The 50691-nt window shown below is 36.0% G+C and overlaps 2 protein-coding genes and 1 non-coding gene across 4 annotated transcripts; 1 reads left to right on the top strand and 2 right to left on the bottom strand.

Annotated features, from left to right (window-relative positions):
- Positions 1-15384: 15384 nt before the first annotated feature.
- LOC107465072 (germin-like protein subfamily 2 member 4) lies at positions 15385-20015 on the bottom strand. Its single transcript, XM_016084054.3, has 2 exons — positions 19706-20015; positions 15385-16080 (listed from the first exon to the last, which is right to left on the bottom strand). The coding sequence occupies exons 1-2, from the start codon at positions 19818-19820 to the stop codon at positions 15533-15535; spliced, it is 663 nt and encodes a 220-aa protein (XP_015939540.1). The 5' UTR covers positions 19821-20015; the 3' UTR covers positions 15385-15532.
- A 5599-nt stretch (positions 20016-25614) lies between these two features.
- Positions 25615-30425, bottom strand: LOC107465053 (uncharacterized). Of its 2 annotated transcripts, none has more exons than XM_021131717.2 (2): positions 30008-30425; positions 25615-27839 (listed from the first exon to the last, which is right to left on the bottom strand). In XM_021131717.2, the coding sequence occupies exon 2, from the start codon at positions 27797-27799 to the stop codon at positions 25835-25837; it is 1965 nt and encodes a 654-aa protein (XP_020987376.1). In that variant the 5' UTR covers positions 27800-27839; positions 30008-30425; the 3' UTR covers positions 25615-25834. The 2 variants fall into 2 exon arrangements, with proteins under 2 accessions (XP_020987376.1, XP_052110073.1); XM_052254113.1 differs by lacking the exon at positions 30008-30425 and adding an exon at positions 29110-29737.
- Positions 30426-44552: 14127 nt separating this feature from the next.
- On the top strand, positions 44553-44660 carry LOC127742017 (small nucleolar RNA R71). The gene has a single exon (XR_008003204.1). It is a non-coding gene; the product is annotated as a small nucleolar RNA R71 (small nucleolar RNA).
- The last annotated feature ends 6031 nt before the right edge of the window (positions 44661-50691 follow it).

The following is a 50691-nucleotide window of genomic DNA, read 5'->3' as shown; positions in this document are numbered from 1 at the left end:
TATATCTATTATATATACCAAGGCGGGTAGGGGCGGGTTTAACCTAAACCCGACCCCGACCCGCCCCGTTAAAACCCGTCCCGGTGCGAGGGCGGGTAATTGCCCGCCCCGAACGGGTATGGGTGGGGTGGGTACCCGCAGGTTCGGGTAGTGTTGCCATCCCTAGTATTAAAGAGAGTACAAATATTTTGTACAGATAACCTGTGTTGACATTGGGTGGTTTTATTCAATTTCAAATAATGCATGTGGTTGATGAAACAAGTATGCAAAAAATATTTTCGATCTATTATCAAACTAGAGCACAAGTCTCAATTATCGAGTTTTATGTTGAGTTCGAAGAAATCATTAAGATTGATTTACTGGAGCCTAACATAGACTAGACAGGGTATATGGTGCACGAATTTGTAATCCGTACAACTAACCAGCAAGTGCACTGGGTCGTCCAAGTAATACCTTACGTGAGTAAGGGTCGATCCCACGGAGATTATTGGTTTGAAGCAATCTATGTTTATTTTATTATTCTTAGTTAGGATATTAATTAAAGTTATCAGTTGGAATTATTAGATTGGAAAAATAAAAGAGAATAATAGCGTTACTTGTTGTGCAGTAATGAGAAATATGTTGGAGTTTTGGAGATGCTTTGTCCTCTGACTTCAACTCTTCCTTGAAATCCTTCTCCACACACAAAGTCCCTTCCATGGCAAGCTCTATGTAGGGTGTCACCGTTGTCAATGGCTACTTCCCATCTGATGAGCGGATAATTTGTATACTTTTTGGCATTGTTTTTAGTATGTTTTTAGTAGGATTTAGTTAGTTTTTAGTATATTTTTATTAGTTTTTAGTTAAAATTCACTTTTCTGGACTTTACTACGAGTTTGTGTGTTTTTCTGTGATTTCAGGTATTTTCTGGCTGAAATTGAGGGACCTGAGCAAAAATCTGATTCAGAGACTAAAAACAAAGGAATTGTATTAAATCATCGAAACGTTGCAGAGCTCCTCACCCCCAACAATGGAGTTTAGAGACTCATGCCATCAAAAAGTATGTAATTCAGATCTGAAAATGTCATGAGGTACAAGATAAGTCTCTAAAAGTTGTTTAAATAGTAAACTAGTAACCTAGGTTTACAGAAAATGAGTAGACTAAGACAATTGGTGCAGAAATCCACTTCTGGGGCCCACTTGGTGTGTGCTGGGGTTGGGACTAGAGCTATCCACGAGTTGAGGCCTTTCTTGGAGTTGAACTACAAGTTATAACGTGTTTTGGGCGTTCAACTCCGGATCATGACGTTTTTCTGGCGTTTAACTCCAGACAGCAGCATGTACTTGGCGTTCAACGCCAAGTTATGTCGTCTATCTTCGCGCAAAGTATGGACTATTATATATTGATGGAAAGCCCTGGATGTCTACTTTCCAACGCCGTTGAGAGCGCGCCAATTGGACTCCTGTAGCTCCAAAAAATCCATTTCGAGTGCAGGGAGGTCAGAATCCAACAGCATCAGCAGTCCTTTTTCAGCCTAACTCAGATTTTTGCTCAGCTCCCTCAATTTCAGCCAGAAAATACCTGAAATCACAGAAAAACACACAAACTCATAGTAAAGTCCAGAAATATGATTTTTGCCTAAAAACTAATAATATTCTACTAAAAATTAATTAAAACATACTAAAATCTACATGAAATTACCCCCAAAAAGCGTATAAAATATCCGCTCATCAGTATAACAGTGAAAGTGAAGTAGAGTTTGAAGGTAATTACCAAAGTCTTGGTCCAACTAAAGATGGAGATGAAAAAGATATAATGGTTGACAAAGATGTGATAGATATTACAAATGTACTAGCGGGTTGGCATCCATCCGAAAAGTTTTATGCATATTTTGAATGTTGATGTTATGCATACACCAAAATTTTATGAGTATGTCAATGCAAATAATTACTAGTGGTAGCATATTTTTAATTATGATCTTAGTAATCGTGTTAATTAGAAATTTAGATATAGTTGATTATTTTAGTCAATTATTAGTTTTGTTATTATTATTTTAATTATTATTATAGAGATAATTAATTATTTTAGTCAATATAAGTTTAATATTCTATGATTTATTTCATATTCTTATTGGTGTAGCCCCACCCATTGTCGCAGACAATGAATTCATCATTGGAATGGAGTTTAACTCGAGAGAGGCTGTGGTTGCATTAATTAAAGCGTATACTATTTGTAGAGGCATCGATTACAAGGTGTTTGAATTAGAACCTACGACATTCTGTGCAAAATGTGTACAATACGGAATAACCTGTAATTGGCTTATCAGAGTTAGTCTTGTCAAAAGACAATATTGTTAGGTTATAAGAAGATACAACGATAACCACACATACATCAGAGCAGCCATTTTCTAAGATCATGCTAAATTGGACTTAGAGACAATTACAGAGGTGATAAAGTCATTGGTTGAAGTTGACTTATCTTTAAAGGTAAAATCTGTAATTGCTGAAGTACAGTCAAAGTTCAATTATACGATAAGTTATTGCAATGCATGAGTGGCTAAACAAAAGGCAAATGAAAAAATATTTGGTGGATGAAAAACTTCTTATGAAACTTTGCCCACATGATTTGAAGCAATGGTAGCAAAAGAATCATCAACAGCCGTTGAATACGAAACTACATATGCCTACTAAAGGAATGAGTTGGTTAAGGATATTTGAATTCTGACGCGAGCCTTTTGGGTTTTCTATCATTGCATTAAAGTGTTTAAAAGCTGCAAACCACTAGTACAAGTATACGACACACACGTTATTGTTGTGGCTATTGATGTGGTGGTAATGGTGGTTGTTGTTATTTTTGTTGTTGTTATTGTTGCTGTTAGTGTGGGGGTAGCTGCCCCACATGATCGGAGAGCCATAGGTGATCACCAAATATGGAAATGTACTAGTCTATGTACTGATTGGATGGTTCATAGCTCTCAACACGTTGACCAGTTAGAATGCGCGCAAAATTATTTGTCCAGGCCGAGATCCAGTCTTTATGTTCAATTACCCAATCATTTCTCGCTAGCCACGATCGAAGCCTCTACTTCCCACCACTACATGATCGGATTTCTCTATCGGTAAAGAAATATAAAAATATATAATCGTGTTGTAAGTACAGCTTCTAAACCAACAGAAAATCCTTTCATACAAACGTTTGGTTGTCACAAGTAACAAACTCCTAAATAAATTGATAACCGAAATATTTAAACCTCGAGTCGTCTTCTCAAGGAATTACAGGGAGGTGTTCTTATTATTGGTTATGAGTTTGTGTAAATTGGGGTTTTGGATTAAGAAATAAGAAGAGTGAATTGCATAGAAAATAAAATAATAACGATAAAAAGCCTTGACTAGGAGAAGATTAATCGGAAGTTCTATCCTTGTTGGAATTTTCTCAAGATCAATTAATAATTAGTAGTTGTTTCTACTTAGTTAACCCTCAACGAATGAAGGAAAGTCAAGTTAAAAGTCAACTTCTATTCACAAGTCCTAATCCTTCCCTTGGGAAGAATTAGAGTTAGTTACTAACAAGCCAACCAACAACGAACCAATTACAATGGAACTCTTGAGTATCCCAACTCAAGGGTCTCCTAATATTAATCAATTCCAAAGCCAAGTTGGAAACATACTCTATTAACATGAATGCCATTACACCATATCATAACATAAATTGAAGAAAGCAATCATAAATATGAAATATCTCAAATTGCATTTAAATAGAGAATCAAATCTAACATGAAGAGTATAAGAGAATTGAGTAAAGAAACATTGAACCTGAAACTTAAAAGAAATTGAAAGTTGAAATAATAAGAAATCGTAATCCTAATCCTAGATCCTAAGAGAGAGGAGAGAGCCTCTCTCTCTCTAAAAACTACATCTAATCTTAAAATTATGAATTTTAATGTTGTGTATGAATTGTTTCCTTCTGAATAGATGCATTTCCCCACTTTATAGCCTATAATATGTGTTTTTTGGGCTGAGAACTGGGTCAAAAATAGCCCAAAATTCGCTGGTTATGAAATCAAACACGTTGATTTTCGTCATTGCGACGCGTCCGCGTGGAGCACATGTTCGAGTTGTCTAGCTGTATGGCCACTATAGTAAATTATATATCAAATCGAAGCCCCGGACGTTAGCTTTCCAATGCAACTAAAACCGCATTATTTGGACCTCTGTAGCTCAAGTTATGACTATTTGAGTGAGAAGAGATCAGACTGATAGCTTTGGCAATTCCTTCAGTTTCTTGTATTTCTTCCACTTTTGCATGCTTCCTTTCCATCCTCTGAGCCATTCCTGCCCTATAATCTCTGAAATCACTTAACACACATATCACGGCATCGAATGGTAATAAGAGAGGATTAATATTAGCAAATATAAGGCCAAAGAAGCATGATTTCAATCATAGCACAAAATCAGGAAGGAAAAATGTAAACTCATGCAAATTATATGAATAAGTGTGTAAAGAATTGATAAAAACTACTTAATTGAGCACAAGATAAACCATAAAATAGTGGTTTATCAACCTCCCCACACTTAAACATTAGCATGTCTTCATGCTAAGCTCAAGAGAAGCTATAAAGGAGTGAAGAGGAATGATAGAGAGTATGCAATGCAACCTATCTATGTGAATGCAACTACATGCAAAATGTTTCTACCTATTTAGTTAAAAGTAAATAAGTTCTCCAAGACAAATATGAATCAAATTCCACTAATTCAAATTACTCAATAAGTAAACTTGTAAGAAGATAGCTCATGAAAGTAGGAAACATAGAATCAAGCATTGAACCCTCACTGATAGTGTATATCACTCTACTCTCTCAAATGTCTAGGGTAATCCACTCTACTCTTCTCTAGTCATACTTTCTAAACTTTGTTCTTCATCTAACCAATCAACAAATATTTAATGTACCAATGCACACATCATGAGGTCTTTTCAAGGTTGTAATGGGACCAAGGCAAGGGTGAGGATATATGTATGGCTAAGTGAGCTATAAATTGAATCTTTGAGTAACCTGAGCTATCACCTAACATACATACATTCTATATAACTTCTAAAATCATGCCTAACTACCCATAATTCCCACTTTTGTATCACATACTCATGTACCAAATTTTTTATATTTCTTTATCACATGTGCATTGATATTTCTATTAAAGCTTAACATTGAGGTATTTTTGTCCCCTTATTTATTTACTTATTTATTGAATATTTTTGGATTTTTCTCCTTTTTTTTCTTTTAATAGAAAAATAATCATAACTTATCAATGCACATGGATTTTTCATTATTTTTCTATTTTGGTTTTTTCATGAGTAGGTTCCCAAATTCTCAATATTCAAATAAATTAGAAACATGATACATTCCCTTATTGACCCATATTCCCACAGTTTCTCCACACTTAGTTGATGCACAATCTCTATCTTAAGCTAACCAAAGATTCAATATGCGATAATTAATTTGTTTTTCTGCTTAAGGCTAGTGATGAGGTTATAGAACATAAGGGGATTAAAAAGCTCAAACATAAAAGGGTAGGCTTATTTGGGATAAATGAGCAAAAACAAGTAATTGCCTCAATCATATGCAAGCATGTAAATACACTAAATAATGGACATATAGAATGGAACAAAGCAAAGATTGCAATTATAGAGAAGAAAACACACAAGAATAAGCTCAAAATAAGCTCAAAATATCACAGGTTGTGTGTTCTTTGGCTCAAAAAACCATGTTCCAAATACAACTTCAAACAAATTTAACACATGAAAAATTTTAGTTTTTAATTTAAATTAGTGAAATTATTCAAAAATATGGTCTTAAAAAGAAATTTATTATTTTTCAACCAAGTAGTATTTAAATGCAAACAATCAACTACACATGCAATCTATATGCAATGCAACAATGAACTAATAAAGAAAATAAGGCATTGGTGTTTGAGAAGAGAATAACTAACCCATGGAGATCGGTATCGACCTCCCCACACTTAAAGATTGCACCGTCCTCGGTGCATGCTAAGATGTACAAGTGGACGGACTTCTCCAACTAATGCCTTTTTCTATAGATTGTTCAAATTGACTTGTTTGTCTCCCCAGTTAGAAGCTTTCCCTTTTCCTTCCTCGGTGGCCATCCTGAAAGAAGAGGAAAAGAAGGAAAGTAACCCAAAAATAAAGATAAGAACATAAATAAAATATGGGTGTTAATGCCAAATAATAAAGGTCTCAATTATATGGTAGCTACAACATGCAAGTGAGAAAATAGTGGAAGCAAATGGCATGTCAATAGTGCAAAATTTGCAACAATGGGGAAGAGAGTGTGGGTAATGCAAGATAGTGTAAGTGTGTATCAATACAAAAGGGATATCAGTATTATAAAAATTAGCATTGACTTATGAATAATAATACCCAATCAGAATAAAACAAGTCATGAAGCACCAGAATAATTCAAGAAAAGATGCAATAGTTGAAGAAGAGAATATTAACACCAATGAAAAAAGAAAAAGAAAGTAAGAAAGGAGGAAGAAAGAAATAAGAAGGGGAAGAAAAGATAAGATATTTGGCTGATCTTGGATAAGCTGTGCGCCGCTTGTGATGCGGACACGTGGAGCACGCATTCGCGTGGTTAGCACGTTTTTGAAGTGACGCGGACGCGTAGGGCACGCGTTCGCGTGACGTGATTTATGCTGGTGGCGCGAGGGCAGCCTTGCGTTCGCGCAACTTTCTATTTCAAACTCATTTTGCCAAAATTTAGGGTGACGCGGTCACGTGGGTGACGCAATCGCGTGGATGGCCTATTTTGAAAAATGACGCGAATGCGTAGGGCACGCGTTCGCGTGGTAGGGCTTGTGCTCCTAGCATGGTTCCAGCCCCACTCCATCACAACTTGCTGCCATACACCTTTTTTTACGTCGATTTTCAGGTCACGCGTTTGCGTGGGTGACGCGGACGCGTGGGAGGCTTTTTTTCCACATGACGCGGATGCATCAACGACGCGGTCGCGTGGATCAAATTGTGCCAAAGGCATGCCTCCAGCCACGCTTTCGCGTGACTCTCTGTTCAATTTTGTTTTCTTCCCAACGCACATATGACGCGGACGCGTCAGCGATGCGGTCGCGTCGCGTGCGATTTTTTTTAATAATAATGCAGTATGCAGAATGCAATGCTAATATGAATGTTATGCATGATTCCAGGTCCAATCAAAACTCAAAAACAAACAAAACAGACTAGAATTAAAACTGAAAAAGGGACGATCATACCATGGTGGGTTATCTCCCACCTAGCACTTTTAGTTATAGTCCTTAAGTTGGACATTTGGCGAGCTCCTTGTCATGGTGGCTTGTGCTTGAACTCATCTTGAAACTTCCACCAATGCTTGGACTTCCAATAAGCTCTATCAATACCAAGTAAATTCTTCAAGCTTTGATGGAGTTTTTCACAAGCTTTGATCTCCCAAAATTGATCCTCATATATTCCTGGATCCCAAATCTTGTTTCTACACCCGTCTTCAAGTTGATCATCATTGTTCCAGCCGGGTGGCAATCAATTTGAATTCTCACTGAAGTGGCCAAACAACATCCTAGACCCATTCAATTGAGCTCTACACCAACACTTGTACTCCAGTGCGAAATGCGGAACCTGAATGAACCTTGCCTGACAACTCCAACCACTAACCATCTTCCTCTCACTCTTAATGCCACAAAGAGCTCTAAGTTGACCATCCGTCTGCAGTAGCCCATATTCAAATGGGAAAGTAAAGGATAAGGATAGGAATTTTACCCACTTGAACGTTGTGTTAGATGGTAATGGCCTTAGGAGAGGTATTTCTAATGAATTTGCAAGCTCCACTCCCTTGTGCTCTTCTCTGACAACTTTTACCTCTTTGCAAGCTTCTTCAATATCAACCTCTTCCTCTTGGCAGCTTTCTTCCAATTTAATCTCTTCTTCATTGCTTACCAAGGGCATGGGAGGTTGTGCTTCTGCTTCTTTAGTCTCCGTCTCTTGATCAACCTCTTCCAAGTCTTCAACCATGATATGCCTTGGAGGTTGTACACCTTCCTCAACATCAACATCAAACACCTTGGAAGGAGGCTCTATGACTTGACCTTTCCATGGAGGTTCAGCATCTCCTAAGTCTGCAACCACTTTTTTCTTTTCAATAATTTCTGCTTTGTCCATTTATTTAAGTATAAAATCGTACTCCTCCTTGATGATTTCTTTTTTATGACAACTCCCTTCAACTACTCCTTCATCTGCAAAGGTCTCTTCTACCTTCACCCTTAGTGCCTCCTCTAGCTCCTTATGAAGTATGGATTCGCGAAGATGATCCCTTCTCTCTTGTTCCATGTCAATAGCATCATTGGGATCATGTTGCTCTTGAATTGATGGATGTGGGTGCTCTTCCATGGAGGGTGGTGATGGGAAGGGTGGATCATTATGTGGTTGAAAAGGAAGTGCACTAGAGCTTGGGGGTTGAATATTGTAGGTAAAGTGTTGGTCCATGCGGGATATAAGATTTTGGAGTTTAGAGGTGAGACCAATGAGAGAGGTAAGTGTGTTCTCCATGGAGGTTTGGGGTGGATAGGAGGGTTCATTATTTTGGAGAAAGGGTTCATGGTAGGAAGGTGGTTCATCTTGATAATGATAAGGAGATGGTGTATACTGAGGTATTGGTTCATGAGAGTAATTGTGTTGGAATGGGGGTGGTTCTATGTATGGCTCATTTGGCTCATAAGGTGGTTGGTATGGTGGATACGGATGAGGGTCATATGGAGGTGAATGGTGGAAAGGGGCTTGTGAGTATGGTGGTCCAAAGTCATGTTGAGGAGGGGGTTCATAGGCATATGGTGGTGGTTGTTGATAATCAAAAGAGTGCTCACCATAGCCATTGCCTTGATATGCATCACAGAATGGTTGTTGATAGTCCATTGGAGGTGGTTGTTGCCATGAGGGTTGATCAAATCCTTATGGATCCTCCCATCTTTGATTGTTCCATCCTTGATGCATGTTCTCATTGTAATCTCTTCTTCCTGCAACATAATTGTAACCAGACTCATGGCCAAAGGGGTGAGAGTTCATAGTAGTAGGAGAAAATAAAAACAAAAACTAATAAAAAGAAAATATTTACAATAAGATAAGATAAGATAAGATTTTGAAATAAGATAAGATAAGATTTTGAAAAAGATATGATTTTTTTTAAAAGTTTGAAATTTGAAATTTGATTTTTGAAATAAGATAAGATAAGATAAAAAATTTTAAAATAAAAATCTGAAATTATTATTTTTTTGTAATTTTTGAAAAAAATCAATTAAAAAGCAAATATTTACAATAACCAATAATAAGACACACGTTTGCAATTCCCCGGCAACGGCGCCATTTTGACGATCAGATTTCTCTATCGGTAAAGAAATATAAAAATATATAATTGCATTGTAAGTACAGCTTCTAAACCAACAAAAAATCCTTTCGTACAAACGTTTGGTTGTCACAAGTAACAAACTCCTAAATAAATTGATAACCGAAGTATTTAAACCTCGGGTCGTCTTCTCAAGGAATTTCAGGGAGGTGTTCTTATTATTGGTTATGAGTTTGTGTAAATTGGAGTTTTGGATTAAGAAATAAGAAGAGTGAATTGTAGAGAAAATAAAATAATAACGATAAAAAGCCTTGACTAGGAGAAGATTAATCGGAAGTTCTATGCTTGTTGAAATTTTCTCAAGATCAATTAATAATTAGTAGTTGTTTCTACTTAGTTAACCCTCAACGAATGAAGGAAAGTCAAGTTAAAAGTCAACTTCTATTCACAAGTCCTAATCCTTCCCTTGGGAAGTATTAGAGTTAGTTACTAACAAGCCAACCAACAACGAACCAATTACACCATATCATAACATAAATTGAAGAAAGCAATCATAAATATGAAATATCTCAAATTGCATTTAAATAGAGAATCAAATCTAACATGAAGAGTATAAGAGAATTGAGTAAAGGAACATTGAACCTGGAACTCATAAGAAATTGGAAGTTGAAATAATAAGAAATCCTAATCCTAATCCTAGATCCTAAGAGAGAGGAGAGAGCATCTCTCTCTAAAAACTACATCTAATCCTAAAATTATGAATTTTAATGTTGTGTATGAATTGTTTCCTTCTGAATGGACACATTCTCCCACTTTATAGCCTCTAATATGTGTTTTCTGGGCTGAGAACTGGGTCAAAAACAGCCCATAATTCGCTGGTTATGAAATCAAACACGCTTATTTTCGTCACTGTGACGCATCCGCGTGGAGTACGCGTTCGCGTCGCCTAGCTGTACGGACACTATAGGAAATTATATATCAAATCGAAGCCCCGAACGTTAGCTTTCCAATGCAACTGAAACTGCATCATTTGGACCTCTGTAGCTGAAGTTATGACCGTTTGAGTGTGAAGAGGTCAGGCTGACAGCTTTGGCAATTCCTTCAGTTTCTTGTATTTCTTCCACTTTTGCATGCTTCCTTTCCATCCTCTGAGTCATTCCTGCCCTGTAATCCCTGAAATCACTTAACACACATATCACGACATCGAATGGTAATAAGAGAGGATTAATATTAGCAAATATAAGGCCAAAGAAGCATGGTTTCAATCATAGCACAAAATCAGGAAGGAAAAATGTAAACTCATGCAAATTATATGAATAAGTGTGTAAAGAATTGATAAAAACTACTCAATTGAGCACAAGATAAACCACAAAATAGTGGTTTATCAGTACTCCATCCAAACGGCGTCGTTTTATACTTTATTTAAAAAAAAAACCCTAAATGGCTATCCAAGACCTCAGGACCCCCAACCCACTCCCACTCTCACCCCTCTCGGCGTCTCTTCTCTCAAACTGAAGAAAGCTTGAGATTGAAAGAAGAGGAAGAACCCTAGCCACCCACAGTCACCCAGCCCGTAGCCACCGCAGCCCCCAAAGCCCCGCATCGTTTGTCATCGCTGAACCCTTTTCTCCCTTCTCTCTGTCGCGCTCATTGTCTCTTTGTCACTGCTTCGCTACTCCTCGCCGTGGGTCGTGGTCGCCGCTTCTCTGCTCCTCGTCGTGGGTCGTCGCTGCTTCTCCCTTCCTCCCCTACGTCGTTTTTGCTTCTCCCCTCCTCATCGTTTCTGCTTCTCCCTTCCTCGTCGACGTCGTTTCTGCTTCTCTGCTTCTCTTTTAGGTGTGACGTCTCGCAGTTTATCTCCGTGTCTCTTTTACGTTTCTGCTTCTCTGCTTCTCTGAGTTTTGAGATGTTATTGATGATTATGAAATTTGATGAATTCTGTCGTTGATGAGTTATAAATTCAATTGTTTAATTTATTAATTTTGCTGAGATTGATTTTTAAATCCAATCTGTTGTACTTGTTATTTTGATGAATTGATGTTTTGCTGTTATTGATTCAAAATAGAAACATTGCCACAATTCTACATTGAGTTATTTATGCGGATTTGTTCTGATTTTGGATTGGTGACTGTGGTTGCGATTGTCTGATTCTAAATTGTTGATGGTCCTATGGTGCCTGCTTCATTGCATTGTGTTGAATTGCTGAAATTTTTCTGTTTGAGATGCTTATGGTTTGACTCTGCTGCATTGTGTTTATTTGTTGATTATTTTTGAATTTTTAATCATAAATTATGAAAAACTGTAAAATTTTAAAATTTATCAGTTAAAAAATTATTAAATTCAAATATTTAAAATTATGTATTAAATTTTTATATTTTTATTATATATTTAATTAAATCGGTTGAATTCCAATTAAACTTCTGAACCATTGAACCAGTTATCCTACTGATTCATTGACCAATTTGATTCTCGCAACCTTTCGTATTAACCTATCGAATTTGATCCATACGATTCTACTAATGTTGCCTTGCCAAAACTGTTATAAATCCTATCTTGCTTGAGAAAAAAAGATTATATCATGATTGTAATATAAACTCAAAATTTCCTGTCAAAAAAAAAAACCTCAAAAGTAAAACACCACTTTGTCCTACTTCTGGCATGTTAGTGGGTTGATAGGCTAGTAATGTTTTGTTTGTGCAGTTAAATATTTTTTTATAAACTACATACCATTTTAGTTCAACCAATGATGTCTAGGCATCTTTAGTATTTTTTAGTTTTTTTCATTTGTGTTATTAAATTTTAATCAAATTTTTTATATTTTCTAGTGAAATTTTAAAACTAATCAAATATTTGAAGTTGTAATAGCATAATTGTATTTTCAAATATTTTTATCTCAAAATAATTAAAAACTAAAGCCTTTTTAACAAAAAAAACATAAAAACGGTACAAGAAATGCCCAACCAAGGCCCACAGCATCAAAATCCGGACACCCAGCCTTCAACATGGATGCCTGGCACTCACACACACAATCCCGGCAACCAGCATGGATGCCCGCGGCCTTCCTCATCTTGGCACTCACGTCCGACAGTCACTTTCCAAGCCTGTTGGCCACATCATCTGGAAGGCCAAATTGGGCCAATGCCCAAATTTAGAGAAGTACGCCCAGTGTTCCTAAACCTCAACTCTCTGGATGCAACATTTGTTAAAGCATCATAAGAAGTCTTATTAATCTTATCCAAAGATTCAAGTTTCAGGAGATTAGTTATCATTATTTTTTTTTACAAAGTTGAAGATTTTATTATTAAGATTTGTTTCTAGATTAGATTTAAATTATTGTTTTAATTTAAATTTAAAGTAGGTAGTAGCTATCTTTTTTTTTCAAAAGATAATATTAGATTAAATTTTTGAATTTTAATTCTAGATAAAATTTTGGATATAAATAAGTGAACAAAAGTTAGAACTCTGTTTGACGAAGTTATAATGCGAATGCTTTTTTTATTTAAGAAAAGAGGTTTTTGGCATAAACAAAACATGTAACAATGATATTGGCTCGCTAGGACAACCCGTCCAAGTCCACGGATTAAATGGGATAGGTTCCAAACCCAAATAATAAAGTGGGTTAGGTTTAGTAATCTCGTTTTTGCCACGGGCTTTGTCTTCCAACTCTGTCCATCTCTCAATTATGTATTTTGTTTTATATGATAATATATATTTCACTCATTTGTTTGAAAAAAATTATTTATTTTTTTATTTTTTTATTAAAATTATCTACTTATTATTGTGCCCGAATATTCTTTTCTATCTAAAGCCATTAACTAAATGCTCTTTTGACATTGATATGGACTTTAATAATCAAACACATTTTCCACCAAATGATTGATGGCCTCCAATTATAGCTCTCTTTTGCTTACCAGACACCAGTTACCATAATGATGGACCCTCCAAGTTTAAGATATCTTCATCTCACCATACTGATTTAACAACTTACCAACATGAATGAGAAAGTGCAATGGGAGTTTTGAGGAGATACTAGAATATAATTAGCATTAATTAATATTATTTAGTATATGTGAACATTTATTATAAAATATTATATTTTTATTATTACTATTCTCTTAGCACTCATAAATACCTTTTTATGTTATATCATTCAAGACAACTTGAATTAATTCAATAATATACAAATCATTTCTTCAGTTTAATCTCTTGTTTTTAACGTATACTACTAATGAACCACATGACCAAGAATAGAACAACACACAAAAGGTGACAGTGAAAGCTTCGTACTCTGTATAGATTGCAAGAGGGTATGAGGTGTGGTAGAAGAAGGTGGTTGAATATTTGGTTTGCAATTATTTGGGCAACTTGGAAAATTAGAAACCAAAAAACTTTTGAACATAAAAAGACTCATGTGGAGGAAGCTTGGGAAACCATTTGTTCAATATGTCTAGTGTGTGGGGCTGCCAATAATTATATCCCAACTACATCGATCCATAAGAAAATATCTTGGTGGATTTGTGTTGAGTATGTACAGTAAAAACAATATGTTAGTGATGCTTTTGTGTGAGCTGATGAATGTGGGTTCAAGAACGGGAGCTCTAGTGAAAGGCGTTGAAGTTGCTGTCCACTTCCATTAGAACAGGTGGTGTTTTTTACCAATGACTAGTGCTTTTTAGACTGGACAAAGGGAGACGGAGGCTCAACGTAGAGACCAAATTTTGAAAGGAATAGAATGAAAAACTTCTTGCAACAGGGACAATTGTAATAGAGTTCTTTGGGTTTAATTTGCTGGATATGTCCATTGGTGCTCTTATATTTCTTTTTGGCAAAATTTAATGGCTCCTTGATAGAAATTTCTAAGGGGAGTGGCTGGTTTTGCGCCAATGTTCAGTGATTAGGGGATGTTTTATTTAAGGTTAAAACTCAGGGTGCAGTTAACTTTATGTGAAGTTGATAGTTGAGAATCAGTTAAATATTTTAACTGACTAAATTGTCATCTAATGACTATTAGTTATCAACTTCACGTTAAATTAACAGTACCTGAATTTTTATCTTAATTTAATGACTTTTAGGTGTTTATTGGTTGTCACGGTTTGTAGTAAGATTTTGAACTTGTTTTTCTCCCACTATTTGGTGGTCGAAAGTTGCTAGAACTAATCGGAAAAAAAAAAGCGTTAATTGTAATTTACTTCTTCTATGCCATGTTTATTATAGCTTTCGACCTTCAAAAATGTATAAATTGATCCCTTAATCTTTCAAATGTGCATATTGATCCATTAAACTTTTTTTTAATCAATTATTAGCAAAAATAACCTAAAATTTATCAAAATTTAGATTGTCAAAACACATTTTTTTTTGTTAATAATATCGACCGACATACATGTTATATTTAATTTTTCAAACTCATTATTTACAACTCATTTCGCTCCCCATAATAATTATTAGTCTGATGTTGATGTTCAGAGGAGTTTATATAGTTTTCGTTCTCCATATAGATTTTCAAAGTTCTCAAATGTTGATATAGTTTAGATCTCATACAAGACAACGGCATGCAAACCTATTTTTATAAGGTAAAAATTAAGGTGCAGTCAACTTTACGTGAAGTTGATAATTGAGAACTGTTAAATAATTTAACTAATTTAACTAAATTTTTATCTAACAGCTCTCAACTATCAACTTTACATGAAATTGACTACACCTGAATTTTTACTTTTTTATAATACATACAATTATGCAGACTACGTGAATACCAAAAATCAATTATCAAATCAATATTTCGTATAAGATATATATTAAAATATAAAATATATATTAAAAATAAATTAAATATTATATATATTTATATACAAATATATAATTTTTAATTTGGTGAAACAATTATTTTGTACAAATAACATTTTTTATTGCATATTTATGAAAGTTTAAAAATTAAAGTTCACATGACCTAAAGTTTAGGAGTGTAAAATACAATTAACTTTGTGCTTTATTTCCAAACAAGTACACAATTATTTGAAAACAAGAATCAAAATTCAACTTCATCATAAGCAATAACATTGATCTCATAAGTTCACAACCGTGAGAAGAAGTTATAAAATCCAAAATAATCTTCTTTCTCCTCTTATAGTATTAATATGTAATATATCATTTGGCTATACTCAAATTATTTTGAATTTTTAACCCGTCTTAGGAGCAAACTTAGTCTTAATTGTTTCAACCTCCTTGGCATCAATCTGAAAAGTCTTTGCAAGAACTTCATCAGGCACAGCTGGTTTTGACGAGAAGAGGGCGGAAGCAACAGGCAGTGCGCCAGGAAGTTGGCTGTTAAATGCAGCGATCACTGATGCAAGCGTGTCCCCATTGTTCTTCTGGTAATGAACCAGCCCAATTGGGAACACAAACACTTCACCTTTCTTTATTTTCTTTGAGATGAGCTTGTTTGATGTGGTGATGAAAGCCACATCTAACTCACCTTCCAAAACAAACACAACCTCGGTGGCGCGTGGGTGCGTGTGCGGCGGGTTAATACCGCCGGGCTTGTAGTCTATTCTTGCAAGAGACACACCCAATGTGTTGAGGCCTGGAATCTTGTCTACATTTGCTGTGGTAACTAGAGACCCCACTGTGTTGTTGATCACACCAGGCTTCCCTATGCCACTAAAGAAGAAATCAGATTCTGTTACATTTGACTCTGCCTTGCATGCAAATCCATTCACCCTCACACCTGCACATTAAATTAAACAGAAACTCTATGAATTTTTTATAATTTATGTTAGGAAAAATATTGGGTAGCAAGAGTCAATTTGCCAACTTTTGACAACTCAATTAGTAATTAATAATTTTAAATTATTTTAATAAATTTAAATTTCAAAAGAATGACATTAATGAAAAATTTGAATAATAAGGATTGTGTTTATTTCCGCTAAAAGTGGAGTTGTTTGCTTGGTTTATCTTGATAGGTAAGGTGAATACTAAGGATAGGCTAAGACGGTTTGGGATAATCAATCAGAATGATAAGTGGTGTGTTTTATGTAACAGGGATATTGAACAGGTCAATCACTTGTTTCTTGGTTGTGATTTTGCTTGACAAGTGTGGATTGCTTGAATATCTGTGTTTGGCAGACTATATATGGTCTTTTTCAGGATTGTTGAAGGACCACTTCCTAAATTGGACAGAAGAGCCGCATAGGAAGGAGGATCGAAAACCGCGGCTGATGTGCTTCTGTGCGGTCATATGGAACATTTGGATAGAAAGGAATAGGAGGATATTTCAAAATACAAGCAAAGGTATATACGAAATCATCAATATGACCCTGATTACTTACAAGGAGTGGGAAGGCGTATTCTCTTTGGTAGCGTTTGTTTTCAGGTACTGAGACAGAGACTGAGAGACTGAGATTCAGTATCGTGTTTGTTAGTTCAGAGACTGGTACTAAAATTTCTGTCTCTGTCTCTAAAATTTCAGTATTTCAGTACCTCCAAAAAGTAGGGACACAGGGGACTGAAATTTTTAGAGATGGAGACTGAAACTTTAATAATATTTTATACCTAAAATACTTTCATTTCAATTAATTAATTCCAATTTTACCCTTTATGCAAATTAATTTAGAGTTTCATTCTTAGTTCAATTCCTGTCTCCCATTTTGCACCAAACAGAATACTGAGATTTGTTTCAATCCCTGTCTCTTAGTCTCTGTCTCTCAATCTCAGTCTTTCTGTCTCTGTCTCTCTACCAAACGCTACCTTTGTGTTGTTGATGGCTATACTGGAGATGACATGGGAAAATCCTTTAATTGTGTTCATTTCTAGATGTTGCTAGTTTAGTTTGGTTATCGTTTATAATTGCTCCACTTTATTGTGTTGAGCTCGTTTACTTCAAAAAAAGGATTGTGTTGAGTAACCACCCACAAGGTCACTGTGATCAGCATCCGTCTTCCTCCTATCATCGCAGCATCTTTTTTCTCGCCAACAGCGCCGCTTCGCTGCCGCTGCAGCGTATTCCCGTCACAGCTGCACAACCACCATGTCACCGGCTCTTTGGTGTGCGGCCGTTTTGCTCCAGCAGAAGCTTTTATTATGCGGGTTGCGGTCATCTTCCTTGCCAGGTACCGATTTGCCGCCGCAGTGCACCGAAAACTCGTGCGTGTTTCATCACCCGATTACCATCAAACGCGTATCTCTCGACATCGTCCCGAAGCCGCAAACAAAAATCCCGCATCCTCTGACGGCTTCATCGATGGAATGTATATTTGGAGAAAAAGGAACGAATGCATCATATTGATGTGGTTTATGAATGTTCTTTTAATGGAGGTGTCTTTTTATGCATCTGCTTTTAGGAAATGTCTTTTTATACATGTGTCTTCTAATGGATGTATCTTTTGTGGATGTGTCTTTTAAACAGAAGTGTCTTTTGCGAATGTGTCTTGTACAGGATGTGTCTTTTTATGCATGTGTCTTGTACAAGAGGTGTCTTTTACAGCAATGGCAACACTCAGATACACTTCCGAAGATCAGTGATTGTTTGCCGATGAAAGTGCGGGCGGCACTGACCACTGCTGATGCCGGCGATGGAAACGCGTCCAAGGATGGAGGAGGGAGGTCGATAAGGGGCAACCGTCGAGGTTGGAGGATGAGACTGGACTACTTGAACGGTGAAAGATCTATGAAGTACGGACACTTCGCTGAGTTGCTGTGTTCGTGAGTTTGACACATTTCGGACACGACACTCATCGATACTCGTCCGACACGCGTGTCTGTTGTGTCCAACTGTGTCTTAATAAAAAGTAAAAAATTCTTTTCCGGACACGTTTGGACACACCTAAATATCATCACGTATCAGCGTGTATAATCTTATTCTTTACATATATTTATATTTTAATATCAATAAAATATCAAAATATTATTATGATTTATCTAAAAAATACTTTATATTTTATATGTATGCGTGTTTCCGTGTCTTATAAGATTTTAAAATTCGCGTGTCGACGTGTTCCGTGTCGTGTCGTGTCCCGTATCCGTGTCCGTGCATCATAGATAAAGTTAATTATGTTTATTAGTGGTAATTGGGGGTGAATTAGGTTTACCATAAATGACTGGACATGCGTTTTTTTTTTTTTTGAAATAGGTTTTGTAGTCCAACCCAATAAAAATTGACAAGAATTGGATCCTTCTTGGTTACCTAACGGAATTATCATTTAACCATTACAAATATTAAATTAGTATTTATGTGTGTAAATAAAAATATAAGTGCAAATTGTATTGATTTATGTGTGCAAATTATATGTTTTTTGTGTGTAAATACTTATAAATATGAGTACAAATTATTGTCGTTAGGTGCTGGTCCAAAATTATATGTGCAAACTCTATAAAATATGGGTATAAATTATATTTATTTATATGTACAAACTCTAATAAATATAAGTATAATTTATATTGATTTTTGTTTGTAAATACTTACAAATATGGACATAAATTATTACTGGTAATAACAAAAAAAATAAATTTTAATGACTTTCTAACATTCCATTATTCACACACACCACACTTTATTGCAATGATGCAAATATAATTATTTAGTATTTTTTAAATAATTTACTGAAACGTAATCTTCTAGAAAGGTGTATATATTTGATAAATCAAATTAAAAATAATTTTTAATAAATAATTTAAATTTAATTAATGAATCAACTTTAAAAACTTTTTTTTAAAATACTTCTAAAAAATTTCTAATATTTAAAAAGTATAAGTATAAATACATAATTTTTTATTTATTAAATATAAAATAAAATATTTATACTTTAAAAAATACCTACATCTCTTTAAAAAGATTTATCAAACAAAACCTTAATATCTATCACTAAGTGGTATACATAATAATAATGACAATAATTTCTTGAGAGTAAATGAATGTTCTTGCTTTACACCATTCATTTTATTCTATCTCAGCAATGTGAGTTAGGTTAAAGTTAGTTTCTATTTTATTAATTTTATAACATTTAAATTAAAAATAATAATGGAACCATAATACTGTAGAAGATGGCAATTAATGGATTAGAATAAGAGAAATGACTTGCTCTCGCAATACCTAAGAATTTTCATAATATGACAATTAGTTAGTAGTGTCTGAGGCATATATACATATAGCATGTTGTGTGACAAAAATTGAAGTATTTATGCACTCACAAGAATGATTCATCATTCTTACATTTGATGATGTATGTTACCTAAATTAACAGCTGCACATTCTTATACAAAAATTTTATAGGCATAATTTTGGTGCTGCCACAAAGAGAAAATCAAATGGTAGAATAGAGAGAAAGAAGAGAAATGAACTTGATAATGTGCATTACCTGAATTGGGAAGAGCAACACAAAGGTCTTGCAGTGGTTCAGGATCAGAAGCCAAGGCAAAAAAAATGGCACCGGTTAGAATGACAAAGATTAAGACAACTTTTGTAGTAGACATGATTTTGGAAGATATATAATTGTTAATTGTAATGATGAAAAGAAAATTAGAAGTTTGAATTGGATGGTAAAAAATGTGCCATTGTGCTCCTTATATAAGCATAATTATTTGTAATCAAGCAATGGTTATGGGCAGAGTAGATGGGAACTGATATGATGCTAAAGCATTAGGAACAAATCCTTCAACTTAAATTCAAAGCAATTGTAGAAAAGGAAGAAGAAACTAATAGGTCTCATGGGAATTCAATTTGTATTAATATTAATTTGCATTTTGTTTTCTTCTTTGTACTTTTTTTTTTAGTCTTTATCCTTTATTATAAAAGGGAAAATGGTCATTAAATGCACATCAAAGTGGAGATTAATTTGTTGATTGATGGGAAGTTGGAAACATTATTAACTGTCCAATGAAGAAAGGTATGGTTGGTGGAAGATTGAAGATGATAGATTGATAGGTGGACCATAACATGATATATACATATTCAATGAGACTGACCAAAGAGGTAGCCAACAATTCCTTTTTTTTTTATCAAGTTTCTCGAAAATAAAAAAAATTAATAAATTAATAAAATAAAAAGTTAATTATTCTTAAATTAAGATAATGAAACTCATATATGATAAAATTACAGAACTGATAGTGATTAATTTTTCATTTTATCGTTTTATCAATTTTTTTGCTTTAAAAAATCTAAGTTTTCTTTATTTATTTACTCCACTCCTTTAGAGAATATTTTTTTTGTAATATCTTCTATTTTCTTAAGTTTGGCCAAGTTACTTTTAGTTTGAAAGCTCTATACAAGTGCTTGTTAGAGCGTCATTATTTATTTTGATGATTAAAAAAAAAGCTTTGAATTCTTTTTACTTTTAGTATGTTTTTGATATTTTTTTTTCTAGAATTATAGCATTTTTTGGAGAAGATAAGTTAATGGCTTTTCTAAAACACGGTGTATCGTAAACAAAATTTAAGGATAAAAGAATATGTTTTAGATTGTTACGCAACTCAAATAATTTTCACATTTAAACATAAATAATGTTTACTTCTTCAAAAAATTCTTAAAAAAAAACATTGTTTTAATCTTATTAGAAATAAAAACATTCAAATGGGTATAAAAAATCATTAAGAACAGGTTAGTGGAAAAGAAATTATTGAATAATTCATTTTATGTTATAAATGAATGAACTTTATTCTTACCGATTTCAGGGAGAAAAAATAGCAAATCATTTAATAAAAAAATCAATTTTTTTTCTTGGTTTTGTTGTTTGGAGATCAATAATAGAATCATTTAATAATAGAAGGATGAATTAGAAAATCAGATTCTCTTAATTTTTTTTCACTAAGGATATAAAATATTATTTTTCATTATATATTTTTATAAGATAGACTAAAATAATATGAAAAAATATTAAAAAATTAAAAATTATACTTTACACCCTTAATTAAAAAAATGAGAGAATCTATGTGCTTGAATTATCAAGTTCAATTATTATCTATGAAGTACAGATATTTTTCTGATTTGTTGTATCGCGAGTCCAACAGACACGACACTTATTTAACATGGATGTTTTTTGTATTCAATCATATCTTAATAAAAAATAAAAAAATTTTCTCCGAATACGCTTGGACACACCTAAATATCATCATGTGTCAGCGTATCTTGTCTTATTCTTGACATATATTATTGAAATGAGTTTAGAAATAATATATATTCTTAATTGTTACAACAAACAATATTTTAAATATTTTATATAATTAAAAACAATTAAAAAATTAATTTATATTTTCATATCAATAAAATACTAAAATATCATTATAATTTATTTAAAAAATACTTTATATTTTATATATATCTCATGTTTCTGTATCTTATAAGAATTTTAAATTTGTGTGTCCGTGTCATGTTGTTTCCATGTCGCAAATTATTTTTTAGGATTAAGTACGATTTTGGTCCTTAAGGTATAGGCCAAAATTTTTTTTCGTCCCTAATCTTTTTTTGCATACAAATTATCCCTAAAGTTTAAAATCATTCTTTTTACTTAAATATTAAAATGTTAGACCAAATTATCCATAATAAAAAAATTATATAAAAAAAACAGAGAGAGAAAGTATTTCTGCTCTTGTGAAGGGAAAAGGAAAGAAGAATAAGCGAGAAGGGAAGAAGAAGAAGAAGTTGTACATGATCCATCTCTACTTCCGTTTCTTCCGCCACTTCCGTACAATTTTGGTCCCTAAACAAGTTAAACTTTACAGACGATTTTGTATGCCAAAAAAAGTTAGAGACAAAATTTTTCGATTTATACCTTAAAACTCAAAATCGTACTTAACCCTTATTTTTTATATTGAAATGAGGATAAAAATTAAATCTACCAAATTTATAAAGAACAAAAATCGAACTTTTCAATTTTTTAAAAATAAAAGTTAGACCATCCATTTATGAATTTTAAAATAAAAAAATTATAACAAACAAAACAGACCTTTTAATTTAATATTAACAATTTTCTTATAAAATAATCAGACCGTCCCATTACATAGTCTCATACTTAAAAAAACAACACATGCAAAAATCAATATAATTGAATTGCACGTTATCTTTATCCACAATGAAAATTTTTAGTCTGCGATGCATCATAGATATTACTTTAAAAAAAGACAATGACTCATCGATGAAATAAATAAAATCTCTCAATATATATTCAAATCTTTTTAATAATTAAATCTAATTAAATTAGTATAAATCTAACAAAATTCACTCACACAATTAATAACTCACACAATTAATAGTTCTTTTTTTTCATATTTCTTTTTTTTCACGCATTATTTATACCGCCTTCTTTTTTGGTATATTTTTTTAACGTTATTTCTGTCGTCTACTCCTTTTTTTATTGGTGTTATTTTTGCTGCTTTTTTATTTTTATTTCTTTGTATCCTCTTCCTCATGCGTTATTATAGTCATTTCTTTCTCTTTGTTTGTGATTTTTTTTTCTTAATTTTATTCATTTTAAGATAATAAAATAAGAAGAATTATGAGAAAATAAAATAAAAAGAAAATAAGAAAAAAATATTGAAAAAGAAGAAGAAGTAGAATATGTCATAAGGAGAAAGAGAAAAAAATTTTGAATCTGCAAAAGTTACTAGAAAAATAATACCGAAATTTCTTAACAATAACACAGAAATTATTTAATTTTGACACCTAAATTTTGCTACAAAACACAGAAATCTGTTTACTTCTTATTCTTCTTTTTTTCTTTTTTCTGTTGCTCTTAGTTTTTCTTTTAGGTGAATTATTTCTTATATTAGATTTGAATGAACAGGTCTATATTGTTTTGCAATCTTATTTAGTTGATGAATATAGGTTCACACTTATTGGATTAAATTCTTGCTAGAAACAAAAATAGCATAGAAATTTACTATATAACGCAGCGAAATTAAGCAGAACAAGTGTAAAAATTTGAAAGAAAATGAACAATGTCATTTACATATAAGAAAAAGATAACGTATCTGATATATAAAATAACACATAAATTTCTAAAAAATAACACCGAAATGTCTTCATTCTAATACCGAAATGTCTTCACTTTAATACCGAAATTTCAACTAAATAATGTGATAGAACTAAACTTATTTCATGAAAACTTGAGCTACAAATTGACAAATTTTAATAGAAAAAGAGAATAAGTGAAAAAAAATTTGTACATAACGCAACGAAATTAAGCAGAACAAGCGAAAAATTTTAAAAAATAATGAACAGTAAAATTACATATAAGAAGATACATATCTAACATATAAAATAACACATAAAATTTTAAAAAATAACACCTAAATATCTTTATTCTAACACTGAAATTTTCAACTAAATAATATGATAAAGCTAAGAATTTATCTCATGAAGATTTTATTTGCATATTCACAAATTTTGATAGAAAAAAAATGAAAAAACTTGTAGATAAGTAGTGAAAGTAAGCAGAACAGGTAAAAAAAAAATGAACAATATTATTTACGTATAAGAAGAAGACAACGATGACGTTAATATCGATAATAATGATGATAATGATGATGATGAAGATGAAAGAGGTGGAGGAGAAAAAGAAGAAATTCAAATTAAAAATGAGGAAGAATAGATGGTAATGGTAGTGAGAGCGACAACAATAACAAAAGAAAAAAATGAAAAAAAAAGAAGAAAAGAAGAAAAAAAAAGTAGCCCGCGCAAGAATGATGTATGTAAGAAGAAGCAGCAGCATACAAAGAAAAAAAAAGGTAAAAGAGGGTGCGTGTGGAATATAAAACAAATTAATAACTTGGTTGATCTTGACTAATTATTTTGTTTGATTGTAGAATTTTTTCTAAATAAGAATTAGGGTGACTCCTAATGGTTGACATCAACTACCAAATCTGACTATCTGAACAATCAAGTAGTGACACCACCGCTTCAGTTCGATTGTTACTTTCAATGATGTATATCCTGTCTAGTCTGAGATTTTATATATTTTCTAAATTATTGTTGAAAATACAACAAAACAATGAGAATGTATGTTTTAAGAAAATGATATTTCTAAAACAAATGAAATATAAACTGAAAACAATGAAAATGTGACAGGCTGACATGAGAACAATCTAGTATCTTATAATCTTCAAACACGATCTCATACAGTAGGTGAGGTTTGTTGAGAGAAATAATGTATAATTATACCAGTGCTTTCTTATATATATAAGTAGCATAATATTATTTATACATTTAAATTCATCACATTTTTAAACACTTAAATTCAATCCTATTCCCCTCTCGAAAAGCAATTTCTAGTTCTTCATGAAGATGGGGAGACGAGATTTCACAGAGCACCAGGCATGCCCTTTAGCAGCAAGACAATATACTCAATTACTTGAATTTTAAAATTAAATAAACAAAAATACACATGGCTGAAAGAAGAACAATGAACATTGCTTGTGGCAGCAATTTTGGTTCCTAATCAAGAAACATTATGCTTTAGAAAAGCAACTTCGTAATAATGCTGAAGATTTTGTTACATTAACAGTTAAATAACATTGCACATCACAGTATAAACCTTGCAATACGGCAGAATATAGAAAATAGAAACAAGTGCACAATACAACGTGGTTCAATAAATCAGGCGAACCAAAGATCAACAAGTTTCAAACCATAAACCTGAAAAAAGGTATCAAACAACTAACCAAAGAAGGTCAATGCAATAACAAATTTGAAAACCAGAATTCTGCAGAAATTAGACAGCAAGATAGAATAACAAAAGAGTGAGTATGATTTGTAAAGCATATAAGGGAGTGACAGGCCTAAAACATTTTCTAAAAAGGGGGTGAACTTTCAAGGAACTTGGATGCTGAAGATTCTTAAGAGTGGGAGGAACTGAACAGAAGGCAATGTTGTAATAGTCAAATGGTAATTGGAGCATTCAATCTTTCCTAAAAGATTTCTTAACACTATGACGATGAAACCTATTCTTGGTTCTCGCAGAACAATATCTAGTTGAATAAAACTCAACATATAACTTTTACTAAACATCACTGATTGAGCATAAAATCCCATTCTAATGAAAATAATTTGCATGCTTGTTAAGTCATACATCTACCAAAATGCATATGCTCTGAACAATCATCAAAGAATGCAGTCAACTATTCTGTCATGCGAGTGACTTCCAGCCTTCGCTACAGAAAGCAGAAAATCATTTTTTTTTCGAGGTTTCCCCCTCATCAGATGAATTTCAAAGTGCAACAAAACATACATCAATGTTCTTTAATCAAAAGAAAGATTCTCAGAAGAGCAGAAATATTTTACACAAGAAAACAATACTATCATTCACTCCAATAGAAAATAAAGCTCTTGATATGCAGAATAAAGGCTATAATGATCCCACAAAAGCATTATAACTGCCATCTATTACATTTCAGTTTTAGAAAAAGTCAGTTAACCCCAGGAAAATCACCTGACAAAATAACAACATCCACAAACGACAGCTTAGCTATCAAAGGCTTCTCTTGCTTCCAATAAATCAGGGTAATATATTTTCGCAAGAGCGTCCACAAATGACAGGTTTGCTATCAAAGGCTTCTCTTGCTTCCAATAAATCAGGGCAATATCTTTTTGCAAGAATTTCCACCTGCTCACTGAATGACTTTCTCCCATGCTCTCCAATATATCGAACCATTTGATTCCATCGTTTTCTGCATAACTCACCATCCCTCTGCTCAAGCAAATTGTCCCAGTCTACCTCCTCCATGCTGCAAGCATCCAAGCTAAATAAGGCATCTACCAAGCGGTAGTCATCAGTATCACTCCAAATACCTTGATCAACCATAGGAGATGTTAGTTGAGAATACCACTTTTGGCAAATTCCTCCATTCCATCTAGTTCCCAATTTGTCACTAATTGCCTCCCAACCAATATTATCTCGCAACATACCATGCTTTTTATTCCTAGTGTCTTCTAAAGCCCTTGCACGTAGGTCAACGCTTACCAAATCAAATACCTTTTGATACTCCTCCTGAGACCATGCTCCTCTCTTTCTGGTCATTTTTATTCTACGCCATTGATCCTTTACATGAAGTCGATTTTTACCCATTGCCTCGGCTATTGATTTAAAATCAGATCCATGTTGTTCGACTGTCTTCTTTAAAAACTCTATCTCTTCAGCTGTCCAAGTGTGTTTCTCATCCCTTGTAAACAAAATGTGAGCACGATAATATACACTCATGTAAGGCCTATGGGGCAAGGCTACTCCAATTTCCTTCCAACAATTTTTAAGTTGAGGGTGATATCTAGTATTAAGAACCATATCAAGACCTTCATCCCCCAATTGGTGAGTCTCTATATAGTCGAAAACAGCCTGTTTAATTTTTTCATCTTCTTCATTCGTATACCTTTGCCCCCGTATTAAGCCATCACCACAGACCTCCACCTGATCAGAAAATGTTACTCGTTTGCGTTTGGATGTGGTGCCTTCCTTAGTTTTCTTGTTTATCTTCGTCTTCTTTCCTTGATCATTAACTTCATTGCTCTCATTACTTTTGCTTTCTTCACTCTGTTTACCCTTCTTCATCTTCTTGCCCAGGTTATCATCATCACCTTCATTGTCGTTGGCACAATGTTGATCATCTTTGCTGCTTTTAAACTCACTTTTATCCTTACTTTTTCGTTTATTGCTCAATTTCTTCTTCCTTTGCCTGCCTTGGTTATTGTCATCACCTTCATTGGCTTCAGCACAATTTTGATCATCTTCAGTGCTTTCAAACTTACTTTTGTTTTTATTTCTCAGTTTCTTCTTCTTCTTCATCTTCTTGCCTTGACGATCTTCACCTTTATTGGTTTTGCAGTCTTCTTCTTCAATCCATTTCACTTTATTAATAATTACCTTCTCTGTCTCTTTGTCTTGCCGGTCACTAGGAACGACAAAATAATCACCCTTTTCTCTCAGTTCCTTCTTATTCTTCTCCGTCTTCTTACCTTGATCATCAACTTCATTGACAAGTGAATGTGCATTAGCATCTCCAGTGCTGATTCTGGCCAAAGGAGGATCACCCTCATGGTCCTTGAATTCGTAATCCCCAACAACTTTCCCTCTTTTGTTTGGTTTTGAAGAACCTATTTCTTGGATTGCAGTTAATGAATCACTGCAAATGTTTCTCTTCTTCCTCTTGCTTTTTTGGTTGTCATCCATTACCTGCAATATTTTATCATCAACAATTGCATTATGTAACACTTCAGTGTCCTTTATCCTTTTTTTCTTCAACTTCTTACTAATGTTCCCATCCTCTTCCTTATTCCTCGTAAATTTATCATTGGAACAAGCCTGTCTCTCAGCATCATCATCAATACAATTTCCCTCAAGAATTTTATCTGAATTGAGTGCTTTATCATTTTGGTGTTTTTTCTTTTTCTTCATGTGCTTATCCTTCTTCCTGTCATTTGGCTCCAAACAGATTTCTTCAGTCTTTGACTTCTTAACTTTCTCATCCATTAGACAAGTACACTTTTATCAGAGGCTACCCAACATAAATCTGGAAAAAAAAAAAGTAGGCATAAAATTTTCACACTTAAGAAGAATTAAGATAGTCATAGGATGCAGTTACTTAATAAAGCAAATCATACCTTAAGAGCAGATAATACAATATAACTTTTACTTTAAATGATGTTATCAACAATAATTCTCAGCCAAGCCCAAGCATATTGATCAAGGAAACTAAAATTAACAGGACTACTATTTTTCTTCTCTCATTTCCAATGCTCAGAGTATTACAGTAATGTTGGTCCCTAAAATAGTGTTCTTGGACTTGCTGTTAGCTCCTATCAACAATGATATAATCAATTTTGGCAGCTTCTTATAATAATATTTTCTTCTTTTAAATTGCTTGGTTCATTTATGTCTTCACTCTTGCCCTACCCTTGCTTTAAATTGTTTGGTTCATTTATGTCTTTACTCTTGCCCTACTCTTGCCCTACCCTACCCTTATTATGGTCTAATGGATCAACAAATATGCAGCAACCACCATAGGTAGAAGCCAGTAAGGCTGTCCATGAACTGGGTGAAAACCGGGTTTGTTCTGACCCAGACCCAACAGCAAATATTAACCGGATTAATTTTTTGAGAACAAAACCCGGCCTTAAACCTGACGAAATCTTATCATTTTCGGGCCACAACTATAAGACCTGACAATTTTCTTCATATAATGACAATTCTGAGTTATGTTATCAAGGTCCAGATTTAGTATAACAGCTGATCAAAGGAAAGCAGGCAATTTCAAGGGAAATAGCCTATAAAGATGCATGCACATATTACAAGTTGTTAGGAATTTTAAATGTTGTATGTCCAAGATACAAAAAGGATCAAAAGATAAATCAATAACATTACATTATGTCTAATGAAGATGGATCAGTGAACCTAAATGACAAGCAAAACAGAAGCAGACTAAGGCCTTCCTCCTTCCATTTGTCTTTTAGTTACACTCAAAAGACAAGCAAAACAGAACAAATTAAGACTCCAGAATGTTAATTAGTTCATTATTACTAACAAGGTTTAATCACAAACAAGAAAATTAAGGTTCTATTTTGGGCAGAACAAAGCACAAAGATTAAAGAGCTACCGTTTAATTTAATCAGTTCAATCACACACCGTATTTTCATCTCATAAAGAGGCAAAACCAGAACTAATCTAATAAAATAGATCGATGAACAAACAAATTTAAAAAAAAAAACTGAACTAATCCATATTGTTAATAGATTGAGTCATCAATAATCAATAATCAACGAATAAGAAATAGAGGCAGCTACCGAGACTGGGGGAGTAGAGAGCACAGCAGCCGCAGTGAAAGGATGGGAGTAATGCTGGAGAAAGTAGTTGCCGTCGTTTGAATGCTTGAGAAAGAGGTTCAAATGCGTGGAGGGAGGGAGGGAGTGTGTGTAACAGAGTGAGTCGCTGGGGATTTTGGGAGAAGATTAGGGATTTTGAGTAGTGGGTATTGGAAGGTAAGTGAATAGAAGAATGGGGTGCGGTAGTGGGTAAGCACGGCGAAGAAGCGGATGGAAGAGGACAGAGGCACTGAGGCTGTGAGGAAGAGTGGCTGCGTCGTGGTCGTGGTCGTAGTGGTGGTGGTGGGTGAGCAGCAAGCAGCACGAAGCAGTGAAGATGGCAAAGGGCAGAGGAGGGTGGTGGTAGCGGGTGACGAAGTGAGCAGCAAGCAACCAAGCACGAAGAAGAACAATTGGGGTAAATGGATTAATGGGGATTCGGGGACGCATACCTAGCACCTCACCTTTGCCGGTTTCAATTCCAATTTCTCCATCAGTGCATTCTTAGTCCAAAAGTTGAAATTTCTCATTAAAAAAAATGTAGACTTAAAAAAGCACACTAATATATAACATTATTGCTTTCAAATTGTGAATGAAACTAACCAATTTTTTAACATCTACTTCGTGCTCATAAAAAATAATTGATTAGCCTTATCTTTTGCTTTTACTCGAGAATTCACAAAGAATAAAGCCATTCAAGCATATCCCAAAATGGAAAATTTTTATTGCTTTTACTCGAGAATTCACATCAGCAAAGATTCCAAACCCTAAACAATCTGAATCAAATTATTTCAGAATCCAATTTCAGAACACAAACTCAGCTCAGAATCTTAAAAATTAACTAGAAAATAAAGATGAAACTGAAGAAGAAGTGGCCTACCGGTGAGACGCCGAGGGAGGAACGGCGGTGACAGAGTGAGCTCGGAGGAACACGGCGCTGACAGTGGCCTCGTAGAGATAGAGAGAGAGCTTGAAGAGAGAGACGCCGGGAACAGAGCTCGTTATGGCGAGGAGACGACAGCCGATCAGGAACAGTTCGCGACGGCGACGAGAAGAGCTCTGAGCAGAGATTCCACGGCGAGGAGAAGAGGGTGAGTGGCAGAGACGTTCGGCGATGGCACCCTCTGTCAGTCACAATTCCGGCGGCGACGGTGAGCTCTGACCGAGGAGAGGAGTTCAGCGATGGTAAGAGCTGCTGCCTACTGCAGCTGGTGGTGGCTGGCTGATGAGTGTTGACGATGGTTGATGAATCGCGGAACTGGGGAGGCCTTTAGGGTTAACTGGTTAAGAGAAGCTGAGAGACACTGTTTTTTATTTAGAAAAAAAGACAAAAGTTAAAACCACGTCGTTTTAGGAATATAAACCCCAAGACCGATTTCTTGCCGGGTGGTTTTTTCCAAAAGTCTGAAAACCGAACCGATCATCAAACCGTTCTAGTCATTGATTTACTAGTTTATTGATTTAACCAATTCAACCGTAATCCAACCAAAAAAACCGTTTATAATAAAATAATAAATAAATTATAAATAAATTCTTTAAAACATAATTATAGTAATATGAACTTTAAAATATCTTCTAAATTTAAAGAATACATAAATTATCATCAACTAAAATCTTAAAGATCTTTAAAAATATATATAAACTCCAAATATGAAGGAGTACACATATTATTATTATGTTAAAAATAGCACTGACAAGAATTGAAGAAGTACTATATTATTATACAGAGTTCATCCAACAACGATTAAAATTAGTATGCACTAACATACCAGTCTTACAATTTACAAAGACTAAAAGAGATACATTCTAATTGGATGAAAGTGTTTCTCATTCCATAGCAATTATACTTATGAACAAAAACCACATCCGAAGAACAAAAAATGGAGTTATCTTATAAGTCTGTACTTAGACTCATACTTCTTAGCATTCTCAACAGTTATAAATCAAACTAAAACTAGTGAATTTGTCCCCTCCGAAATGGGTGTGAAACTTGAACATAAACGCAGTGTTGGAGTCCTTAACATCATAGTTTCTAGCAAACTTCTTCTTAAGCTCATCCTTCATATTCCAAACACAACACCATTAAAAATCCTAGAATAAAAGCTTTAATTTTCGCAACCCAGGCAGAAGCAGTCTATTTCCAGCATTCAAATGACAACAAAAACAGAGCAGTCACAATCTAGAAATAACTAAGTCACAAAATAGAAACACCAAGGTTCTGAAAACCGAATCGGTCATCAAACCATTTTAGTTACTGGTTCACTGATTTAGTGGTTCAATCGGTTCAACAGTGGTCTAACCGAAAAAACCGTTTTATATTAAAATAATAAATAAATTATAAATAAACACTCTAAAATATAATTATAATCTAATATAAATTTTAAAATATCTTCTAAATTAAAGCACTACATAAAATATCATCGGTTTAAGACCTTTAGATAAAGTACAAACTTAAATATTTTAATGAACTTAAACTTTTGCTTTCAAAGTTTGCTATAAGAGAAACCAAAATCCTTTCTTCATCCTATAAATGTTTGCTGTGATGACATTGATCAATAAAGTGATTGGTACACGAAATTGTGATACACAACTTCGTGCAGCTGACCAGCAAGTGCACTGGGTTGTCCAAGTAATACCTTACGTGAGTAAGGGTCGATCCCACGGAGATTGTCGGCTTGAAGCAAGCTATGGTCATCTTGTAAATCTAAGTCAGGCAGATTCAAATGATTATGGGGTTTTGATAACTAAAAGATAAATAAAACATAAAATAGGATAGAAATACTTATGCAATTCATTGGTGAGAATTTCAGATAAGCATATGAAGATGCTTTGTTCCCTCTGAGCCTCTGCTTTCCTATTGCCTTCATCCAATCATTCATACTCCTTTCCATGGCAAGCTGTATGTAGGTGGATCATCGTTGTCAATGGCTACCATCCATCCTCTTAGTGAAAAGGTCCTTTACGGTTTCCCGCATGGCTAATCAGCTGTCGGTTCTCGATCGTGTCGGAATAAGATCCATTGATCCTTTTGCGCACTGTCACTGCGCCCCACAGTCGCAAGTTTGAAGCTCGTCACAGTCATCCCATCCCAGATCCTACTCGGAATACCACAGACAAGGTTTAGACTTTTCGGATCTCAAGAATGCTGCCCATTTGATTCTAGCTTATACCACGAAGACTCTGATCGCACGAAATGGAAGCTCTGTTGTCAAGAGAGGCAACCATGTGTCGTGAACCAGGAGGCCAAGAGATACACACTCAAGCTCTTGCAGATAGAACGGAGGTGGTTGTCAGGCACGCGTTCATAAGGGAGGATGGTGATGAGTGTCACGGATCATCACATCCATCAGGTTGAAGTACGAGTGAATATCTTAGAACAAGAATAAGCATGAATTGGATAGAAGAACAATAGTACTTTGCATTAATTCACGAGGAACAGCAGAGCTCCACACCTTAATCTATGGTGTGTAAAAACTCTACCGTTGAAAATACATAAGAACAAGGTCTCAGACATGCCTCCCAAATAGCATGAAACAAATGAAAAAGGGTTCAAAGACCTGATCCCAAGATCAAAGATGATCAAAAGATCACAGATGATCAAAAAGATGAAAATACAATAGTAAAAGGTCCTATTTAAAGCCAGGTTTACAAAAATAAGTAAATGATGTAGAAATCCACTTCTGAGACCCACTTGGTGTGTGCTTGGGCTGAGCATTGAAGCTTTCACATGCATAGGCTTCTCTTGGAGTTAAACGCCAGCTCCGGTGCCAGTTTGGGCGTTTAACTCCAGCTTTTATGCCAGTTTGGACGTTTTACGCCAGAATTTTTATGCTGACTTGAAACGCCAGTTTGGACCATCAAATCTCAAGCAAAGTATGAACTATTACACATTTCTGGAAAGCCCAAGATGTCTACTTTCCAATGCAATTGAGAGCGTGCCAATTGGACTTTTGTAGCTCCAGAAAATTTACTTCGAGTGCAGGAAGGTCAGAATCCAACAGCATCTCCAGTCCTTTTTCAGCATCTGAATTAGATTTTTGCTCAGGTCCCTCAATTTCAGCCAGAAAATATCTGAAATCATAGAAAAACACATAAACTCATTGTAAAGTCCAGAAAATGTGATTTTTTCATAAAAACTAATAATTATATACTAAAAACTAACTAAATCATACTAAAAACTACCTAAAAATAATGCCAAAAAGCATATAAATTATCCACTCATCACAACACCAAACTTAAATTGTTGCTTGTCCCCAAGCAACTGAAAACAAAATAGAATAAAAAGAAGAGAATATACAATGAATACCACAATATTAATGAAACTTAGTCCCAATTAGATGAGCGGAGCTAGTAGCTTTTTGCTTCTGAACAGTTTTGGCATCTCACTTTAACCTTTGAAATTCAGAATGATTGGCATCTATAGGAACTCAGAATTTTAGATAGTGTTATTGATTCTCTTAGTTCAGTATGTTGATTCTTGAACACAGCTACTTTATGAGTCTTGGCCGTGACCCTAAGCACTTTGTTTTCCAGTATTACCACCGGATACATAAATGTCACAGACACATAACTGGGTAAACCTTTTCAGATTGTGACTCAGCTTTGCTAAAGTCCCCAGTTAGAGGTGTCCAGAGTTCTTAAGCACACTCTTTTGCTTTGGATCATGACTTTAACCACTTAGTCTCAAGCTTTTCACTTGGACCTTCATGACACAAGCACATGGTTAGAGACAGCTTGATTTAGCCGCTTAGGCCAGGATTTTATTCCTTTGGACCCTCCTATCCACTAATTCTCAAAGCCTTGGATCCCTTTTACCCTTACCTTTTGGTTTAAAGGGCTATTGGCTTTTTCTACTTGCTTTTTCTTTTTTTTATTTTGCCATTTTTTGCTACTTTTTTCTTTTTCACTGCTTTTTCTTGCTTCAAGAATCAATTTCATGATTTTTCATATTATCAATAACATTTTTCTTTGTACATCATTCTTTCAAGAGCCAACAATTTTAACATTCATAAACTTCACTATAAAAAATATGCACTGTTCAAGCATTTATTCAGAAAACAAAAAGTATTGCCACCACATCAAAATAATTAAACTAATTTCAAGATAAAATTTGAAATTCAAGTACTTCTTGTTCTTTTGTAATTAGGCACATTTTTTATTTAAGAGAGGTGGAGGATTCATGGAATTATTCATAGCTTTAAGACATAGATACTAGACACTAATGATCATGTAATGAAGACACAAACATAGATAAAGCATAAAAATCGAAAAACAGAAAGATAAGAACAAGGAAATCAAAGAACGGGTCCACCTTAGTGATGGCGGCTAGTTCTTCCTCTTGAAGATCCAATGGAATGCAAAGAGGTGTTGAGTTGCTCCCAATAGTTGTGTGGAGGAAAATGCATCCCTTGAGGCATCTCAGGGATTTCTTGATGAGAAACTTCCTCATGCTCTTGTTGAGGTCCATGAGTGGGCTCTCTTATTTGCTCCATCATCTTTTTAGTGATGGGCTTGTCCTCTTCAATGAGGATGTCTTCCTCTATGACAATTTCAGCTAAACTGTATAGGTGACAAATGAGATGAGGGAAGGCTAACCTTGCCAAAGTAGAATGTTTGTCAGCAACCTTGTATAGTTCTAGAGGTATGATCTCATGAACTTCCACTTCCTCTCTAATCATGATACTATGGATCATGATAGCCCGATCCACAGTTACTTCGGACCGGTTGCTAGTAGGAATAATAGAGCGTTGGATGAACTCTAGCCATCCTCAAGCCACGGGTTTAAGGTCATGCCTTCTCAATTGAACCGGCTTGCCTTTGGAGTCTCTTTTCCACTGAGCTCCTTCCACACATATGTCCATGAGGACTTGGTCCAACCTTTGATCAAAGTTGACCCTTCTAGTGTAGGAGCGTGCATCTCCTTGCATCATAGGCAAGTTGAATGCCAACCTTACATTTTTCGGACTGAAATCTAAGTATTTTCCCCGAACCATTGTGAGCCAATTCTTTGGGTTTGGGTTCATACTTTGATCATGGTTCTTGGTGATCCATGCGTTAGCATAGAACTCTTGAACCATTAAGATTCCGACTTGTTGAATGGGGTTGGTGAGAACTTCCCAACCTCTTCTTCAGATCTCATGTCGGATCTCCGGATACTCATTCCTTTTGAGCATGAAAGGGACCTCAGGGATCACCTTCTTCTTGGCCACAACTTCATAGAAGTGGTCTTGATGGACCTTTGAGACGAATATCTCCATCTCCCATGACTCAGAGGTGGAAGATTTTACCTTCCCTTTCCTCTTTCTAGAGGTTTATCCGGCTTTAGGTGCCATAAATGGTTATGAAAAACAAAAAGCAACGCTTTTTCCACACCAAACTTAAAATGTTTGCTCGTCCTCGAGCAAAAGAAGAAAAAAGGGACGGAGAAAAAGAAGAAATAGAGGAGATAGAGAGGTGTGAGTGGTTCGGCCAAGAGGGGAAAGAAGTGTTTATGATGTGTGAAAATAAAGCAGGGATTAGGGGTTTATATAGGAGTGGAGAGAGGGGTAAGGTTCGTGTGTGAGGGTTGGGTTTGGAAGGGAAAGTTTTTGAATTTTGAAAGGTGGGGTAGGTGGGATTTTTGGGGAAGAGTGGGTGGATGTGAGCGATGAAGAGGTGATGGGGAAGAGAGATGGAGGTGATTGGTGAGGGGTATTTGGGGAAGGGTGGTATGGGGAGGTGTGAAGAAGAGAAAGAGTGAGTTGAGGTAGGTGGGGATCCTGTGGGGTCCATAGATCCTGAGTTGTCAAGAATTTCTCATCCCTGCACTATTTTGGCGTGTAAACACCTTCCTAGTGCCAATCCTGGCGTTAAACGCCAGGTTGCTGCCTATTTCTGGCGTTTAACGCCAGCTTTTCTTCCCTTTCTGGCGTTGAACGCCAACTTGGTACCCTTTTCTGGCGTTAAATGCCAGTCTGGTGCCCTTACTGGCGTTTAAACGCCAGTAAGCTCCTCCTCTAGGGTGTGCTATTTTTAATGCTATTTTTGAGTTTGCTTTTGATTTTTGTAGTTGTTTTTGTAACTCCACATGATCATCAACCTAAAGAAAACATAAAATAACAATGGAAATTGGAAAATAAAAATTGGGTTGCCTCCCAATAAGCGCTTCTTTAATGTTAATAGCTTGACAGTGAGCTCTCATGGAGCTTCACAGATATTCAGAGCGTGGTTGGAGCCTCCCAACACCAAACTTAGAGTTTGAATGTGGGGGCTCTGTTTGACTCTGTGTTGAGAGAGGCTTTTCATGCTTCTTCTCCATGTGTACAGAAGGAGATCCTTGAGCCTTAAACACAAGGTAGTCCTCATTAACTTGAAGGACCAAATCTCCTCTGTCAACATCAATCACAGCTTTTACTGTGGCTAGGTGATGCGTGAGCATCTTTCCTATCTTTTCCTAGTGAATTTGCATCTAATTTGTTGAGTTTAATCAAGAATTAATTATATTTTAGCCACTATGGATGCTATTTTGAGTTTTGTGCAATACTATTTATTTTAGGTAGCATTCGGCTGGATTTGATGGAGTTTCTGTAGCACAAGAGTCAAAGGAGATGGCTGCGAGGAGCGACGCGCACGCGTGCCTGATGCGTGCGCGTGATTTGTAGATATCCATGGCGACGCGTGCGCGTGACTGACGCGTACGCGTGATTTGAAGATTTGTTCAGCGACGCGTACGCGTGACCGACGCGTCTGCGTGACTCGCAGAAAAGACCATCGACGCGTACACGTGACTGACGCGTACGCGTGACATGCGCCACGTGCAGAAAATGCAGAAAACATTGGGGGTGATTTCTGGGTCCCATTTTAGCACCCAAGTTAGGCGCGGATCCAGTAAAGCCAAGTGGTCCCCACGTTACAAGACGTGGAGTAGTTAGTTTATTCTAATTTAAATTCAAATTTGATTTTAAAATAGATATTATCTTAATTTTAAATATTAGATTTTAAATTAATTAGGATTAGTTATAAAAATGGGAGACTTCTCTTCTATTAGGTAGGATTCCATTAGGGGGATTCCATTAGGGAATTCTATACAAATTTACATTCCGCATTCCATGAGAAACTAAACCTCCATTGTTAAGGTTAAGAGCTCTGTCTATTTGTATGGATTGATTCTATTGCTTTTTCTAATTTAATTCATGTTTTGATTTATATTTCAATAATTGTTTTCACTCTTGATTTTATGAATTTGGGTGGAACGAAAGTATGACCCATGTTCTAATTGAGTTCTTCTATAACTTGGAAAAGCTCTATACTTGAACAACAGCTTGAAAACATATTATCCTGAATTTCTAATTGTTTGTATTTAATGGGATACGTGACATATAATCCCCTTATTTTTGGATAATTAGGATTTTTGTAGCATATAAACTGGAATTTGATCATCACCTTCTAATTGAAATTAATTGACCAAGGAATTGGCTGCTAATGAATTTTAGAGGAGACTAGGAAGGTCTAAGGAATTAGGGTCTAGTCACATATAGTTTGCCATGAATTAAATCATACATGATTAAAATAGTTAGTAAGAAAAGTTAATCCGAAAAAATAGATAACTCTGAAACCTTAACTATCTTCTCCATATTTTATTCCCAATTTATTCACTTATTCACCTGTCTCTTCAAACTCTTATTTACTCTTTAATGCTTTTTGAACATCTAAACACTATTTTCTGCTTGTCTAACTAAGCCTATCAAATACTATTGTTGCTTAATCCATCAATTCTCGTGGGATCGACCCTTACTCACGTAAGGTATTACTTGGTACAACCCGGTGCACTTGCCGGTTAGTTTGTGGGTATAAAAACACCGCACCATGTTTTTGGCGTCGTTGCCGGGGATTGACTGTGATTAACAACTATTAGTTGTTTGATTGCTTAGATTAGGCGTTTTATTTTTAATTTTATTAAAATATATTTTAAAAAAAATTCAAAAAAAATATATATTTATTTATTTTAATTTATTTTATTTAAAATTTTTTTCCTCTTAACTTTTGAAATCAAGTTTGGTGTCCCCGTAGTAATTTTTCTTTAAAAAATATTTTTTTAAAAAATCCTAGTATCTTTATTTGTTTAATTTTTGAATTTATAGTTCACTTCTTTTCATTTATTTTTGAATTTTTATTTATTTTTTCCTTTTCAAAAAAAAATAATAATATTTCTGTTCTGTCTTCTTTGCTTTCCTATTTACCACCTGGTGCGTTTAATTCTTTTTGGTGTTTTGTGCTAAGGAAAAATAATGGAGAGAGATCACATGGGTTACTACTCACACCCAAGTAGTGATTCATATTATAGTGGATGGAGAAACTATCCAAATTTTGGTTGGCAAAGTCAAAACCAAAGAAACTTCAATGCTCCATGTTCCAACTATCTAGAGCTACCACCTTCATATTCATATCAAGAACCACCATCTCAATATTCATATCAAGAACCATCATCTTTCTATTCATATCAAGAACAATCATCTTTCTACCCATACCAAGAGCCACCATCTCCCTATTCATATCAAGAACCATCACCTCCTTCTTATGCATATCAAGAGCCACAATCTCCTTATTCATCTCAAATACCATCAGATCTTGAGCTCCTCATGAAAGAATTCCTACATGATATAAAGACGAGTGTCAAAAATGTAGAGAATTATGTGCAGACGATGATCAAGAACCAAGAAGGGGAATAAGCAAATTCCTTTCCAAGAGATAGATTGTAAGATCATATGGAAGAAAATGAGAAAACCAATCAAAGGAGTTTATACTCCAGTGAATTAGAGAATTTTTCATCCTCACACATGGAAGAAAAAGAAGATGCTAAAACAAAGGAGGAAGATGCACCCACAAAGAAGGAAGATGCACAACCTCTCATGCCCTTGGTAAACAATGAAGAAGAGATTGAATTAGAAGAAAGCTACCAAGAGGAAGAGGTCGAAATTGAGAAAGCTTGCAAAGAGGTAGAAGAATTCAAAGAAGAACACAAGGGAGTGGAGCTTGCAAGACCTCTTCCAAAGCCATCACCATCCAATACAACATTCAAGTGGGTAAAATTTCTATCCTTAACCTTTACTTTTCCACTTGAATATGGGCTACTGGAGACGGATGGTCAACTTAGAGCTCTTTGTGGCATTAAGAGTAAGAGGTAGATGGTTAGTGGCAAGAGTTGTCAAGCAAGGTTCAATATGGTTGCATGCTCCAAATTGAAGTGCAAGGATTGGTGTAGAGCTAAATTGAATGGGTCTAGAAGGTTGTTTGGATGTCTCTATGAGAATTCAGATTACTTGCCACCCGGTGGGAACAATGGTGATCCACAAGAAGACGGATGTAAAAGCAAAGTTTGGGACCCTGGGATTCATTCCCACAATCAACACTCTTGGGTCCCTGTCACTTGCTTCAACTTGCTCAAAGGCATTATGCGCCTAGTTTGGGATCCCGGTAGCCATTGGAATTACAAACATCGGTGGAAATTCCTGGATCAGTACAAGCACAAGCCACCATGACAAGGAGCTCACCACATGTCCAACTTAAAGACTTTAACTAAAAGTGCTTGGTGGGAGACAACCCACCGTGGTATGATCGTTCTTTTTCATTCTTAGTTGTTTTTCGTAGTAGTAGTTTTCTTACTTATTTGATTTTTATTGAGTTCTTACTAATTTTCTGATCACGCAGCTATTTTAGAACAGGAACCGGAAAAAAAAAGAGAAGAAGAGAACATGACGCGTACACGTCATATGCATGTGCGTGAAAAATAAAATTTAATAGAGAGTTGCGCGGGAGTGGCGCAGGAATAATGCCTTTCGCACAAACAAGCCCACGCATACGTGTACCCCACGCATGCGCGTCATTGGTGATTTTGGCACTCCATGCTGACGCGAACGCGTGACCTGGAAAAATGGCGTAAATATGTGTTTGGAAAGAGACTTGTGCTGGTTTGGGGCTGGAAGTGTGCTAGACACACAAAATTCACCATGTGTACGTGTCCCTGATGTGTGCGCGTCATTTGACCAAATGGCCATCCACACGGGCGCGTGCATGACGCGCACGTGTTGTATGAAAATATTAGTTCCCAAGCCACCCGAACAGAGAGTTGTACGTGCGCGCGGCTGGCTTCGCACGAATTGCACAAAACCCAGACACGTGCCTGACGCTTACGCGTCATTAAGAAAATTCCGCAACCCACGCGTACGCGTGCTGCACGCGTACCACTAGTTCGCCACCCAGTTTTTAATTTTCTTTCTCTCTCTTCCAATCCTTATTATCTCTTGTTCTTTTATCCTTTTATTCTTCTTTAATTTTAATAATTGTTTCTTTTTGTTCTCAGTTCTTCTTTGCTTGAGGACAAGCAAACCTTTAAGTTTGGTGTTGACGCTTCGCTTACGGGTTTTTTGTTTATTCCTATGGCACCAAAAGGGAGGCGAATCATCTTCACGGAGGAGCACAACATGAAGAATAAAGCGACCACTAGGATAACTAAGGTGGTTGAGCTCCTTTCATATTTTTTATTCCTCCCCTCTTTTTCTATGTTATGTTCCAGTTTTCTACTATTTTGTGTTATTTGTTGCATGATCCTTTATTAGTGAGAATCCTAGGTCTAGTTTAGTTTTTCCTTAATTGCTTTAATTCTGAAAAGATGTCTCATGTATTACTCACTGAGCTTGAATTCAAATAAAAAATACAGAAGTGATGTATTGCATGAGAAATTGAGTTAATTTTAAAAGTAGTCTTGTTTACTTAAATGTGGTGGTATTTTCTGTAATTCTGAATGCATGACATGAACAGTGCATATTTTTTATAGTGAAGTTTATGAATGTTAAAATTGTTGGTTCTTGAAAGAATGATGAAAGAAGAGAAATGTTATTGATAATCTGAAAAATCATAAAATTGATTCTTGAAGCAAGAAAAAGCAGTGAAAAACACAAAGCTTGCGAAAAAAAATTAAATAAAAAAAGAAAAAAAGAAAAAAGCAAGCAGAAAAAGCCAATAACCCTTTAAACTAAAAGGCAAAGGGTAACAAGGATCCAAGGTTTTGAGCACTAATGGATAAGAGGGCCCAAAGGAATAAAATCTTGGCCTAAGCGGCTAAATCAAGATGTCCTTAACCATGTACTTGTAGCGTGAAGGTGTTAAGTGAAAAGCTTGAGACTGAGCGGTTAAAGTCGTGATCCAAAGCAAAAAGAGTGTGCTTAAGAACTCTGGGCACCTCTAACTGAGGACTCTAGCAAAGCTGAGTCACAATCTGAAAAGGTTCACCCAGTTATGTGTCTGTGGCATTTATGTATCCAGTGGTAATACTGGAAAACAAAATGCTTAGGGTCACGGCCAAGACTCATAAAGTAGCTGTGTTCAAGAATCAACATATTAAACTAGGAGAATCAATAACACTATCTGAATTCTGAGTTTCTATGGATGCCAATCATTATGAACTTCAAAGGATAAAGTGAAATGCCAAAACTATTCAGGATTGCAGTTGTAAACCCCACTATAAGAAGAGACATGGGCTTAATCGAACTCTCATTCTCATGCAAATTCACATCCTAAGCTTATATTAGTTTTGGTTGCTTGAGGACAAGCAACAGTTTAAGTTTGGTGTTGTGATGTGTGAGCATCTTTCCTATCTTTTCTTAGTGAATTTGCATCTAATTTGTTGAGTTTAATCAAGAATTAAGTATATTTTAGCCATTATAGATGCTATTTTGAGTTTTGTGCAATACTATTTATTTTAGGTAGCATTCGGCTGGATTTGATGGAGTTTCTCTAGCACAAGAATCAAAGGAGATGGCTGCGAGGAGCGACGCGCACGCGTGCCTGACGCGTGCACGTGATTTGGAGATATCCATGGCGACGCGTGCGCGTGACTGACGCGTACGCGTGATTTGAAGATTTGCTCAGCGACGCGTACGCGTGACCAACACGTACGCGTGACTGACGCGTACGCGTGACATGCGCCACGTGCAGAAAACGCAAAAAACGCTAGGGGTGATTTCTAGGCCCCATTTTAGCACCCAAGTTAGGCGCGGATCCAGTAAAGCCAAGTGGTCCCCACGTTACAAGACACGAAGTAGTTAGTTAATTCTGATTTAAATTCAAATTTGATTTTAAAATAGGAAAAGATATTATCTTAATTTTAAATATTAGATTTTAAATTAATTAGGATTAGTTATAAAAAGGGGAGACTTCTCTTCTATTAGGTAGGATTCCATTAGGGGGATTCCATTAGGGAATTCTATACAAATTTATATTCTGCATTCCATGAGCAACTAAACTTCCATTGTTAAGGTTAGGAGCTCTGTCTATTTGTATGGATTGATTTTATTGCTTTTTCTAATTTAATTCATGTTTTGATTTATATTTCAATAATTGTTTTTGCTCTTGATTTTATGAATTTGGGTGGAACGGAAGTATGACCCATGTTCTAATTGAGTTCTTGTATAACTTGGAAAAGCTCTATACTTGAACAACAGTTTGAAAACATATTATCCTGAATTTTTAATTGTTTATATTTAACGGGATACGTGACATATATTCCCCTTATTTTTGGATAATTAGGATTTTTGTGGCATATAAACTGGAATTTGATCATCACCTTCTAATTGGAATTAATTGACCAATGAATTGGTTGTTAACGAATTTTAGAGGAGACTAGGAAGGTCTAAGGAATTAGGGTCTAGTCACATATAGTTTGTCATGAATTAAATCATACATGATTAAAATAGTTAGTAAGAAAAGTTAATCCGGAAAAATAGATAACTCTGAAACCTTAACTATCTTCTCCATATTTTATTCCCAATTTATTCACTTATTCACCTATCTCTTCAAACTCTTCTTTACTCTTTAATGCTTTTTGAACATCTAAACATTATTTTTTGCTTGTCTAACTAAGCCTATCAAACACTATTGTTGTTTAATCCATCAATCCTCGTGGGATCGACCCTTACTCACGTAAGGTATTACTTGGTACGACCCGGTGCACTTGCCGGTTAGTTTGTGGATTGTAAAATACCGCATCACTAGGAAGGGTCTGCCAAGGATGATGGATTCATCCTCATCCTTTCCAGTGTCTAGGATTATGAAGTCAGTAGGGATGTAAAGGCCTTCAATCTTTACCAAGATACCCTCTACAAGTCCATAAGCTTGTTTCTTTGATTTGTCTGCTATCTCCAGTGAGATTCTTATAGCTTGTACCGCAAAGATTTCCAGTTTCTCCATTACAGAGAGTGGCATGAGTTTTATGCCTGACTCCAGGTCACACAGAGCCTTCTCAAAGGACATGGTGCCTATGGTGCAAGGTATTAAGAACCTTTCGGGATCCGGTTTCTTTTGAGGTATCTTCAGCTGAGCCAAGGTGTTTGGTTCATTAATGAGCAATGGAGGTTCATCCTCCCAAGTCTCATTACCAAATAACTTGGCATTCAGCTTCATGATTGCTCCAAGGTACTTAGCAACTTGCTCTTCAGTAAAAACTTCATCTTCTTCAGAAGAAGAATATTCTTCAGAGCTCATGAATGGTAATAGGAAGTTTAGTGGAATCTCTATGGTCTCTAGATGAGTCTCAGATTCCTTTGGTTCCTTAGGAGAGAACTCCCTAGTGGTCAGTGGACGTTCCATGAGGTCTTCCTCACTGGGAATTAATGCCTTTACCTCCTCTACAGGTTCGGCCATGTTGGACGTGTAGATGGCCTTGCACTCTCTTTTTTGCATTATCTTCTGTATTACTTGGGAGAGTGCTAGGAGGAGTTTTAGTAACTCTTTTACTCAGCTGACCTACTTGTGCCTCCAAATTTCTTATGGAGGACCGTGCCTCAATCATGAAACTGAGGGACTATGTTTGCTAAGCTAGAGAGGCTCTGCTCAGAATTCTCTGTCTGTTGCTGAGAAGATGATGGAAAAGGTTTGCTATTGCCAAACCTATTTCTCCCACCATTATTGTTATTGAAGCCTTGTTGAGGCTTCTATTGATCCTTATATGAGAAATTTGGGTGATTCCTCCATGAAGAATTGTAGGTGTTTCCATAGGGTTCTTCCATGTAATTCACCTCTTCCATTGTAGGATTCTCAAGGTCATAAGCTTCTCCTTCAGAGGATGCTTCTTTAGCACTGCCAGATGCAACTTGCAATCCAGTCAGATTCTGAGAAATTATATTGACTTGCTGAGTCAATATTTTGTTATGAGCCAATATGACATTTAGAGTATCAATCTCAAGAACTCCTTTCTTTTGAGTTGTCCCCTTGTTCATAGGATTTCTTTTAGAAGTGTACATGAACTGGTTATTTGCAACCATTTCAATGAGTTCCTGAGCTTATGCAGGTGTTTTCTTTAGATGAATAGATCCACCTGCAGAATGGTCCAATGACATCTTGGATAACTCAGACAGACCATCATAGAAGATACCTATGATGCTCCATTTTGAAAGCATGTCAGAAGGACACCTTCTGATCAATTGCTTGTATCTTTCCCAAGCTTCATAGAGGGATTCACCTTCCTTCTGTTTGAAGGTTTGAACTTCCACTCTAAGCTTACTCATCTTTTGAGGTGGAAAGAATTTAGCTAAGAGGCATTGACCAGCTTTTTCCAAGAGTTCAAGCTGTCTCTAGGTTGTGAGTTCAACCATATACTAGCTCTGTCTCTTACAGTAAAAGGGAAAAGCATAAGTATGTAGACCTCGGGATCAACTCCATTGGTCTTAACAGTGTCACAGATTTGCAAAAATTCAGCCAAGAACTGATGAGGATCTTCCAATGGAAGTCCATGAAACTTGCAATTCTGTTCCATGAGAGACACTAATTGAGGCATAAGCTCAAAGTTGTTTGCTCCAATGGCAGGAATAGAAATGCTTTTCCCATAGAAGTCAGGAGTTGGTGCAGTAAAGTCACCAAGCACCTTCCTTCCATTGTTGGCATTGTTGTTATTTTCGGGTGCCATGTCTTCTTCTTTTTCGAAAATTTCTGTCAGGTCCTTTCCAGAGAGTTGTGCTTTAGCTTCTCTTAGCTTCCTCTTTAGAGTCCTTTCAAGTTCAGGATCAGCTTCAACAAGAATGCCTTTATCTTTGTTCCTACTCATATGAGAGAGAAGAAAACAAAGAAAGTATATGAAATCCTCTATGTCACAATATAGAGATTTCTTAATGTGTCAGAGGAAAAGAAGAATAGAAGGGTGAGGTAGATAAAGAAGAATTCGAACATATAAAGAGGGGAGAGGGTTCGAATTTATTAAGAGAGGAGGAGTGCTAGTGATTAAATAGAAAGAGATGGGAGAGAGAAGAAATTAGAATATCAAATTAAAATAATTGGTTAATTAAAAAGATTTTTAAAAAAGTGGTTAGTGATTTTTGAAAATTAGAGAGAGAAAGATAGTTAGGTAGTTTTGAAAAGATTTGAAAAGATAAGAAGTTAGAAAAGATTTTAAAATCAAATTAAAAGAGATATGATTGAAAAAATTTGATTTTAAAAAGATATGATTGAAAATATATGATTGAAGAAAATTTGATTTTTTTAAAAAGATATGATTGACAAGATATGGTTGAAAAAGATTTGATTTTTGTAACACCCTACCATACAGAGTCTTATGCTTAAGTCATAATTCAGAGATGGCAAGGTATTACGACCTCTAAAATAAAAATTTAGTACGTATAGTAGTATGAATGATTGATATAACTAGGAGCCTTTGTAGAAAGAGGGGTAAACAAAAATCGCAACTCAAAAGCGCAACACTCCGATCGATAACGTAACGAATAAGGGTAACCAACGCGAGATTATATATACAAGGGAGTGTCAAAAACAGGAATATCAAGACTCAAGATCCGGCTGCGAAGATAACCGGTCCGAGCATAGCAGTATATACATATGATAAAAATAAGGAAAACCCCAAAGGAAACCCAAAGGGACACAAATACATAAAACCTATTCTCCAAAAATCTCCCATAAGAGGAGTCATCACAGTTTGTATTATTTAATGGAGATAAAAGTATCTAAGCAAAACATATAAACCAAAACATAGCCCCGAGAACAAAGGATCTTCGCAAATCTAGAAGTCTCCAGCAAGCCTCAGCGGGAAACCTCACGTCCTGCATCTGAAAACCACAAAATCCGCATGGGTGAGAACCAGAGGTCCCCAGCATAGTAACAGCTTCCACATATATAATACATAATAATGGAGGAAAGCTGAAGGCAATCCTAGAACTTCCTCCAGATAATATCAAAGCTTATAAACAAGCTAAACCATAAAGGGCATCTGACTAAAGATACTTCAGTCTAACTAATACTTCCCTTTCCAATTCCTTCAGACCTCCCAACCACCAGCAAGAGTATAATGTAGCAAACACAGTTATATCAAACAAGGAGTATACAAATAGGAACAATTAAGGCATTTAGACAATTAGCAAGTAATATGCAGTCAAATAGGCAATCTCAAACAATTCATATAATATGCACATGATGAATGCCTGTCCTTAGTGGCTGATGATATCATCTTGTCGGTTATAGAGCCAACCCGACAAGTCCTGGACGCTAACCGTTGGACTGTCCCTCTGTCACGCATCCCCAACTCAAGTTATACTCGTTATAAACTTGATCATAATCATGATCTATATTCATCACCCTCACTGGTGAATATTTATGGGGGCGAGCTCATCCGGGTCTTTCACAGTGCCCGGCCACACTTACGACATAGGGTCAACAGAGTATCAAGTCTCAACCTGGAGCACGTAGTGGCTAGCCACTGCTACTACCCAGGGAAACTCGTATCTCAGATAGTGGAAGTGCAAATCACAATTATCAATAATTCAGCATAAACATGCATGAATTCTCATCCATGGATCAACATCCATATCAGCCATCCGGCTCACGGTTCAGTCCAGAACCAGCCCATATTCATATCATACACAGCCATGCCGGCTCACGGTTAAATCCATAACCAGCCACCCAGCTCACGGTTAAATCCATAACAAGCCGTTTCATTAACAATTACAGCCTTTCGGCCCATGGCATAACAAGCACTTCCACCACCATCCTCCACATCTCACATAATCATCAATGATCCTCATTGATTATTCATTTTCCCTTGCTTCACTCGCAAGTTACCACATCCACTAGCTCCTTCTCTCATAGCTAGGTATATCATAATGATTTAAGATATAAGTGGTGAGATCAGAGGCTTAGAAGTATGAAATTTGGCTTTTAAAACTCAAAAATCAACTTTGGGATGAAAACAGGTCCACGCGTATGCGCACTCCACGCGCACGCGTGGATGGCCTCGAAAACTCATCGACGCGCAAGCGTCATGCACGCTAACGCGTGGATTAAAAATTTGCCAATCGACGCGTACGCGTGGGTGTTCTCGTGCCCCAGGCACAACACTGGCACAATTCTGGCATAACTCTCTGGAAAATGGCTGGGCGTTGGGTGCAGCACAATCGGCGCCCCCGCGCACATCACGCGCACGCGTGGATGGCACTTTCTAGAAGATCGGCGCATACGCGCCCAGTGCGCCTACGCGCAAGGGGTTATTCTGCTAAAATTTTTCTAAGTTAAAAGCTGCAGAATTCACAGATTTAAACCCCAATCTTCCAACGGACATAACTTCCTCATTTTAAATCATTTTTCACCCGTTCTTCGAACGACATGAACTTCCCGGATCCAATTTTATTTCTAAACAAATTTGGCACAAAACGGAGATCCGTAGTCCAAGTTATGTCCCACCAAATTATGCCCAAAAACCATATTTTCATACAAAACCACAATATGCCATTTTCAAAACAAGCCATTTTCAACTCTTTTCAAAATCAATCAAAACATGCCAATTTCATCCCTTTTCTTTGAAATCAATCAAAATATATCAAATTCAACATCAAGCCTCCTCAACTCACACATTGACACATTACCACAAATTACAAATTCAATATCCCATCATTCTAGCCCACTTCACCCAAGTGGCTCAAACCCAAACACATTGACATATCATATACTCTTTCTCATGCCAATTTTCAACAACACCAATTCCAATTAACCATCATTATACATAATCAATATCATATTCACCATCAACATGGTTCAACCGACAATTCAACCATAACCAATCATCAAGCATATATCACAACATGCATATTCCTCATACATCATACCACTAAGGCATCAATAATCATCATCACATATATGACCACATCATATATCTCAATCATTCAACAACATCAACCATTCAATGCCTATCTTAGGGCCTTTAGCCTAAGTATTTCCTACCACATTATATATTAGATACGGGAAACCGAAACCATACCTTAGCCGGATTTTCCAAGCTCAACCGGAGCACTTCCAAACCACTTATCCACAAGCTCTCAAGGCCTCAACACCTCCAAGAACAGATTTCTCACCACTAAATCCATTTTTAGCTTTTCAAAGTCACCAATCAAGCTCCAATATTCACATATACACAACCTAAGCCACAATCATCATACCCATACACAATATCTCAATACCCAACATCATAGAACAACAAAATTACACTAGGGTTGATAATCTTACCACACCCAAGGTCCAAGGAGACAAGATTAACCTTCTCCTTCAAGAGAGTTGGGTCCTATAACATCAAAGAACCCAAAATCTCAACATTTCACCCATGAAACTCGAAAATAAGGGCTGGAATTTCGAACAGCAACACGTGGCTTACCTCAAGATTGATTGTATGGGTTTTGTAGAGCTCTCCGCGGTGAATGCGTGGCCATAAATGGAGTGGCAATCGGAGCTCTAGATCAAAAGTTATGGTGGTTTGAAGATCAAGTGAGAGAAAGAACTTGAGAGAGTGTTCTTCCCTCCATGGCCTCCATTTTCAGCATGTGAGTGTGTTTAGTGAGGAGAGAGAATGCTGAAAACTAGGGTTTTGGTCTAGTTATGTTGGGCCAAGGGCCCACTTTGGGTCCGGTTGGCCCGGTTTGGCCCGTTCGGTCCAATCTTGGTCCGAATTCTATAAAATTGGTACCAAAATTCTTGTCTCAGTCTCCTCTATCACATTTAGCCATAAAAATCACATTTTGGGCTTTCTAGAATAAATTCTCATTTATAGGCTAATTAGCTGTTAATTAACCGAGTTTTACATTCTACCCACCTAATTGGGAATTTTGCCCACAAAATTCAAATGCAAATACCTGAGAATAAATGCGGATAATCCGTTCGCATCTCCGACTCAAGTTCCCAAGTGTGTTCCTCAACACCGCCTCGACTCCAAGCCACTTTGACTAATGAAACCTCTTTTCCACGCAACTGTTTGATACTAGTATCATCGATTCTGACCGGAGTCACTGGAAGCGTCAAATCTTCCCTTAACTGAGCCGACTCAGGTTTTAACACATGGCTAGCATCAGGAGTGTACTTCCGAAGCTGTGACACGTGAAACACGTCGTGCAGATTCGAAAGATGAGGTGGTAGAGCCATCCGATACGCCACCAGTCCAATCCTCTCCAGGATTTGAAATGGACCAATGTATCGAGGATTCAACTTCTTTGCCTTAATCGCCCTACCTATTCCTGTAGTCGGAGTAACCTTAAGGAAAACACGATCTCCTTCCTCAAATTCTAAGGGCTTTCGCCTCTGATCGGCGTAACTCTTTTGACGACTCTGCGCCGTAAGCATCCTATCACGGATTTTCTTGACTTGTTCAGTAGTCTCAGCTATCATTTCCAGCCCCAACAAGCCTTTCTCCCCAGCTTCATACCAACATAGCGGCCCCAACAAGCTTTTCTCTCCAGCTTCATACCAACATAGCGGAGATTGACATTTCCTCCCATACAAGGCCTCATACGGAGCCATTCCGATGCTCGCATGATAACTATTATTGTATGCAAACTCCACCAATGGCATATACCGATCCTAACTCGCCGGTTGGTCCAAAACACTAGCTCTTAACATATCCTCTAGTGTTTGGATCGTCCTCTCGGATTGACCATCTATTTGAGGATGGTAAGCCGTGCTCAAGCTTAATCGGGTTCCAAAAGCTTTCTGAAATGCACCCCAAAATCTTGAAGTGAAACGAGGATCTCTATCAGAGATTATAGTAGCAGGTACAACATGAAGTCTCACAATCTCCTTTATGTATAACCGTGCTAGCTCCTCAAGGGTGTAAGTCATACGAATGGGTAAAAAGTGAGCTGACTTTGTCAGTCGGTCCACAATCACCCAAATAGCGTCAAAACCAGCCCTAGTCCTTGGTAATCCCGACACAAAGTCCATTGCAATACTTTCCCACTTCCATTGTGGAATCTCTAAAGGTTGCAACATCCCGGAAGGTCTTTGATGTTCAATCTTTACCTTTTGACAAGTTAAGCACTTTGAAACATATTCCGCCACATCATTCTTCATACCCGGCCACCAAAACATCGCCTTTAAATCATGGTACATCTTAGTACTTCCCGGGTGAATGGAGAATCCGCTTTTGTGTGCCTCCTTTAAAATATCTTGCCTCAAGGTGTCAACATCCGGCACAATAATCCTACCCTTGAATCTCCATAACCCATCTTTTTCTTCCGACACTCTCCACCGTTTTCCTTGCTCAATAGCCGGTAA

The sequence above is a fragment of the Arachis duranensis genome, chromosome 9, assembly GCF_000817695.3.
Source record: "Arachis duranensis cultivar V14167 chromosome 9, aradu.V14167.gnm2.J7QH, whole genome shotgun sequence".
NCBI lineage: Eukaryota > Viridiplantae > Streptophyta > Magnoliopsida > Fabales > Fabaceae > Arachis > Arachis duranensis.
The sequence above is the reverse complement of the archived record's forward strand: the minus strand, read 5'-3'. Positions and strand labels throughout refer to the sequence as shown.

Bases quoted from the DNA above. Each gene is read 5' to 3' on its own strand.
- LOC107465072 (XM_016084054.3), bottom strand. From the start codon at position 19,820: ATGTCTACTACAAAAGTTGTCTTAATCTTTGTCATTCTAACCGGTGCC. The intron at 16,081-19,705 runs GTAATGCACATT...TTTAATGTGCAG, and splicing joins TGTTGCTCTTCCCAATTCAG to GTGTGAGGGTGAATGGATTT.
- LOC107465053 (XM_021131717.2), bottom strand. From the start codon at position 27,799: ATGGATGAGAAAGTTAAGAAGTCAAAGACTGAAGAAATCTGTTTGGAG.